Raw genomic sequence first — 70,529 nt, 5'->3', positions numbered from 1 at the left:
CCCCCACGATTTCCCTCTCCAAACTTTGGGGATCGCGGAGGACTTTTGGGCGTTGTGTGACGTGGGCGATGGGAATGGGCTCCACTACATGTTCGAGAGGAAGTGGCCGTCTTCCGGAAGTATACTCTTGAGTTCCTAAGCTCGTTGAAGGTCACCAAGGACCGCCGGCAAAACATCCCGCTTAGCATCGACTTCCTCCTAGGCAACCAATGGCACTCGCTCACCATGGAGGAACTTTGCGGAATCTTCCATTGCTTCGACCCCAACCCCGAGACCGATAATGACTATGACTTTGACGAGGTTTAGGGTGCGATGACGAATGAGTACGAGCATGCCGCGGGCTATGCTAAGTCTTCTTCGATTCGCAACCTGGTTTTGAGGTACCTTCACAGCGCTATGACCCAACTTATGTTTGCTAGGGTCGATGGGGGGAGTGTCTCCCAAACGGAGTTGAATGTGATATGGTGCCTCCTCAACAAGAAGGGATTCGATTATGGAACCCTTTTTACTATCTATGTGGACCGGATCACGAAGAAGGATGACGGCGTTATTTGTTGTGGGAGCTTGATCACGCCGATTGCCGAGTACTTGGACATATCCTTCGCCGGATTGACGGAGGATGGCGGGGAGCGCTTTATCACCTATGCGGTGCTCTTTTCGGTGGGGCTATTGAAGACCGACTATTGGGGTCAAGGATTTTTCCTACAAGGCCGAACCCCGATGAGGAGTTTTAAACAAACACCTCCGCCCAACTAGGAGATATCTACTCCTACATGCAAAACGTGTCCAACACTTGGGACACCCGTTGGGCGGAGCAACAAAGGGAGAACGCCTACAACTGCCAAGGATGGACGGCTCAAGGCGATTGGCGCACGGCGAAGCAACAATTTTGGGAGCAACAAAGGCTAGAAGACGTGCATCGCCGTCAAGAAATTAAAGAGCTCCATAGGATGGCCGCCGAGGCTCGATAAGAGTGCCAAACCATGATTGGCGACATCGCCTATCTTATTGGTGCATTCGACGACCTCAACGCCCGTTTCCCTCCTTCTCCTCAAGATTGAAGAAGTCAAGCTCAGTGACTTTAAATGAGCATTTGTACCATGTTTTTGGATATTTTTAAGACAATTTCTTTTTATGTTTTTGACAATTTTTGCTTTAATTTTAAGTATTTTTGGTTTTAGTTTAATTTTTGTGCGTTGAAAATTTTTCGTAGGTTCTGATCTCATCGTGGCAACCGCCGCATGTGCTGCGGCGGTCCGCCACCTGCTCGCTGGAACAATCTGTTGCTGCGCGGCGACCGCCGGACATGCCGCGGCGGGCCGCCACCTGGGCGCAATTTCCAGCGCGATTTTTTGAATTTTTTTGAAATTTCGCCCCGTCAAGCCTCGACGCGAAATTTTTCAAGGTACGTTTTTTAAGTAGTTTACTCACGTCCCTACCAACTCTACAAACTTATTTTACACTTTGTTGTAAATAAGTTTGGGGAAATGAAATGGTGGACCGTGAGTTTAGGTTTTTGTTTTAGGGTTTTTCTTTTTGTTTTAAAGTTTTTGCTTTTATTTTTTTTCAAAAACCCCGTAGGTGAATTTTGTGTTCTTAAAAAAAATATTTTCTTGAATCCATGTCGTGAACTTAACATGAAGAACTTAGAAACACGCATGCTTAGGGACACACTTTAGACTGAGTTGTCAATGATAATATATTCCATCTATGTTTAAGTGTGGCTTAACGTCTTGATTTGATGGTTTGGTGAAAAGGTGCATAATTAGTGAATTGTTCATAGTCTTGCCTAAGTTTACATAGTGTTTAAGTTGATTTAGGAGGATGATTGACTATCTTTTCTTAGCCTACTTTTATCCAAATTTTTGACCCTCTCAAATTTTTAAAAAAATTTCCCTTTGGAGCCAATTTTGAGCCTTTAAACCTTTTCTTTGGAAGCCAACATAATGGGGACAATTCCTTTGGTTAGTTAGTTTTTGCTATTTTATTTTGTAAAGGAATTGGATTAGTAAGGAAGAAAGTATAAAAAGTAGTGTGCTTAATATAAAGAAGAGTACAAGTTGTGAAATAGAAAAATTCCAAGTATGTGCTTAATCTTAGAGAGGATGCCTATGAAAAAAAATGTAAAAGGTTGTGAAAAGAATTTTTTTTTTCAAAGGATTGGAAAGTGAGTTGAAGGAGAAAAATGAAGTGTTAAAAGTGTCTTGGGTTTAGGAAAGTGGAGTCAATTTTACTCTACTTGGGATATTTTTATTTTTGAGTCACTTTTTAGCCAAATATTCCTCATCTACCAAAGAGCCTACATTACAACCAAAGATAAAGACCTTTCGGACTTTTGATGCTTAATCACATCTAGTAGAGGAAGGATTAGACTTTGAGCAAGCTTATGGTAAACTTTGCATGATGCATGATTTGAGTGCTTATATACACATTCCTTTATACACTTTGAGAGTGAGAGAACACTTCCCATCTTTGGAAGTTTGCCACATGTGAGTGCATGAATTCAAGGTGTTCCACGAGTTAGTAATGAAAGTGCACTAATAAGCCTTGCTTGATTTGATTGCGTTAATACATGCTTAATCTGTTCTTTCATCTTTTGAGGCAATTATGACGTCTAGTCCTTGTGCATTCCGTGCGCCTATTCTTGTGTCTTTATTGTTTTGTTCGAGGACAAAAAAAAAATGTAAGTTTGGGGAAGTTGATATGCTCGAATTTTGCACTATTTTAAGGCCGTTATTTGGTCCGTTTTTTATGTCAAAGTCACTCTACACGTCCATTATTTGCATATTTTGTCTATTTTGGTATTTTGACGTGTTTTGTGAAAAATGTGCATAATTGAGCCGAAAAAGGGAGCCAAAACGCAAAGTCTGGAAATCTGGAGTCAAACGGCGACCGGCGACCGCCGCGAATGTGTACGTCGACCGCCGGCACCCGGCAGGCAGATGAATGCAGCGGTCCGCCTCGGAAAAATACGCTTGGAAGAGAAGTCTCGCCCGGCGGCCCGGCGGAGAAAGGCGGCGAATCCGAGATGCCCTAGATTTGTTCCAAGATTTACCATATTTTGAAGATCCTTTCCTTCTACAATAAGGATTGGCTTTCCCCTATAAATAAGACCTCAAGCTTCATCAAAAAGAGAGCTTCTACTTGTAAAATAATTCATAGAGATCAAGAGCTAGAGTACTTCACTTGTGCAAGGAGTTGGAGAAGGATTTCAAGAACATCAAGAACGACAAGGATTCAACCTACGGGTTTTATTTGTTTTAGTTTTACGTTCAAATTGTCTTCCCTTCAATCTATGTGTTTAACTTATTTCATTATGTGTAACTAAACTCATAGGATTCTTTAGTAACGACTTTGGTTATACAATTCCAATTTTCTATTTAATATCCGTTTTGTTTTTACTTTGTTTATTCCCTAAGTTAGTCTTGATGCTACATGATTGAGTGACACAATTGTGTATGATTTAATATAATTTGCTTCATAACTGTGACAGAGTTCTAACGAGTTAGATCCACTTAGTAGACGCTACAGTTAGCTTCCCTTAAAACGACACTGTTAATTGAGAGACTTTTCAAGGATCTTAGGAGCTTTATGGAGTTACGTGTTAGGATTGACAACCCTAATCTTGTAATCAACGTTTGCATCGCATGAGCATAAGCTAGGTGACTCGTCCTATCAAAGTAATAACTGTGCTAGGGTATTGTAGTTTCAAATTTGTATAACCATAACTGTGAACGCACATCCCTGGAATTCCCTTATCTCTATCGATTGTCTCTGTGTTTTGCTTGCATTTAGTTGTTAACTGTTTTCAAATATTTTCTATTTTCAAAAGTTTTCAAAAATCTTTCGTTCGTCCAAATAGTAATTGAGTCTTAGTAGAGGATAGACCTCTGTGTTTGCCTTCCCCGTGTTCAATATCCCGGTACTGGCCTTTGGCTATACTATATATACTCTGTATACTTGCAGGTTTATGTAGTGCTAAAAAATAGTGCAGGACCTACGCCCTCATTCAGTGAGTTCTTACGAACTGGGAAATCCTCTAGCCAGGGTACTCGTGACAGATAGGGAGGATCTCTGTTATTGAGCTGTGTACATTCTTGAACACATTTTGAGCTAACCACCTGTGTGCGCATGCTTGTGTGTGATCTTGACTGATTACTTGCTCTTGTGTGGAGTCCTAGATTAGCAAATCCCTGCATTCTTTGTTTTCTTGGTGAGTCTCTGTGTTTCTGTGGCTTTTAGGTCACCAATCTTGTCTGTGCAGGGTTGTGTGTTGTGCCTTGTGTGTTTCTTTTCTTTTTTCTGTGTGTGTTGCCAAAAACCCTTTTGTTTTCAAAATGGCTGCTCCAGTTGTTGGGATTACTCCCTTCAATGGTAAAAATGATTTTAGCATTTGGAAGCAAAAGACCAAGTGCATTTTGATACATCAAAAAGTTTTCAAAGCTGTTGAAAATACTATTCTTGAAACAGAATCTGAGGAAAAGAAAGCTGAGATGAATGAGTTGGCAAGGTCAACTATTATCCTCAACCTAAGTGACTCTGTCATAAGGAAGGTTGGAACTATTGATTGTGCTTCTGAATTGTGGAAAACTCTTGAAACCTTGTATACTGAAACTTCCATGTCCAGTAGGATGTATTTGTTGGAAAAACTTTTCAAATTTAAGCTTGATTTTACAAAGGACATTAATGACAATGTGGACAGGTTTCAAAAGCTTGTTCAAGACATTAAACGTGCTGGTGATAAAACTATTGATGAATATACTAGCATGGCTTTAATGAATGCTATCCCTGACTCATACAGTGATGTGAAGGCTGATATTAAGTATGGGAGGGATTCTGCGCTCCCATTGATTTGATCATTAGCTCTCTTAAGTCTAAAGAATTTGAACTTAGGGAGAATAATGAGGGTAAAACCAGTCAGAATAAGGCTCTGACTGTTAGAGGTAGATCTAGATTCAAGGGGGATAACAATGGGAAGCAAAATAATGATGGGAAAAAGTCAAACAGTGGAAAGTCTAGGTCTAAGAATAGGAATCCCAATAAGAACAACAGGAAGTGCTTTAACTGTGGTGAACTTGGCCATTATAAGAGAGAATTTACTAAGCCTAAAAAGGCAAAGTTTTATAATTATAATGAGGATGTTCTTGCCAATCTTGCTAAGAATGATGATTCTGAAGGAGTTTGTTTTATGAATCATGACATGTTCTCAGTGAATTTTGCCTTTGCTTGTTCTTTTGCCCAAACTGACTGGTTGATTGATTCTGGATGTACTTTTCACATTTCTTCTTTCAAAAATTTGTACTCTGATTTCAAACCTGTTGCTGACTCTTTTGTCTCCATGACAAATGATAAAAAGTGTCAAATTCTTGGGGTTGGGACTGTGTGTTTGAAATTTGAAAATGTTTTTACTTTGAAGTTGGACAATGTGAAGTATGTTCCTGATCTTTGCTATAACCTGCTTTCATGTACTTCTCTTGAAAAAGATGGTTTTGAGGGAAAATAGGGGCATGGGGTTATGAAAATCTTTAAGGGGTCTTTATGTGTTTTCAAAGCTTTCAAAAAGTATAACTTGTATGTGTGTTCTGCTCAGTCCCTATGTGATTATAATAGTTCTGCAAATGTGGTAAATGATTATAAGACTTTATTATGGCACAATAGGCTTGGACACATGAGTGATAATGGTTTGAAAATTTTGAAAAAGGATGAGCTTCTCTCAAAAGATTTTCAAAATGATCTTCCTTTCTGTGATACTTGTGTGTTAGGTAAGCAGCATAGAGTGTCTTTTCCCTCTCCTGTTATTGAATGTATCAGTAAAGGAGTTCTTGAGTACCTACATATGGATGTGTGGGGACCAGCTTCTGTGACTACCCATTCACGATCTGTCTATTTTTTATCTGTGATAGATGACTTTTCTAGAAAGGTCTGGTGTTTTCTTTTAAAGCAAAAGTCTGATGTTTTTGACACTTTTAAAAATTGGAAATGCTTGATTGAAAACCAAACTGGATAGTCCATCAAGGCTATCAAAACTGACAATGGGTTGGAGTTCTGTAATGCTCAGATGGATAGTCTTTGTGTCTCTTATGGTATTAAGAGACACAAAATTGTTCCTTATACCCTTCAGCAAAATGGAGTAGCTGAGAGGATGAATAGGACCCTGCTTGAAAAAGTCAGGTGCCTTCTTTCTAAAAGTGGTCTTCTAAAAAGTTTTGGGGAGAAGCTCTTCTTACTGCTTGCTATTTGGTGAATAGATCACCCTCTGTACCTTTGAAAGGAAAATTTCCCGAGTCTGTTTTTTCTGGTAAAAGAATTGATTTTTCTCATCTAAGAGTCTTTGGTTGCCCTGCCTTTACTCATCAGAAGGTTCATAAACTTGATCCTAGGTCTAGGAAAGGTGTTTTTCTGGGATACCCTGATGGTGTTAAAGGGTATAGGGTATGACTGAGGGATGAACCAGGGTTCAGGGTTATAATTAGCAGGGATGTTGTCTTTAATGAAACTGAATTCCCTTGCCTTAAACCCTTTGGGGAGTCTGCTCTATTCAGTGAGTCTCCTACCCACATTCAAAGTGAGGTGGAGATTCCTACTGGTGCCTCAAGTGAGGTGGAGTAGGTTTGGATCACTGATCCAACTCCTGTACCTAAAGGTGACCATGCTGAGGACCCAGTAGATGTAGATCATATTGATGCACCCCCTGATTCAACTGTTGTCCAAGATAGTGATGTGGTTGATGAGCCAAACTTGCATGATTATATGTTAACTAGGGATAGGGTAAGAAGGCCTCATAACCCCCCTGATAGGTATACTGGTTTGATGAACTTGCTTGCTCTTGCTTTCAATGTTTTTGAATCTGATGGGGATGAACCCCAGACTTATAAGCAGGCTCAGAAGTCTAAGGCCTGGAATTTGTGGCTTAAGGCTGTGAAAAATGAAATGCATTCCTTGTTGATAAACCATACTTGGATTCTTGTACCTTGCCTGTTGGTGCTTCTGTAGTTGACTGCAGGTGGCTTTATAAACTTAAAAATGAAATTGATGGTATTAGGTACAAGGCCAGGTTAGTGGCCAAAGGGTTTACTCAGCAAGAGGGGGTGGATTACACTGAGATCTTTGCTCATGTTGTAAAATTTACCATAGTCAGACTTATATTAGCCTTGTGTGCTCACTTTAATTGGGAAATGAAACAGATGGATGTTGAAACTGTTTTCCTTCATGGTGACCTTGATAAACCAATTTACATGAAACAACCTGAAGGTTTTGTTTACCCCAAGTTTTCCAATCATGTTTGCTTGTTGAAAAAGGCTATGTATAGTTTGAAGCAGTCTCCCAGACAGTGGAACATCAAATTTAACACTTGTATGCAGAAGCTAGGCTTTGTTATGAGCACCTTTGATGCATGCTTATATGTTAAAAACCTTGGTAGTGTTCCTGTGTTTTTGTTGTTTTATGTGGATGATATGCTGATTATGGGACCATATTTAAAGTCTATCAAGTCTGTGCAAACTGCTCTGTGTGAGAACTTTGACATGAAGGACCTTGGTGATGCTCAGAAAATATTGGAGATAAATATTTTTAGGGATAGAAAGAAGTCTATCCTGGTGCTTCACCAAGAGCCTTATGTGCACAAGATTCTTCAAAAGTTTAATATGGCTGCTGCTAAAACTGCTTATGTTCCTTTAGCTGCACATTTTTTACTGAGTAAAGATCTTGTCCTAAGTCTGATGATGATATTGCTGCCATGAAAAAGATTCCCTATGCAAATGCTATTGGTTCTGTGATGTACTTAATGGTCAGTACCAGACCTGATATTGCTTATGTTGTCTCTGTGCTTAGTAGATATATGTCAAATCCAGACCATGTGCATTGGGAAGCATTGAAATGGTTGTTGAGATACTTGAAACATACTTCTAAGTATGGTCTGTGTTACTCAAACGTGATGATGGTGTTGAGTTGTGTGGCTATGTGGATTCTAACTATGCTAATGATAGGGATAAGAGCAAGTCCACTAATTCCTATGCTTTTACTGTGTGCAGATCTTGTATCAGCTGGAAGTCCCAACTCCAACACATTGTGGCTCTATCAACAACTAAGTCTGAATAGATTGCTACAACAGAAGCCATGAAAGAAGCCATTTGGCTCAAGGGAGTGCTCTCTGAACTGAAATTCATTAAGTCCTTGCCTGTTGTATATTCTGACAGCCAATCAGCTATTCAGTTGTGCAAAAACCCAGTCTTTCATGATAGAACCAAGCATATAGATGTTAGGTTTCATTTTATTAGAGATGTTGTTGAAAAGGGTGAGATTGCATTGCATAAAATTCACACTGATCAAAACCCAGCAGATATGGGCACTAAGTGTCTATCTGTTGAAAAATTGCTTTCTTGCATCAAAAAATTGCACTTTGATTGTGGTTAACATTGCATGTCCCTCGGATGATATGACCCAGACTTGAGAATCTAATTCTCTAAGTGTCCGTGGGTCAAAAGACCTCTTTGGCTAATGGACCTTGGTCCTTTGGTGCCTTTGAGGCAACCTGGTATTTCCTTGACTAATGAACCTTATTCTTTGGTGTCTTGGATCTACCTTGTAGGCTGTGATGAAAATACATGTGGACCAAGACTCTTCTCCATTTACCCAATGTGGTCCAAGGTGGAGTATGTGAGATAAATGGACCCCAATGGAATGTTTGGGCTTGGTGAATTAAATGCTTTGGGCTAATTTAATTCTAGGCCCAGAACTTGTGCAATGGCCCAATTGTTATTAGGGCCCGTTACCTACCTGGGAGAACCGATTGTTGTCGCGTGGCAACTCCACGAGGATCCTGCTCCTGGGCCGTTGATCTGGTAGGTGTGCTTGTTATGTGAGAAGCCTCTTGAGACTTCTCACATTCATTCTGATTTCAACTCTCTCTCTCTCTCATCAAGCTCTCCAGAATTCTCTCCCTCTCTCATCTTTGTTCTTCGCCGATCTTCTTCTCTGGTGACTTCTTCTCTCTGCATCTGTGAGTGAAGAGTGTAGATCCTTCAACTTCTGTGTTGATAGATCGGTTAGCCATTGATTGAACGGTAGAGTTCAAATCTGGCGGTTGGGTGAAGAAACTCGGGCGGTTCCTTGTGTTTTGAGAAGACCTGTGATCTCTGGTTCGATTGGTGACTGTTCTGAGTTGTGTGTGACACTTGTGTGAGAGGCGGCCGGTGCGAAGTAGCAATCGGTAGACTCCTAGGGTTTTTGGGGTCTGGTTTATCTCACTGTGCTCCCTTGTGATCTTTGGTGAAGATAGAGGAGGTTCTTGGCCTGTGTGAAGTTGCTGGTGCAACCTGAGCCATAGTCACGCGGTTTCTATCTTGTTTGTCATTTCTTGTTACAGATCCTTTAGGATCTGATCTCTTGTGTTACTAACTGTTCTACTTGAGTGTGCAGGTCAAGATTGGAGAGAATTTAGCCATATATGGAATCAGAACCGGTCATGGATTCTGATTAGTGCTAGGATTCTTTTTGTATCTTGTAGCACTTGTAGATTGTATAGTTCGGTAATACACTTTGTATCTTGGCTTGTAACCCTGAGATTAGCTATCTCAGACTAATTACAATAAAAGAGGTCCCGGTAATTAGCGAATCCCGAGTGATCCGATCCCTACAATAACTTTGCAATTAGGTGTATAATTTGAAAATTTGGAAGATGTACGCAAATGAATCTCAAAATAGTTAATTGTTGCTAATTTTTGCGAGTTTCTCTTAGAATATAATTTGATGATTTCATAACAACGTGGAAAAACTTTAATGCAACATGTATTTATAAAGGCGGCTCGGTTTGCAAGATTGTATATCGGAATTAAATATGTACTGTGTTTGGCTAAAGAAAGATTCTATCCTCCAACTCAATCCTAGATTGCTAATCATGCGATAATTACTCATGACCAACCCCCTCAAACTAAAATAATCTAACAACTTAATCCTATATTATAGCTTGGTACTATTTTATCTATCAAAACGAACACCACCATTAGGAATATCGATGTAGAAAAGTAGTACTCCACTTCAATCGCCCCTCTTTAATAGAGATATTTCTTTGGGCACGAGATTTAAGATAATTGTGGTAAATGGAGAGAAAATAAAGTAGGAAATAAAATAAGTAGAAAGATAAAGATGAAAATAAACTAAGATAGAGATGTACTCCCTCTGTCCCATAATAAGAGACTTATTCTGTCAAATTTGTCTGTCCCACAATAAGAGTTTTATTTCACTTTTACCATAAATTGTAAGCAACCCTACATTCAACCAACTTATTCCACTTATATTTTATATTTAAACTATATATATATATATATATATATATATATATATATAAAAGTAAGATCCAGATCCCACTAACTTATTCAACCAACTTTTTTTTTGCATTTTCTAATATTCGTGCTCAAACTAAACAAGGCTCTTATTGTGGAACTTCTTGGAAGCTATGAGCTATGTAGCTACGAGTTCCTATGTAGTGTAGCTCTAAGTTATGAGTTCTCTTGTTGCTCTTCTCTTCCTTGTTTGTTGATTCGCACTAGGAGTAGCTCTACAACAGCTGGGAAATCCATCCAACAACTGCTCACGCGCACAAGGATTTTCTTAAGTAAGAGAGTTACATGTTGTTTTTCTCAAGCCGCACCAGTGAGCCATCCCCAGTCGGGGAGGGTGAACGGATGAAGCGAGCAAGCGAACGAGTGAGCGAACGGAGGTACTAAAGTACCGGATCGTGTCGGGGATGCTCTCCTGACAGCAGCACGAAAGGGGACAAGTGTTGTCATACAACACCAGCCGACGGACACCGAGGGAAACGAAGGTATTCGGAGGGCGACTGAGAAAGAAGAGGACCGAAGGGATGTATTCGTTCGAAACGAAGAGGCAACGTTAGTATGCCGAACTCCCGGGCAGCTGGAAGGAGAGCAGCAACGAGAAGAGAAGGTACTTTAGTACTGTAGTGAGCGAGCGAAGTGAGCGATAACGGTACGCACGCGAAGCTGTAAAGGATTGTGTTCATGGTCCGGGCCTTAGATTAGATGTTTAATTAGAATCCAAATAAGAGCCTTTAAAGCCATGTTTTGAGCCCTCAATTACCAATCTATCATGAGCCCACTCCCCAGGTGGAGCGGCCGAACGAGGCGGGGATTGGCCCTGAGGACTGGGCACGGGGGTCCCAGTTCTGAACCCGTCAGCTGCCGGCGAACTGCTCGAGTTCACATGGAACCTTTCCCCTCTTCGGCCTTCAAAGTTCTCATTTGAATATTTGCTACTACCACCAAGATCCGCACCAACGGCCGCACCGCGTTCGGGTTGACGACCCGCAACGTTATGCTCGATCACTCGGGTAAGTCGGGTTGTTTGGGAATGCAGCCCCAATCGGGCGGTAAATTCCGTTCAAGGCTAAATACGGGCGAGAGACCGATAGCGAACAAGTACCGCGACTTTGGGTTGGGTCGGCCGGTCCGCCTCACGGTGTGCACCGGTCGGCTCGTCCCTTCTGCCGAAGATGCACTCCTGGTCTTAACTGGCCGGGTCGGCTCAACGAAGCAGCGGCGCCGTCCTACCTATTTAAAGTTTGAGAATAGGTTGAGGGCTGTTTAATTAAAACAAAGCATTGCGAAGGTCCCTGAGGATGCTAACGCAATGTGATTTCTGCCCGGTGCTCTGAATGTCAAAGTGAAGAAATTCAACCTAGCGCGAGTAAGAAATATTATTTTTGCTAAAAAATAACTGATCCAATTATAATAGGAAAACTAAAAAAATGAATATGATTCAATTATGTATGAATCCTCGGAAAGAACAGAAAGAAAATAAAACTAAAACGGGCTGGAAGTGGTACAATTTATATTTTTTTTATTATTTAAAAAAAATTATACTAGTACAATTTATATTTTACAAAACTCTTTCTTTATAATAAATAAAGTTGGACCCATTTTATACTCCAATCATTTTTTTTCGTAATCTCTATAACTTTGCTCACGCATTAAAACTCGCGTCCATTGAATTTTTTTTTTTAATTTTAAAAAACAAATAGAGTATAAATTTAAGACTGTATTTATTTTGAGACAAATTAAATCTTAGTTATCAATTTAATAAGTATATATTAACCCTAGTTTAACCATTTGTTATTTCTGTTTTGCATTTATAAAAGGTGATATCTTAATTATTGAAACTTCTAAATCTATAAATATATAAAAGGCGAGTTTTGGCTATTATTTTAAATATTTATAAATTTTGGACAAGACATTAAAATTCATTAGTTATGGACCTTTTGAATATTTGTTGAATATTTGGCAGTTATATAATCTGTGGCACTATAAATTAATGGTATTATATAATTAATGGCATTATATATTAATCTATCTATCTATACATATATAAAAGGTGAGTTTTGTGGTATTATATAATTAATGGCATTATGAATTAATCTATATATCTATACATCTATATAAAAGGTGAGTTTTGACCTCAATATGATACTCACTCCGTCCCTGAAAATTTGTCTCTTATTTCCATTTGATTCCTTTTTTTTTTCTTAGAGCTTAATCAGACGATGTTTCAAATGTCTCCCATTCATGTATTGTTAATTAGAGGTCTCCAAATTTTTATAATTTATTATTAACTATTCTAAATTTATTGTATATATGTTTAATTGTATAATTCAGTTATTTTGTTAACAATTTTGATATAATAATATTATTTTTAAATCTATTAATTAATTTACGATCTAATATTAATATTTTAAAATATATTAATCTGTGCATCGCACAAGTTACGATACTAGTTTAATTAATTGCCAACTTATTTTCTAGTAATATTGAAGACGAATAATTGAAACTTTCAGACAAGACTGGATTACATTGAGAGGAGTGCGTCTTTAGCCACTAATAATCGTTTATAATTAATGAAAGAAAATTACTCCATATGAATGGCAGTTGTAATTTAATGTATTTAATTGGTATAGTTAGTATTATTAGTAATGTAGCAAATAAATTAATAATGACATTCGAAATTTGGAGGAGAGCATAAGTTGTGCGCTAATTTATAGTGTGAATAATTTGATAGGGCTTTTGTTCTCTTTTCCCCACTCTCTCATATCCCTTTCTCTATCGTCTCTCCGTTTCTATCTCTTCACTCCCTCCCGCGCATCTATCTCCTGCTCTAGGTCAACATTTTTTCTCCCTTTTCTCTTTGTTTATGCATCTATGGAGCATCTATTTGTGTTTTTACTTGTTTGTATGTTCTATGGGGACTCTCGTGGACTGGGAGCCGATTCAATTTTTCTTTTTTTGCTTGGGGAGTCGAGTTTAAGGGGTTATTTATCCTTCTTGCGTGCTATCTTCAATTCCTTCTGGTTCGTGCAATTTTAGTGTTTATTGGGCGCTTAAATGCCCTTTGAGATTGAGTTCTTATCTGCGCAAGATGCTCTTTTTGCAATTGGCCCTTTTCCCCCTTTCTGAAATTGAATCCTACAGGTTTAGTTTTTTTTGGTGACATAGTTCCTTACTCTCACTCTTGCTCCTCTGGTTATGTGGACATGCTAGTGAAATAATCTCGTTTGGTTATGCGTCATATCATGGGACGTCTTTTGGTTTTGAGATTGTGTACGCCTCCAAAGATATATTTAACTCATTACAGCTGCAATTGACGATCTTGTGGAGTGTAGTTAGAGGACCTGGTTTTTGGAGTTGATGCATTTACCTGCTTATGATCCCCCCTTTCATCTACTTATCATTTAGTTGAATTTCATTCTTTGGTCATCTAGTCTATGTTATTGTATCTAGCTTTTTATCGTCTTCTTTTGCAGCATATTTGTAATTGGCTTCTTTATGCTTTATACTTTTCAGATTTTATTGGATCACAAGGGAAGCTCTGAAGGCGTTTGAAGAGCCTTCTGACTTAGAAGGAAAAAGGAAATACACTGGTTGAGGAAAAGATCCCTTCATGACCTTTTGACATTTTAATAATGTCAGGGTTGCTCAATGTACTAGCTCATCCTCTGCAAATTTTATTGACTGCATTGCATTGATACCACATAGCATTAAATAATGGAACACCTATTTTCTTATGCTGTGGAGAGTATCGATAAGTATGTTCCTATATGAAGCTTGACTTTGTTAGATGGTACGTAAATCCTTGAGATATAATCAGGGTCAGGAGTCACTGAGATGAATGCTCATTATATGTAGGGATTACACTTTTAGTCTCTTAGGAGATACTGAATACATCCAACACTCTTACACTTTGTAATTTATTGCATTAAGGTGTTTTTCTTATCTTGTTATGCTTTTGCAAAAAACAACTAAAGACAACCTTTTAACACTTCCCTTTTATCAGAGAATGTTATTATTTATTATTCATCAGATTCATACCTTGGTGTCATGATTACATTTGTGTTTTCTCGTCTTCAATTTTGGATCATGAATGACTTGATAGAGATAAATAGGCTTGATCTGTACACAAAATCCGTAATGGTGTTTATTAATTCATTCACACACTCGCTGCAGTCATCACTGAACGGTTCTACTTCAAGTCTTCCTGACAGCACAGGGCGTTCATACACATCATCATTTTCTGTACAGTCCGGTGCTGGTTCTCCTGTTTATCATCATGCTGGTAGGTTGTCTGGTGGAATGGTCTAAGTTGATTCTTGTTTAAAATATCTGTGATAATAACTAGCACTGTTTTGCAGGAAATATCCAGGGACTGCATAATCTTCATGGAAACTTCAATGTTCCAAACATGCCGGGTGCGCTTGGATCAAGAAGTACAACTATGAATAACATTGCTTCAAGTGGGTTGCAACAAGCTTCTGGCAACCTTTCTACTGGCCGTTTTTCTTCCAACAACCTTCCAGTTGCCCTTTCTCAGGTGATATTTTCTGGTGTAATTTGCATTATGTGGATATCTTGCTTTACATTTTGAAATCTTATAAGTAGGATGCTCTGAATTGCTTTGGTGTGTTGAACCTTCTATAATGTGTATGCATTGGTGATCTGTGTCTGCTGAACTGCTTGCTGCTTATTTCTTGTGTTTGCAGATATCTCACAGCAATACGCATGTTCATTCAGGGATGGCAAGTAGGGGTGGTATGAGTGTCATAGGAAACCAAGGATATAGTAGCAGCACTAATGGAGTTGGTGGTTCTATCCCAGGGATCCTACCAACATCTGCTGCAATTAGCAATCGGACATCTGTTTCCGGTCTTGGTATATCTCCGGTCCTAGGAAATGCAGGGCAACGAATGGCAAGTTCAATGGGTAGTATAGTTGGTGGGGGCAATATTGGCCGGAATATTAGCTCAGGTGGAGGGCTATCTATGCCTGGGCTTACTTCTCGATTGAATTTATCAGCCAACAGCGGTTCCGGAAATCTAAACGTGCAAGGACAAAATAGGCTGATGAGTGGTGTACTTCAACAAGGTAATATTCCATCCTATAATATTTCTCTACCAGAGTCACTGCATACCAATGTTTTGTGTTGAAATTTAACTTCAGCTTGCTATGCAAATATACATCAGGTCATTTACAGTATTTGTACTTTAGCTTTCAGATGCTTTCCTGTGGTGTTTGCCTGATTTTTAAATAGATATAACACTAAATTCATGTACGTTATGGCCCAGTTTCACATAGATGAGGATAGAAGTCTTGCAATCTTGTTAGTTGGTCAGTTAAACTTATGCATGTGGACTGTGGTGTGTGTTTAAGACTTAAAGAGTGTGAATTAAAATATGAGGATCCTGAAAACACCATTTATTGCAATAATTGAATGGATAAAGTATCTAATTTGAAACTTGAAAATTATTTAGGTAGTATCAGATCGTGATTGTACCCATGTCCTTTCTGATCCACAATTATTCTCTGAGCTGCTATTTTCATACTGATTCTAGAGTTATTGTCAATGTGTTATATAATTATATTTTTGAGACAGAGATGATTCATATATGTTAGTACATTGTGTTTGCTTTTCTGTTTTTCAGCTTCTCCACAGGTACTGTCAATGTTTGGCAATTCCTATCCTTCTGCTGGTGGTCCTCTATCTCAAAACCATGTTCAGTCCGTAAATAATCTTACGGGTATGAGCATGTTTGGTGACATGAATTCCAATGATGGTGCTCCTTTTGATATTAATGATTTCCCTCAGCTGAATAGTCGTCCCAGTTCATCTGGAGGCCAAGGGCAAATAGGTAATCACCAGTCAGATTATTTTTCTCTAAAACTGCTGTAAGTACATTCATTCGTGCTGATAGTTGTGTAATATCTCGAAACATTGCAGGTTCTTTACGAAAGCAAGGCCTTAGTCCTATTGTTCAACAAAATCAGGAGTTCAGTATCCAAAATGAAGATTTTCCAGCCTTACCTGGATTTAAGGGTATTTATTCTGCCTATGCATTTATAGTCAAAGTTATGTTGTATTTGTGATTATTCCCCTTGTTCATGTTGTGTTTCTCATTAAGATCTTTGTGCTACAACTTTCTACCTCAGGTTATTCTTACTCTGGCAGTTTTAATTAATAAGGGGGCCTTTTATAACATCAGCCAATCATATGTTGTGTTGCTTTGTCAATTATGGTTATTACTGCTCACTGCTCATGAATTTTTTAGTATCCTTGAGATTAAGGGTGAAGAGATTGTGTCCATATTTAGAATTTATGAATTCTGTTAACACTCATGTTACAGGTACTTTTGGAGTTAATCTATTGGAGGAGATACCTTTTTTATGTTTTAATTTTGACGGCAATGCTACAGGCATGCCTGCTGTTAGGTTTTTCCAACTTAATAGTCATTAGTTTTCTTTTTGGCAACTTATTCATCTAGGTCATGTTTAGTTCATCTGCTGAGTTTATCATATGGCGTCATGCTTGTTCATATGACGTGACATGGTTAGTTTTGAAAGATGCTGATTTAGTCATTCTTTTAAAGTGATAATAGTAACTTTTTTAATCTATGTCAAGATTAATCTTATCTATTGTTCTTAAAGATAGAACCTAGCGTGTCTGCTGAAATAACCTAGGCTTTTTTTGTTTTTGTTTTTTTTTCTGTTAGGAATTTCCCCTTACGCTACAGTATGATAATCCTTGCAGGTGGCAACATAGATTACTCAATGGACATGCATCAGAAAGAACAAATTCATGATACCTCTGTTTCCATGATGCAGCCCCAAAATTTTTCTGTAAGGGGGATTCGCCATCTCGCCATCCAAGCGCATCATCTATTTCTCCCTGGAACATCAGTTTTAACTCATGTCTCTTTTATTTGTAATGCAGATGGGACGCTCTTCTGGTTTCAACTTGGGTGCAACTTATTCACCCCATCGGCCACAACAGCAGCAGCAACATACTCAATCAGCAAGTGGTAGTGGTGGGCCCTTTTCTAATGTAAATAATCAAGATCTGCTCCATGTACATAGTTCGGAGTTGTTTCCACCATCACATTCGAACTATCATTCACAGGTTTTCTGCGACACATTTCAATTGTTTTTCAACTTTTTTGCATTCTTGCAAGGTGGAATATAAAGTGGAGAATAAAAGCTAAAATGGTAACCTAAGCGTATAAGAGACAACAAAAACATCACTTTCATCCAGCTTGTTGTGGTTGGTTAGTAGCTAGTACCTGAATAGAATTTTTCAGCACAAGCTAAAAATTTTGTGTCCATGCCACTACACTTGTTACAGATGTGGATTAGATATAAGAGTCACGTACTAGATTGAGAAACCAATTTAGAACCAGCAGATTGTGAAGTATTGCTATGTGAGCTTATTGATAGAGTCACATCGTTATTGTTCATATAATGATCAATAGATTCCTGCAGTCGTTTTACATTATTTTATTCGTCTAATTATTGTATGTTTTGTTTTTCTTTTTAAATGATCCAGAGCAGTGGACCCCCGGGAATTGGATTGCGGCCTCTGAATAGTCCAAGTTCAGTATCTGGTATGGGGTCGTATGAACACCTACAACAATATCAGCAGCATCCCAATCAATCCCAATTCCGCCTTCAACCAATGTCTGCTGTTGGTCATCCTTTTAGGGATCAAGGAGCAAAGCCTATGCAGGCTGCCCAGACAGCTTCGGATCCATTTGGCTTGCGTGGTTTATTAAGTGTGATAAGAATGAGTGATCCTGATTTGTCATCTCTTGCACTTGGAATTGACCTAACTACACTTGGATTGAACTTGAATTCTACGGAAAATCTTCATAAAACGTTTGGTTCCCCATGGTCAGACGAGCCTGCAAAGGGTGATACTGAATATGCTGTGCCACAATGTTATTATGCCAAACAACCACCACCTTTAAGTGTGAGCTTTCACTAACCTATTTATAACCTGCTTTCATTTTAACTCTTTTTTTTGCTAAAACATGTTGCCATTGGCTGCAGCAAGCATACTTCTCAAAGTTCCAATTAGACACGCTGTTCTACATTTTTTATAGGTAAGCCTTGTGTTATACAACAACTATTACGTCCAATATATTACTTTTAATGTAACATACTTGATATCGTTTTTATGCAGTATGCCAAAGGATGAAGCTCAATTGTATGCGGCAAATGAGTTGTATGTTATCTTCACCTTTTGTGATACTGTGTCTTTGTGATGCCTGCTCATTACGAGTGCTGCTACTCTCATGGTTGAATCTAATTCTGGTTAGTTGCATAGTTGATTAAACCATTTTACATGTAATATTTCAGATATAATAGAGCCTGGTTCTATCATCGGGAGATACACTATTGGTTTACAAGAGTTAGCAACATGGAGCCTCTTGTGAAGACAAGTGCTTACGAGAGAGGTTCTTATATCTGTTTTGATCCAAACACATGGGAGACAATTCGAAAGGTCTGTTGCCATTTCTACATTTTCAATCTGCTATCTAGCTGCTTGCTGAATCATGCCTGTTATTTTAATAAATTTGATTGATGATGTACTGATTGAGCTGTAAAATTGGTGCAGGATAATTTTGTTCTTCATTATGACATGTTGGAAAAGAGACCAGCTCTGCCTCAACATTGACAAACATGCTTGTTGTATATTTTCATGTTCCTCCTGTTCTTTAGGATAGAAGCAAGCTTGCTTTAAATTATTCTCTTATCTGACCCATTGTAAGCAATCATTGCAGCAATGATATCTTATTGCTTGCTTGTTGTAATTTCCATCTATCTTTTCCATTAAATTAAGCATCAATAACTTAGATCAATTGCTATACATTTTCTTTCCAAACTCATAGTTCTATACTATTTAAAGGATGTATGCTGGCATATAAGTAATCGAAAAACTAAACTATGTGAAAAATTATACTCCATCAGTCCCACCATAAGTGAGTCGTCGTATTCATTTTCGTATAGAATCAACTGCAAAGCACTTGTATGCATGTTTTTATAGATATACTGCGAACAAGTTTCTTGTGCGAATGATAAAAGTTTGGGTTTACATCAACAATCTGTGTTTGAACTATCTCCCCTGCGCACCAGCCTCTTCCTTTTTTTGCTGAATGATCTCATGAAGCTCATCCAAATCCAAATCTGGGACCATGGATTCATCGTTACTTGCATCTCCAGGGACGGCAACACAATCGTCATCATCATCAGACGGTAGCAGAGCATGAGCATGATCTCCACCATTTTCATACTTATCAATCACTACCTCAAGTTCATCCAAGTTCATATCTGGAGCCATTGTTTCATCTTTTTTTAAATCAATGTAGTCTTGTTGATCATCTGCTGGAGGTGCAGTGGGCGGAGTATGTTCTTGTGGATTTGTGCTCCCATTTTCTGTTTTTCTTACTCGTCTTAGCCAGAATACGATAAGCAACACTGCTATAACAAGCAGTGGTATGCCCACAGCTAGGCCTACGATCAAGGCTGTTTTCGAGCTACCACCATCTTTAAGGTCAAGATTCGGGTTTCCAGATACACTGTTTGTGACATTATTGTTAAGGATGAGTAGGTAAGAAATCGAGTTATAATGACAAAGACGGTGTACATACTCGTATGTAAGCCTTTTGTTGTGGCGGATTGTGGTTGGGACCTCCCCGGAGAAATCGTTGTGTGACAGGTTACTGTAGACAAGCACGTATGAAATATGAATGCAATAAAGGCCGATATAGTGCCCATTTTGGGTGCAAATTAACTTACAGTTTCCTCAAATTTGGTAGTTGTCCAAGGAAATCTGGGATTTTCCCACTAAGACTGTTATTGCTCAAATCTCTGCAGCAAACCACTTATATAGTGAAGAAAGAATCACATACAATAATACGAATAAATGTTGTCAAGAATTACATGTCAACAAGAGCTTGCATTTGTTGGAAATTAGTAAGACCGCCATTGAGTTGGTATCCTGAAAGATATCTGCAACACAAAATGTAGACAAATGTGTTAATTGCCACAACATTCACCCAGTTTGGGAAGTTTTATAGTATTTGTCATATCCACTTATAAATTTGGCAGAGAACATACAAAGAAGTGACTCTGGGTGGAACAGTGGCGGAGCAGCCCAACCATTGCCAGACGGTGTCGGTGGGGAGACACGGCTCCCCGCTCCATCCGTTGAGTCGAGAGTATGCGTTGGTGAAGCTCATCAGCCCATTCACTGCTCCAAAATGTGAACAAAAACCATGAAAAATGATTCATGTCAAGGGATGTTATGAGTACCTAGGTTGTTTCTCTTACAGTCACTTTGGTTAGTTCCGTTTGTAATAAGGGGATCAGTGGCGGTATATATCTCAATGGCACTGATGATGGGCGGGAGCGTGGACTCTGGCGTGGGGTGCAGCTCAATAGTGATGTTGTTGCTTGCCATCTGTATAAACAATGATTTTGTAGAACAGGTATAGTAGGTTGTGGTGATGGTGCCCATGTCATTTTCAGATACGTACATTTCGAAGGATCTGGTGTCTAAGGGTCCCGCCCCCATTTGTGTGAAATAGGCCTCGATGAAGATAGGAGTGGCAGTCTTCATTGGCCCGAATGATAGGAAGAGTGAGGTTGCATTGTCTTGAGATTCTATGGCATCTTCAACGGCAGTTTCTGGAGCATTTTCATCGCAAGAGGACACACTACCGCCACTTGTGTTGACGGCACCTGCTACAGCAATCGGCTCCCATATCCTGTTGAACTCGTCTCCCTCTGCGTACCTGAGATATGCAACATCAAAACTATGTATATCATATCATTTGCATGACTCAAGTTAGGCATCTCACTCACCCCAAAACACCGTTGCTAGAGCCATAGTCGTAGCGATACGTGGTGAGCCAGGCCATGTCCCGGCTCAGTCCTGTGTACATAGTATAATAAATAGGCCATGCTTCGAGTGAGGAAATGAAGGGGATCTCGTCTTTGTTTGTTGTTGCTAAGCACACGCTGATGTTACGCTTTTGAGACCAATACAGAATCTCATAGAAAGTGTAGTCTGTGGGTGTAGTGACAACAGTCGTCCATTTATTCCCATCAATCTCGAGATCGAAAGTGGGAGGCCTGGACTGTCCATCGTAGTTTGCGTACAGAAACGCTGCTCTGATGAAGTATCCGTAGCTGCTGGTTTTTGGCAATGTGTAGCAGTTCTTGTTCTGGTCAGTGAAGACGCGGAGGGTTTGGAAAATGACTAAGCTGATGAGGGTGCTGTCGGGGACGAGATGATTCGTCCCCGACTTGATGTAGGCCTCATCGGTGTCCCAGATGAGGTCGAAAGTAGCAGTGCTTTTGTTGGAGCCACAATCTATCCCTATCCATGAATCTGGTTGACCTGAAAATCGGAGTTGGATTGTTTGATCATCACTCGTTTTGGTTGCAAGAATCTTATAAGAATAGGGAAAAGTTATTACCTTGTGAATAGAGTATGAAATTGAAGAGAGCAAAAGGGATTACTGACTTGTGCATTGAAGTTTGATTATGTTCAATTGGAAGCAAAATACTGTAGTCTATACATTCTTCACTAGGGACATTAAGATTTATGAGTGACTGAAATAGCCAGCAACAAGGAAATTCGTTTTTTGTGGCAATGACAGCCTGGGTTAAACCAAGTAAAACAAACAAGGAAAGATATTGTGAGCGTTACAAGAATTATAAAGTGTCAATCATATGGTATTCGGCCAAAATGTTATCCCAAGTAAAACAAACGAGTCCTACAAAATTAGCTTTGCCTCATATAACCATCTGACAAACATATAAGTTAACACTATAACTAATTTTATGAAATAAATTAATTTCTTAACGTTAATCGAAATTTTCTCACTTATCGCATTTACAATAAAATGTAAAATGACAACATTTTTTCATGTAAAATAAGCGAGCAAGTTTGTGATATACCCAAACTACTCTTCAGTGAAAAACTATTATACTTTCCACTTCAAGTAATATCTCTGAAATACTACAAAGAACCAACAGGGGAAACCAGCATTTTTCCTGTAAGATTTATGTAAGAAAACTGAACCTACGCCAGTCAGGATTTCGTAACTAAGCTCTTCAACGCAGGCATCAAACCCTCAAGGAGCTCCCTCTGGCTCAATATTCTGTCTGACGTACAGTCTTCTTCCTGAAGAGTGAAGATGTACCACTCAATATATGAATGAACCAAACTGAGGCATCGCCAATGTCTAATATTGGCCCTGTATGCAAGTGTATGAAAAAAGAGGAAACAATTACAGAAGGACTGAACTCACGTTGCCAGTTGCTGAGGACATCAGAGATAGAAGGGTCACCGCTGCCTTTTGATAATCTTGTAAGGTCTTGAATGCTAAATCATCCAGTTTATCCTATAAAGATTGAAGCAATACAGTAAGGCATGAGATCTCCATTTTACAAATCATGCCATGAAAAGTATTCCGTAGAGTAAATCAAGTTTGAGTAATATAGCCTTCACTGCTGTTAGATATGATGGTGGAACACATGAGGATATTTAAACTATTAGTGTGATGGATGCTTTGTGTTTGATGTTTTTTTCAATCTCTAAATAATCATATGACTAATTCCTTATATACTGCATACTGCTACCTCCAAATCTGACATGCAAAATCCATCATTTGTTTAACTAATTGAAAGATTATGATATTATGGAATTGAAATGATCTCTCACCTTCAATCGAGCCACAGCGACTGAAATTGCTCTGCCAGGAGCTTGAAGAGCTTTTCCATGTATCTGCATTGCATTAGTGACGATTCAAATTTCAGGATGCAGAGAATAGTGATGTCAAAGCTAGTCCACTTATCCACCTGTACTCAAGTGAAAAATAAAACTGACCTGAACATATAGTAAAGAAACAACTTTCGCCAGAAGAGCGACAGGATCAGATTCAGCAGAAACTTGAGACGTTAAATCCTGAGAATCTCACAAAAATAGGGTCGTTTTTAAATAGAACAGAACAGAAAGAAATATACAGCAACCAATTGTCCAACTATTCACAAGAATCCCATAATGGTGCTCATCTAGTCCTTATGAAATACACGCGGATATTTTACCAACATATCTCGATTTTCTCTAGAACTTAATCTCAGAAACAAATCCAACGATAAAGCACAGAATAATTCACTTATATGCTTGGATTTTCAGTCTAAGAACACTCAGCATCAGAACGCGTGTTCAGTCACAGACACACACCCTCCTAGAACTTTGGAGAAAAAATTAGTTATAGGCAGAGCTCTCAAAAAAAATCATAGACATGTGGTCAAACCTTTTTGTAGGAATGCAGAAGAGTCCTCTCCAACTTCTTATCAAGTTTCTTGAATACTAAACCACTGCAGAATATAGGAAGAAAATAATTTTTTGAATCATGCTATTGCTACTCATACTTAAAAACGAAAACCAACAATGCATAATCATCTTCTTTACCTTTCCTCTGTTAATTCTCTTGCTGCACTTAAGAATGCTTCCACCAGCTGTTGTTATAAAAATCATATACATTAGTTAAAGAACTCATTACTTTACGGGTGATCAGTGGCGGACGCGGGATTTTGACGTTGGGGGGTCCAATTCTAAGATATTTTTTAAACATCGGTGTTGCCAAAAGTTTCGACATTATAAAGATGCGAAGAAGATGAGTAATGAGATAAAAATAATTAAATGATATGGAAACTAGAGAAATTTATGCATTTATTATTATTAATTATGAATAATTTTTTAAATAAGTTAGTCATGAAGGAGGAGCGCAAAACATAAACTTTTTTGTGCCTAATAGCTGTAAGAAAAATAAAAAAAACAATACAAAAAAAATAGCAAAAAGACAAAGGGAATCGAACTCAGACAAGGAAACTACCAAGCCTAGTGATTAGCCACTTGAGCTGATGAGCAAATTTTGGTAAACTATGACTATATGTAGTATAAATAGTGAAATTGTTAGGGGTTCCATGGGACCCCCAAACCCCTTAGTAGGTCCGCCTCTGCGGGTGATCTATTAGGGGCACATATAAATTACTAACCTTCCCCTCTAAAGTTTCAACCAGCTCAAGGGCTTTGGCTGATAAAGACCCAGGCAAACCCTTCGCCTGTGAACAAAATCAAAAGAATTAGATGCTGGGTGTTTGAAAATTATAGCTTAGTTTGCTCAAAGAGATTTACCAGAGCAATTCTATCTGCAGAGCTCATTACTACAGGTTCAGGAATTTGGGATCCCTCAAGTTGAAGTCCACTCTTCAGTTTCTCGTACTTGTCCTGCATACCCATCTCGAGTATTAAAGCCCATGTGACAACTGTTTCATGCTCCAAAGATTAAAACAGGAAACAGTATGCATTACCAAATGAACTAAGAGAGTGTCCACAATTGGGGTGGCTGCAGTTCGTAACAAGTGTTTATGCAAGAGAACCTGACAGAGGGAAAATATTGTTTTATGTGTCCCTGCAGTATTTGATTACCATTAAAATTGAGAAGAGAACTTACAGCATTTGGCGGGTCATCTTCGAACAAATCTAGTGCTTTTTCATATAATTGGATATTTAAGAATGCCTGGAGCAAAGGATGAAACATGTTATTGTTTAAAAACAATCCAGAAACAGTGTACCTTCAATCAGATTATAAGTTTTCAGCAATAGAAAATCAACACAAATGAAGAATAGCATATTGATACTGTATATATCATGCAAACTTCAGGAACATTTCATCAGATCAACAAGACATTTTGGTAGCAAATGGTAAATCCTGGAAGCATGAATTCTGGATGCTATCATGGAAACACAACATTATCGTCCTATATCCAGACACTGCAGAGAATATACAAGGTTCATATATGTCATGGATCCAAAGAAATAAAAGGTATAGTGTCACTACCTCATCAAGCATACGCTGTAAATCATCATGCAGCTGTTTCATTTGCTGAGCATTCTCCGTAAAAGCAGCCTTTCTTCTTTCCATCCATGACTTTAGAAGCATAGGTCTCAAATAGTGGGCCAGAGGTGCAAGAACGGTCTCAGGATCATCCAAACCTACATAAAATGTTAGATAACCTAAAACAAAATAAATAATTCAAATTGGAATAGACCAAGATGAAATCACCTTGTTCCTCCAAATCTGGGATCATTGACATTATCTTCTGAATTAATGATTTTTCTGATAGAAAGCTTGGTTGATCCAACCTCTCAGTTTTTTTTTTTGGCACCTGACTTTGGATCTGAAACTTGTGCACCTGGGTTAACCTTTCCCTTTTTCTGCTTTTTCTTAGTTGATTCGTGTAACTCTGTACCACTTTCAGCACTCCCGGCTTTCACATTCCCAGCTGCTTTTCCTTTTTTCTTTTTAGAACCTTTTTCTGAAGCTGATTTACCTATGCCATTTTGGTTACCATATTCATCTTGGTCAGTTAGGTTGCTGCTGTCATCATTTCCCTGCCTGGCATCTTTGATGAGATGTGAAACATCAGATGGCCCAACAGCAGTATGTTCAGCAAGACTAATGTTCTCCATCTCTTTCTGAATACTATCAAACAAATGCTGCAATCATTGGGATAAAAGTATGAAGTTAATAGGTATCACTGGAGTGACAATAATGATGCTACAGTATGATCTTCCCTGATTCCTCATGGCATCACCTAACATATTATTCAGTATTCATATGAGAATGGGAGTTTTGAAAAATGTATAATCACTTTAAAGCGTACATAAAGGAATAGTAAAGGGACATTTCACGAAACACTGTAAGAATTTGTCCAAGTCTATTTATGTTTCTGATTTTTAAGAATAAAGTGAAAGCAAAGAATAAAGATCCAGAGGCAGAGATTATTTTTTTTCTTTTCAGTTCCATCTCAGATCCTATAAGGTGCAAACTCGTGGTAGTATTAAGTATGAATACCTAATATAAACAATTTCTTGAGTAAACAAGTCCATATCAATAACCTAGTCTAACCCGAAGATTCACAAACAGGATAGATCATACTAATGTTATCTGATGTTCTATTTAATGCATGTAATACATACTATTGCATAACATTACGTGTATAAGCCCACTAATAAGAGGCTAAGCAAATAAGTGCCTTCATTTTTTTGCATCAAAAGATTATGAGGGGCACTACAATAGTTGTAATCGAGGTCATCTTGAGATGCCAATTCTGGGAAGATTTAAAATTATTTATCAGCAGGAAACATAAGTGATTGAGGCAACCGTGCCCAAGGCCCCAAGAACATTCAGTTGGTTGCAATAATATTCTATGGGTACCCAACAGAAAAGCTATTGTAAGAATTGCATAAGAACCTACAGAATTCTTTGAGAACTTTAATTTTGACTATTGATTAGACATATTCTGAGGAATTTTAAATACTTACCTTCACAAAAGTATCACTCAAAATATATGATTCCCCCAAAATATGTGCTTTTCCAGACTGATTGAGAAGACAAGTTCATCAGAGAAGTAGAATAAAATCAATCACCAAGAGTATACTAGTTAATGTGTAGCAATAGCTCACCTTCAGAGCTCTTTGAACAGTTGGACAAAATGAAAGAACCTTAGATGCATCTTGGGAGGTAAAGGATGTGGGTAAAATTGTAAGCGAAACGATCCTGCAAGGTGTGGGGAAGAGGGAGCAGAAATTAGCATAGTCCGAACTGGATGGGGAGGTAAGAACACGCACTAGAGAAGCTAAAGAAAAAGAAAAGGATAATCAAATGACATATTGAACGTAAAAGTACCAGCACATGGACATGATCCCTTTTTAATGAATCACTTGAAGTAATAATTTATGAATATTCATTAATATAACTCTGATTAGGCACTCAAATACTCCCTCCGGCCCACAAAAGATGTCACACTTGTGGGACAGCACGGGATTTTAGGAGGTTTTGTATTGTGTGTTAAATGGAGAGATAAAATATAATTTTTATATTCATGTGAGAGAAAAAATTTTCCAAAAAGGGAAATGTGACATCTTTTGTGGGACAAACTAAAAAGGAAAGTGTGACATCTTTTGTGGGAAGGAGGGAGTAGTACAGAAAAGAAATTTAGAACGGTTCATCCCTTCCACACCTCATGGCATGTTTTCATGAAGAAATTGGTAATTGTCACAATTTCTCAATTTATTAGCAATTTATTTAAAATAATAATAAAAACTTAAATCACCACATTTTTTTTCTTGAACAGTATATTCTATGGGCTGTGGGTTCTGATCATCTGCATAGATAATGAACCCTGACAAAATCTTCAGATAGCTGCAAAAATAAATCTGTGGTTCTTATAGTATATAATAACCAGTTTATACCCTAAACCATACCATGAAAGGAAGATAAAATTGTGCAAAATCCGTAACTAATCAAGCTTCTTACAAAGGGATAGCTGCAATCTATGTATCAAAAGTGCCGAGTCTTACAATATGGGGTGCAAGAAATTGCAACTTAATAAATAGAGTTTCTTGTCACATGTGGTTGTGATGCAGGTAGCATCGACGTGGATTGTGTTTCTAGTAGCTCCAGTTTCCAACTTTCATAAGCACTAGTTTCATAATGGAGGCTTCTTTTGATGCTCTAACTTGATATGTAGCCATTATTCTGGGGAAGTCTAAGAAACCTTATTGCTAGAGTCTATAGAGCCATTTGAACATGGAATGCAAGGTGCTATATGCTAATTGTCTTGCATCCAAAGACAAAGATTAGAGGAATGCCAAAAAGGATATCTATTCTGAAAAGGCATAAATTTTATATTTACTAAAACGTCAGTTGAGGTAGAGTTTCAACTTTATCCATGATCTAAAGAACAGTACTATTTAAATTTGAAGTTTTTGATCCACATCTATCATCCATTGGTATGGAGTCATATTTCCAATGACATGGAAGGTGGATAGGAAGAAGGGGAAGTTCTTGATTCATTATTTCACACACAAGTCTAATCATGGTGTACATCTAAAGCAGTTAAAATCAAAACCAACAGTAAACTAAAGTCGAATAAGTAGAACTTAACTTTAGGTGAAATCCTATACTAACCAATGATGGGAAGAATAGAACATCTAAGTTTCAACTTTATTTTAGAGAGTTAACATTTCTATCCCTACAGTTTCCTCCAAGATCATCCACCCTCATTAATGAGCACATGAGACAATGCACGCACAAGGAAATAAAAGGAAAATTATTGTGTTACTTAAGTATTGGGAGCCTCTATGAAGTTAAGATGGAATTTAAGAATTTTAGATGGTAGTTCAGTAGTTCCATACATAGCATCTCGCTAATCATTTCATGAAGCACCAATTCAACTGCGGATTTGGTTAAGGAGAACATTTATTGACACGAGTAGCATGTTCATATGTCCATTTATAACCCCTGCACTACATTTCTCTATAGTGAAGTGAGTGAACTTATTACATTTGAGCTTAGCTTGCTCAAGGTTGGTTTAGCTTTGCAAAGAACTTGGACTTACTAGTAATTGCACAATGCAACTGTTTCTAGTTAAGTGAAACCTAATCCGTAAAAAAACACAAAACTAGCAGCCATACTAGTTCAGGTCTGCCTATTTCATCTAGCCAGAGTATCATACAATATTAACAAGATTTTGCTTGCTTAAGCTCGCTCCCAACAAGGATCTCCCTGTTTTAAACAATGTTTTAATCATGACCAGAGCAATGGACTTATTATTTGATTAGCAAGCAAATGCGTCTACATTTTTTCACTGTAATAAATCTGGGCCCACCACAACATTCAGTAGTAACTGAAGGGGAAAAATAGAACTCACCAGCTGCCACATTCAACAGCATCATCCACAGATGCGTCCAACATTTCAATCAGCGAATTATGAACAAAGACAGTATCAAGAGCCTTGCCTTCAGGATATCTGGACTATATTGATTATTCACAAAAAAATTAGAAAAAGTTCACCAAAAGGATTAAAATTGAGTACCCATATTATATGATATTTTATTTGAGTCACGAAAAAACAGAGAAGAGAGAGAAAAACCAAAATAGATTAAGATACCTGCAAAAACTGAATAGGTTGTGGTATTCCAAGTTTGCGAAGAGTTTCATAGCTTATGAAGGAATTCTGCATCACAAAGAACAGTGGTGTGCAACACCCAATTAATTGTTCAAGTCTTATAGTACTACTTTTCTTGATTAAAGCACCTGATTTAAAGAGAAAACTAAAGGAGAAGTTCTCGACCTGCGAAAAGAAAGAATCCACACATTCTTTTTGAGCTGTGGCGAAAACCTGTCAAATAGGAGACATGACAAGCAATATTTACAAGAATGGAACTACTTAACCAGTGCATATAAACAAATTAATCCATAACTGAAAAATGTTGGACGAATTATGTACAGGGGAATTGAGTCAACACGTTTAAATAAAGACAACAATAAACACATCAGAAGTTTCAGTAAACGAAGTCATATTTATAGCACATAATCAACAAACAAACAAAACCATGATCAACATTCAACATTTTATTACCAAAGTTAAAGAATATGATTATTTATAATAAAGAATCATCTCACATACAGAAGGTGTCCAGTGAACTCCAGCGCGAAGTGAGCCAAGAATCTCTCCGCCTTTAACCAAACTATTAAACAATGACTGGAAAAAACTACTCTCAACCGCCACTCCACTAAACCCATCCATATCTTGCAAAAGAGCCTGCAATGAGCTCCACCATGCCGACATATTCATAGGAACAGCAATCCCTCTTGCTGCTCCGCGCACCATTGCATTCAAACGTGCAACATATGCCGGTGTATACAGTTGTCCAGCCTCAAGCCGACCTTTGATCTATTCAAAGCACAGTCCAATTAAACAAGTCAGCAATTCCCCTAACAGGTAAAATTTTAAGCCAAAAGCTTATACAAGTACAATACCAATGTCCCAATACGAGTTTCTAGAACAGAGACGATCAGTTCTGATCCCACTTGCAGCTGTGCCGCAATCTCCGCCAACGAAATTTGGCTGCATTCCTGGAGCCTTTCATTGATTTCCTCGGAAACTGTGTCCCAATAAGAACTGGAAACTATCTCGCCATTAATCAACATAAGCGTAGAGTCATTGGACACAACGTATTCCGATTGCTTTTCGACATGGTACAAATCTACGCCTATGGAATCCGCCAAATCAATCAAGGATACTCGACCTCTATTATTTATTTCAGAAACAATTTCACTCCTCAATTGCCCCTATTGAGGCCAAAACCCCAGACATGCAGATCAAATCAGTAAAACACACCTTGGATAGAGCAGAATCAAGGACTAAACCTATTTAATTATAAATGATAACTTAAATTAATCACCTGAGTGATGTATTCTTTGCCGGATGAGGTGTGGAGAAGTTCGAAGTCGATGATTTCGAGCTGCTGGAGTTTCTGGACCAATTCGACGACGTTTCGTTCGGACAAACGGATGCTCGATTTCGCCTGCTGTGCGAACTCGAATTGCCTCTGCAGTTCCAGAAGTTCGTCATCCATGGCAGCGGCGGAGGTGTGTGAGTCTTGACTTCCGGTGGTGGTGATCGTTGGGCGAATACCGGAGGAAATGTGCTTATGCTATTCACTTCAGTTTCTCCAAATAAAAATAACGTATTTTGCTTTTCTTCTTATTTTAAAAACAAATAATTATTTTTTTACTATAGAAAAAAAGGAAAATAAGTTTTATTACCATTGCTTTTTAATTAATGAACTCTTCAAATTTTATTTCTTTTTTATCATTAAGTAAACTATAGTAACTTAATAACATTTCATAATTATTTTTCACATTAAAAAAATTTTTAAATTGATAATTGTTTATTTGGTTTATAAATCAATAACTAGGATATTTAAATTTTTACAAATTTAATTTAAGTGATAAATATAAATTATTACTTACGATATGGAGTAATAATAATTTTAATCTTTCTATAAAATAGTGAGATTGAGGACGACAAAAAATTAGGGAAAATAGGATCTAATAGATTGATTACTGATTACAGATTACTGATCAGCCATGTTTATATAAATTGAATGGATAAAACTAAAATGTAAATTTGAAAAGGATTTTCGTAATTATTCAGTTAACGTCATTTTTTAAGAAGAGAGAATAATTGCTAATGAACAACATTAGAGCATCTGCATCGGTGCTTTTGGCTAAGAGCAGGCGCTGTGTCGACGGCGCCGTTGTGCTCTTGCCACGGTTCTGCTTTTAACTAAGAGCATCGTCGTGCCGACGGCAAGAGCACGAGAAGTCAACGTGACATGCTCTGATTGACCGTTGATTTATCATTTTTTTTGTTTTGTAATTCGAAAAAATCTGAAAAAAATCAGATTTAATAAAAAAAATATTTTCCCACTTCCCAATAAAATAGATCCATTTTTTCACACTTTTATTTATTTTTTAATTATTTTTATCCCAAAATTCACACTTTTATCTATAAATACCTTCACTTCAACACAAAAAATCACACTATACCAAACAACTCTCTCAACTTCAATTTTTAGAATTTTAATTATGTAATTTTTAAATTTTTTTAATTATATAATTTTTAATTTTTTAGTAATTTGTAATAGTATTTCGGATATTGTTAATGCATTTTAATATTGTAGAAATTTTTTTAGTAATTGAAATATTTAAATTGAATAATAGAATGGTGAGGCCCTTGAGCATGCTCTTGCGGAAGAACATGGATGTGAGTGTTGTGCTCTTGCGGAAAAACAAGGAGTGAAAAATGAATAAAAGTGGATCTGGGCCCACATCCATGCTCTTGCCAAAGAGCATGCATGGATGTGGATGCTCTCACAAAAAGTGTTATGATAATTGTATAAGATTGAAATTTATAATTGGTGTCTAAATATTGAATTTGAAAGAACGTGATTTTAAAAGATAAAAAATATTCCCAGTAGCCTATATAATGCGGGGAACACTAGTGTTTTTTCACCCTTAGATCACATCCTTCCAACCATATGCTGCCACGTGGCACTTATAAGCAACAAAACAATGTTATTAAGCAACAAAATTAATGAATGACATTGACGGATTTCCGCAAATCGCATAAAAGACTATTTATGTTGTATTAAATACAGTTTATTTTGCATTATTTAATACAACATAAATAGTCTTTTATGCAATCCATCAATGTCATCCACTAATTTTGTTGCTTAATAATGTTATTTTGTTATTTATTAGTGTCACGTGGCAGCATATGGTTGGAAGGATACTGTAATTCTAATTTCAGTTATTTTTTAAATACACCCCTATGCCCAGTAGCCTATATAATGCTTAAATTGCATAATAAATGTTGATTGTGAAAAATAGAATTAACCATAAATAATGTTGTGAAACATTTCCTGAGAAATTGACCCTTTTGTCTAAGTATATCATCTGCTGCCTTATTCTCAATCTGTTTGATCTCTTATAGTAGTAACTTTTTAGATCAATTAATTCTTTTGGTTGACAAGTTTACTTCACAAAGGAAATGAGCAAAGCTTGAATACATTATATTGTTTTTGTCATTTCAGCTTCTTTACAAGGTTTTAATGTATATCTTGAGCCACTTTTGATGAAATTAGTAGGTGTATTATTTTACTCACCGGTTAACCAATAGATCATTTACTCAGTCTGCGATATAAATTCCAATTATTTTTTTAATTTCGTTATTTCTTTTCTTTTTAACTTTCTTTGGTCTTCTTTCCTTGAACAAAACAACTTTCAAACACTGAAGATGAGATATGTGAAATCATCTAAATCGACAGGGACTTGATTAATTATGTGCTACTACTTGTTGAGGTCCCAAAAAGTGGCTATAATGTGCAACTTGTTGGGAATTCACAATTAAAAAAAAATTGAAATAGAAATATATATTGGAATTAGAGATTTTAGTGGTCTTGTGATGGGGACATCACAACGTAGAAGTTAAATTTCAAAGTTCTTGTTTTTAAATAGCTGATGTACCTCCTAAAAGAGTGAGAAATCATTTTCCCATAGAGGATTGAAATTTGTCCCCGCAAAGCAAGATTGAATATTAGCTGCATTATAGAGGTTAACAAATGAAGCAACATTTGTAAATAAAAAATTACGTACTATATGTAGTATGATAAGGTCAATTTCACGTATCGGTTATGGGATAAATTCAATGATTTCATGGGTCTAACACATGTTTTAAGCTATGTTGTGTAGAGAAACAAGGAAGAAATTTGCCAGACGGAGGAAGAAGCGGGAAAGGAAGCAAAGGAGCACAAAATTTACCAGACGGAGGAAGCTTCAAAGAGGATGGGCAAAACGAAGAATTCAAGGAAGGATCTAGAAGCCAACCCGTCTATAAATACTGGAAGCACACATCAATTAAGAGGACTCTTTTTACGCTCCAGCTCTTAGTTCCTAGCTCACTTCTTATAATTTCTCTACACACACTGCACAATGGGATAATTCTGGGAGGTTCACGTCTTGATAGTTGGTTTTTATCTTGCGTACCACCGTCCTTGCGAAGGGCGAAGAAACAATTGTCTTTAATTTCTGTTTTTGTTGCCGTTCTGCCGAGACTTCGCTGTTCGAAGCTCGGCGATCGTTGAATTGCTGTTGAATTGCTGGATATTTGGTTATGGAAGTTTATTTTCTGTTTTCATTTCTGATTTACGTTGATTGTTGTTACTTATTTACTCTGAATGCTTTTCGCACTTGATCTGTTGGGTTAAAGTTGGATTGTGATTTGATTGTAGTTGATCGGAGCAAGTCGTTCAAATCGGAGTAGTTGGAGATGGATTTTGCTGTTGTTGGTTTCGGATGGCTTGGATCCGGAGTGGATTAAGCATCTGACGCTTGGATCTGTTGAATTTCTGCATGGATATGATGTTTAGCTTCCGTTTCTTCGTTTACCTCGTCTAGTAGTTGTAGATCTGCTTTATTTTCCGGTTAATCGTAGTTTTAACGTCCGATCTAGCATGCTCTGTTTCGATCTGGTTTATTGCTCTATTTTCTACTCCCTCTGTCCCTGAAAATTTGTCACCTATTTCCTTTTTCGTCCCCCTAAAAATTTGTCACCTTTCACTTTTAACATTTTTAGTAGTGGCCCCTACATTCCACTAACTCATTTACGCTCACATTTTATTATAAACCTAATATATAAAAATACGACCCACATACCATTAACTTTTTCAACCCACTTTCTTTTACATTTTTTAAAATCCGTGCCGGGTCAAATGGTGACGAATTATTAGGGACGGAGGGAGTACATGTTTACGTTTAGATTGTTGAAGGAGAAGAAGATCGTTGTTAGTTAGAGTCAGATTTTCGTTATTGCAGCTTTTCATCCGTACTATTTCTGTTTTGGGAAAATGGTCCCCACTGCATGCCTTTCCTTTGTCTAGCTGTTTTTAGGAAGTTTGCTCACTAGGTCTAGTAAATTTCAGTTGTTCGGTTTTACTCTCTGTTCACTTTCTGTTTCATCATGAATGCTTGCATCATATTTTCCGTTTCCAAGGTCTAGCTGTTAGATAAGTTTACATTTCCCAAGTCTAGTAGTTAAAATTCTTAACCCAAGTTTGCGTGGCAGCAGCCAACCCCATTTCCAAGTCCTCTTAACTCTTACTTTCACCTCATTCCTATCTGTGGGATCGACCCTTTACTTTTCTATACTAATTTCTAGTGTAGTGGGTTAAGATTTTTATTGATAGCTGACTGAGAATGAGCCCTACAACCATAATCTTCTCTGGTTTGAGATCTCCTAGCCCCAATGATTTAGTGAACTCTCTTGACCTAAAAGTTTTGAAATACCCTGATATGTACTGTGCTCTCAGCTTGCATATCATAATACTAATAAGTAACAGAGTTCTAACATACGACAAAATATTGTATAGTTTGATAATCTTAATTGAATTTAACTAACAATTTTTAATAATATTTCTCTTTTTATAATACAAATAACACAACTTTTTCTCGATTTACCATCCAAATAATACCCCATCTGTCACCATTCAAATAATATTTGTACGGAACAAATGAAGTATATATACTTATGTATAGGATAAAAAATACTTAAATTAGATCTTAAACTCTCAATATTATATACATGGTCAAAATTGTCTCCCTTCTCAATTTTGACTTAACTTTTTCATATTCCATTAAAAAATATTTATTTTATTTTAGTGACAACATAAATAACATATTTCAAGAATTTGGACATAAATTTAATACGTTATGTGCAAATAGGAATCAGAAACTATCGATCATCTCTTTTTAGCTACAACATACTATCAATTTTTGATACCCTTGTTCCGAACGATGCAAAATTTCCATGTATCTTCCCAATCAACCATATACATCTCTCTTTTCTAGGCTCAGCACCCCTCAAAAGAGATTGGTAAGTGAATTTGGACCTCCATATTCTACGTCATATTACAGTCCATTTGAAACATCTCGAATAGTAAATACTCCCTCCGTCCGCGAATAAGAGTTCCGTTTTTCCATTTTAGTCCGTCCGCAAATAAGAGTCCCGGTTCACTTTTACCATAAATGGTAATAGGGTCTCACCTTCCACTAACTCATTTCACTCACATTTCATTTAAAACTAATATATACAAGTGGGACCCTAATTCCACTAACATTTTTTCACTCACTTTTCATAACATTTCTTAAAACACATGTCACCTATGATTCTATGAATGAGACTCCTAATGACGGACGGAGGGAGTAATAAGAATTGTAAATAGCTAGGGAGATGCAGTAAATTCCTGCAAATTGATACCAAACAAGGTTAGCACAGAAATAGATACTATATACATTGAAATAATAACAATAAGACAGTGACAAGACTAGCATAGTTAAATAGTTAAGCATTGTCTAGCAATATGAAATTAAGCTATAGTGTATATGAGATCATTTTCCTCCATGTACATGGGAGGAGACGAGGAGTAATGCTTCCAAACAAAATGTTAATCATGTGAAAGCTGGCGAGCCATGTCGGATGTCTGTCACCACATTTATTGATTTCGAGCACTAGTAGTAGTTGATCATTACATGCCCTCGCATTTACATCCCAATATATACAATAATTTCAATCTACCCCCAATTATGTCACTATTATTTTATTTTGTACATCCTTATTCATCATGCATTATCGACTAAATACGGATATTATCGAATATGCTACATTGATTACATGTAGAGATTATGGAAGATATATGAATATTTATGGATAAGGGGGGGACTAAAACAACATGCCCCATGTGTAAATCTATTAAATTACGAAAGTTTTAGACTTTTAGTAGTAGTAGTAGTAGTTTGCAAAAATATAAAAATCACAGAGATAGTTAGATCATTCAAAAGTATTTCGTATATTAATCTGGTCCACTTTTTGTCTAAAGTCAAAATTTGTTCATATAGTATGGACGCTACAATATGTCTAGTTCATTGAATTTTTTATTCAATACAACCCTCTTAGTTCTTTATACTACTAGTATTTATGGTATATTAATTATAGTGGTTATATATTAATATTATTAATTATCTATTAAGTAGAGTAATTAATAGTACATGATTTCCTCTTGCCCACATGAAATGGCTGAGCACACATGAAAGAGACTTTCAACTAATTAAGATAAAATCACCTTAATTTTGAGGTAGGATCAAATCCAGCAAAAATGTTGCATACAGGCTACTAATGAGGATCAACCAAACCAAACGAAAATATGACAAGACCTATAAGAAAGTTGTGTGAATATGAGTAGACCTAATGAAAAAACAACATTATATAATGCTAGCGTTACAGCCACTTTGTATTGTATTGTATTGTACTGGACATGCATTAGTGGGCGTAATAAATACTCTGTCCCTGAAAATTTGATACATATTACCATTTCGGTCCGTCCCTGAAAATTTGATACACTTCACTTTTATCATTTTTGGTAGTGGACCTCATATTCCACTAACTCATTCCTACTCACATTTTATTATAAAACTAATACTTTAAAAGTAGGACCCACATCCCATCAACTTTTTCAACTCACTTTACATTACATTTCTTAAAACCCGTGTCGGATCAAAGTATAGCAAATTTTGGGGGACGGAGGTAGTAGTAGGGTAAAAAGGGCACCAAATGAAAAATGTCATTTTCTGATAATATAAGTGGCTTTTATTTCAAATACTAGTAGTATGTTTATTATCCATAAGGAGCCAGCTAGCTAGCAAGACGTGGCACCGGGCAATTAATTCCTTTGTGCATTCATTCTTTTGGAGTTAGATCCAACGACCCTCATCATTAATTTTCTACTGCGCCCTCATCTCCTATAGGTGATGCTTTTACTACTATACCAATCTTGATCATACAAAAAACACCAATCCAGATTGTTTTCATCCTTACCCCACACGCCAAAACATCTATCATCACTTGTTCACCTTATACAAATGTACTAGATAGATACTGTAATGACCAATTTAGAAAGTAATTAACCATCATTCCAAGATGGAGATGGAGAGTGATGTGTGTGTGTATATATATATATATATAAAGTGAGACATGTAGCATGCATTTTGCATTCTTAATCGTATACATAACATTTTGAAACAGGATACAATAATTTTGAGGTGTAAACAACAATTGTATCTCTAAATCGGATGTCTAAAACCCCCAAGATAGAGAAAACAAACAAAACAAAATTAATTATGGAAGAATCACGAAACGCGCGCGCACACACATACAGAAAGTAAAACAGAAGAAGCAATTAATTAATCGGGTATTTCGTAATCATCGGGGACGAAGAAGGTATCAGGATCCTCATTATGCAGCCATCCAAACTTCTCCAAGAAAGGATTAGCCAGATTCTTCAACGGATACTTATCAATAAACTCACTCCACACATTCCTCCCATCCAAATCCCTCATCACTTCCCACAAACAGCTGTTGCACTTGAAACCCGCCCCGAAGCTGATCATGAACACCTTATCCCCCTTCTTCAGCCGCTTCTTCGCCTCCATATACGCCAGCACGTACCACAAGCTGCTCGCGGACGTGTTCCCGAACCTATGCAGCGTCATCCGCGCCGGCTCCACGTCGTACTCGCTCAGATCCAGATTCTGCGCGATCGCATCGATCACCGCTTTCCCTCCCGTGTGCAGGCAGAAGTGATCCACCCCTGTTTTGAAGTTGATCAGCGGCCTCGCCCCTCCGCCTCCCGCCTTGCTCCACTTCTGCCGCACCTTCCGCGCCACCAGCAGCGCTGTGAACCGGGCCAGCTCACGGATCGGGAGGATTTTCGGCGCCATGACCTTCAGATTGTCAACAAAAGCGCGTGTCGCGGCCTTTGGCAGATTTTTCCCCAAATGAAACCCTATAAACCCTTTCTCGTCTTCCTTCTGAACGCAGCAGTCGTAGGATTCATCTCTGGCTCCGTGGTGCGTCCGCACCAGCGTCCTCAGCTTGAACATGGCCTTATCCTTCAGTGAGGGTTTATTAGTGAGGATCATCGCGCAGCCGCCTGATCGAAACAGGCAGTTGGCGAGGATCATCGAACGGTCGTTCCCTGTGTACCAGCCGAGGCTGAGCGACTCTGAAGTCACAACCATGGCAGTAGTGTTCCTCCGAGTTTTCATGACATTCTGGATGATGTTCACAGAGATCAAGCTGGCGCTGCAGCCCATGCCGGTGAGGTTGTACACCTTTACATCCTCCCGCATCTTGTATTGATTGATGATGCGGGAGGAGAGGGAGGGGACGGTGGCGAGCATGGAGATGTTGACGACGAGGACGTCGATGTCGGCCGGGTGGATGGCGGTGCGGGTGAGGAGCTTGTCGATGCTGTCGTGGAAGAACTCGTCCATCTCGACCAGGCCGTCGCGGAGGGTCGGGGAGGCCTCGCGCCCCTCGAACACCATCTTCGGGGCGTACGTCTCCTCGCCGATGCCGGAGCTCACGATGGCCTTGAGGAGGAACTTGTACTCGTTGAGGCCGAGGTGCTTGTTGCGGCGGATGACCTCGCCGGAGAATTTCGTGCTGAGGCGGCGGTCGTCGGTGGGCTTGTAGCACTCGTAGTCGAGGATGTAGCAGTTGCGGTGCCTCCTGGCGTCGAAGAATCGCCATATCAAGTAGAGGAGAGAGAGGAGAGAGAGGGAGTAGAAGAACATTGCGACGGCCAGATTCATCTTTGAATTCTTTTACCTACTATATAGGGAGAGATCGTGGATGATTTATTGCAAATCTATTGTGTTTTTTGTTTTTGAAATTTTGTAAATGGAAAAAGGGAAGGGGGAGATAATATATGGAAAAAACATGTGACTGCGGTCTTAGAAACATAATTGTATCCCTCAACTTCCACCAACTTGTTTATGTGCGTGACTTTCCCTTTATATCATGCATAAATTGTTTAAGAATTAGGGCATTAGGGCTCAGTGATTTGTGAATCAATGAATTAATTACGTGCGGATATACTTGTTTTCCATCAGCTCTTAGGGAATGCTCCGTCACGAAATCAACTTGATTGATTACTGCCATTTACATATACTATTAGTTTATGTTGCGTACAAATTTACATTTACACCCTAGTGCCGTCGTAGGATGACTAGAAAATTTCCTCTCGCTCTAAATTGACGGATGTTATTTTAGTGTGTTACATAGTTTTTTTTTTAATGTGGTACAAAAGTATTAAGATGGGTTCAAGAAAATATACCGACCAGACCCCCCAAAAACAATACAAAGACCAATTGTTAAGTTCAAAATCCATAGTGCACATAGCCCGACACTCATCCCCCGTACTCACATGGGGCTCGAAGCCACCATTGTAATAAGAGTACTATCGAATACTATAACGGACGGATTAGTAGTGCAGTGCCTTGAACCATCATCTTATTTTTCTGATTGACAGTTATAGTTTTCAATGAATCATATTCAAGATTGTTGTTCTGATTGACCAGTCGACTTACTATTTAATTCTCTTTCTTTCCTTTCTGTTTTATTTGTGTGTTAGTGTGTGGTGTGTGGGGAAATAATTAAGTCCACACGTATGCATTTAGTTTGATTCGTTTATTTATTGTATTCATTTTATTATATTCACACATGTATGCTGTTTGAAATTAGGATATTTACTTTCACCACTGATTTGTGCATAACTATCAAATTTATTACTCTAAACTCAAATCAACACTTTATTACCAACAATTAATTCTTAAATATTACTCCCTCCGTCCACGATTAAGAGTCTCATTTCTAAATGGCGCGGGTTTTAAGAAATGTTAAGAAAAGTGAGTGGAAGAAAGTTGGTGGAATAGAGGTCTCACTTGTATATATTAGTTTTAAATGATATGTGAGTGGAATGAGTTAGTGGAATGTGGGGTCTCTTTACCATTTATGGTAATTATGAACCGGGACTCTTATTCGTGGACGGATGGAGTACTACCTCCATCCACCAAAATTTGTCCCACTTTGACCCGGCACATGTTTTAAAAAATGTAATGGAAAGTGAATTGAAAAAGTTAGTGGATTATGGATCCTACTTTTATATATTAATTTTATAATAAAATATGAGTAGTAATGAGTTAGTGGAACATGAGGTCCACTACCAAAAATGGTAAAAGTAAAATGAGACAAATTTTGGGGACGGACGGAAATGGAAAAATGGGACAAATTTTGGTGGACGGACGTAGAAACCATCCTAATGAGTAGTACTATAACTCTAAAGATAAAAGTTAATTACCAGAACATGTAATTGATGTTGGTAGCTTTTGTTTTTACTAAGCCTTTGTTAGCTTGACCTTTTTTTGATGTATTCTCTGATGGCCATTCTTGTGGCTTGAGCATTTCTCCTTATAAAAAAACAGCTATGAATACATGAACAATAAGCATAAATGATGATTTAATTTGATTTTTCTGCATTTTATTATAAAATACTTAGACGAACTAAACACAAATGGTGCTCTGATTGTATATACATGAATTCACAATAAATATTGAGTTATTTGCAACATTTATAGATGGGGCTAGCTATCTAGTTCCTGGTCTAAAAAGCTTGATGTAAACTTTAGATTTAACGTCATCATATCGTCGTTATTAATTAGTAGGAGTAATATACTAAAAACCATTATACTCCATGTGTGTTGAAAGTAGGAAATTAAACCCTCAACAAAAGTAAACGCAAAGATTAATAATATCTGCGGCTCACAATCAATACCTTAAATTAATATGGCATTACTTATTTTGTCCTCTAATATGATCCATTTATTAACTTGTAATACACTAAATCATTGTACACTTATTTGCTTGATTTATCCTTTCTTGTGCTATTATTTTCTTGATTTTTTAACTGGCTATTATATATTTACCTTTTTTTTTTGTAATTTTTTTGGATACGTATATTTTTTGCGATTTAAACATGTTGTGTAGTGAATTGTTTAAAACAATAAGTTGGTAGGAAAATCTGAAAAAAAAACTCTAGTTTAGACAACGATACTTGGTTGGGATATATAACCGTTTTATAATGTTCAATAACCACGTTTAATTAAAACACTATGATAACATTTATATTAAAATTTAATTTAAAAATAAAGACACGTCAAAACATAGACAATTGGATTTGGGGGATGAATGGGTTTATATTAGTTCTTAGTATTTGTTTATGTTAGAATAGGTTCTCATTTGATCATATCCTTATGTACCAATTCTTACCAATTGATAGAACCTTGATTCATGTGAGATTACTATTAAAAAAGTGCGCGAGGATACAACAAAAGCTGTATAAATATATTTGACAGGTGTTGGAGAAATTAAAGTGGTAGGGAAATATTAGTTGGCTGGCAATGGTCTACGAACTTGTGGCAGCTATTAATTTGCATGAAATTATGAGTAGCGATGATAATATTGATGGTTTATATATATGTGTGTGCAATTAATACAACTGATGGATGTGCATATGATGTGTCTGCTAATTTCTGCGACACAAACTAATTCATATGATATGATATGCCTTTTATTTTTATTGCCATTATTAATTCGCATTATATGTATAATTTATAGGGTGCATTTTATGAAACGGAGTATCGTATGTAGTACTACAGAATAAAGGGTTAGTTAAACGCGGTAACAACTAACAACTAACAACCCACAAGTCACTTTAATAGCTTAGTTAAAAATAGCCCACTCCACTTTTTAATACTCTGTACATTCTTTATTTAAAATACAATACCCACAAGTCAAAAAATATATTTTATTAAGAGTATGATTATATATTATTGAAATCCTAGATTACATTTTATTGGAAGGGGTAAAATACATATTATAAATTTGAATGTATCTGCTATGCGAAAGAGTAACTCCTGACGCATACGAAACAACGTTGGACATGTTTGGCCCCTATCACGGTTGCTCAGTATAGTAGTCCTCAACGAGTCTTTCTGCAACAAGTTCTTAGTGTTGATAGGCATACTAACAAGTTCTTGGTGCAGGATCCGCAGGGGGGTTCACATAATAGTCTCGAGTTTGCTGAAGATACTCGTGTAGTCGTATATCCTGTTAAACCCATCGTTGGGATCCATACTTTAAAGTGAAAGCAAAATTGAATTCAAATAAGTGCAGGAGAGAGTAAGTGAGTGTTATTTATATATTGAACGAGGTAGTATGAGTTTATAAAGTAGTGTATGATTAAAAATGAGAAAACAAACAAAAATTAGGTAAAGTTGTCGTGGAACAAATATATTTTTAATAATGAATAAAAAATTGAATTGAAATAATATTTTTCAATTTAATAAAAAATCAAATTACAAACACGGCCCATGACTGGGCTTCACACAACCATCTGATTTAACGAGGAGGGGTGGACGCTGGGAGGGATAACCCCCCTTCGTCCCTCGGCGAAGCTACATGTGGGGGGATGGGACGCTTGCAACTCATCCCTCCCCCATCGTGTCCCCCCCTGGACGAAACAAAAAGCCCGCATTGCGGATGCAATAAGAGCATCCACAACTGCCGTCACTTAATCATATTGTCCTTTAAATATTGATGGGTTACTGCTCACTGTTTATATTGTCCTTATTTAAGAGATAATTAACCCCTTTAACCATTCATCCCTTACCACCCTTCTTTTCATTGTTCATGAATCTCACTATTTCAATTCTACTACAATACAATTTTAAATGCAATTAATAAAACAACATTTTATTAATAAAATTTCATTAAAAATAAAAAATTACCTTACAAAATTTTAAAAATAAAATATTACAAAATTAAATTCCTAAAAATGAAAAATTATATACTTGTTGAAATCCTAAAAATTAAAATTACACTAAAAATTAAAAATTAGGAGTACATAATTCAAAATCATAAGTAGTTAAAATGAAAATGCAAAGAAATTTTTTAGTTAGAAAATGAGTGAGAAATACTCCCTCCGACTCCTAAAAATAGGAACTTTTGAAATGACACGAATTTTAATGCAAAATTGGTAAAGTAAGATAGGGATAGAAAGAAAAGTGTGTTAAAGAAAAATGAGTCCCACCTCATTTGAGAGAAAAAAATTTCATGAAGTAGAAAGTTTCTACTTTTAGGGGACGGACCAAAAAGAAAAGGTTTTCTACTTTTTTTAGGGAAGAAGATAGTAGTTGTGAAAAAAATTATGCGATAATGAGGTATTTGTAGATGATTTTGAGGTGAATTGGATGATAAAAAAATGTAAAGGTAAAAAAAAGGAGAAAAACAATATGGAGTAATATTTGGGGAAGTGAGAAAATTTTAGTTAATTTTAATTTTTTTCCATTTAAAAAAAAAATAAATTTTAAATGGCCAAAGCGACGAGGGGGCGTCAGCGTCACCACACGACCAGGGAACGGCCACATGGCCCTTGTGCATTTCCTGCAAATAAGAGCTCAACCCCTCAGCACAGGATGCCCTCTGGTACGAGACACCCACAACAGCAACCCGTCGGTGTCTCCTCCCAACGTGATGGGATAGCACCCCGACGGGTGCTTTAATGCCCCAGCCGCTTTATTGTCGATCACAGCTCTTTAAACAGTTTAAACATCAATGTTGATAATGATTTTATTTTACTTTTAATACGAATAAAATCAGTCCCTAAAAATGACCATCAAATTATTGAAGTGACAAACCAACGTGCATATCAATTCATTATACTCCAAATCGAACGCTTGTCGAGAAAGGAGTTGAATAAACAATCGAACAATTTGACGCAAATAAATTTAATTTTCTAAGGGCGCGCAATAAATAACAAAGGCCGCGATCATGATTGATTTATTATCTGTTTTAGTTAATTTCGGAGAAACAAAGATTAATATGGACAAAATGTGAGCTTGTGACTATAATTGTTCATAATAATGGTCCATCTCTCCAACTACTTCATTGAGCTTGACCTTATTCCGTTATCCACATATTTATTTCATCTTGTCTATTTTGCATGTCACCACACCACACACCCACGGTTTTAACAATGGGCCCCACAATATATTAACTCTAAATTATTTAGTTAAATTTTCTACAACTATATAATTAGTTCTTCGGTCCACAATAATCATGAACGGATTTTCATTTAATTCATACATATTTTTTCTTGCCAATTTTGAGTTCCATCATGTAAATATGATCAATGATTTGGAAATCTAATTTAGAGAGAGGGTTTATATTCTTCCCGGGCTTTAATTTTTTTTTTTTTTATAATGAGATTCATTAAATGCTCTAAGCCTTTTTTAATTATGTGATTTGTTAGTGGTTTGATAATTGGTAATTTTTATTAGATTGGCTATTATTGTACCAGAGAAAGGGTTTACCATACTTACTTCATGTATAAAAATTGCAAGTTACCCAAATGAAAATAGAAAATATGCTTAGTATAAATCACATTTGTAATACAATAATAAATACAAAAGTTTAATGAGATTTGCTGTACAGAAACTTGCGTAACGTACACATGACTCTAAACTTCTAAGTTTTTATCATTTTAATTGAACAAATTAACATGAGAAAAATGCATGACATGGATTGGCCCCAACTAATTTTCAGTATATACGCATGCGTAAGTTTTTTTTCCAGTACATACGCATGTGTACTCACTACTTTTAGCTAGCACAAAATAACGTCTAAGTCATGATGCGAAAGTTTGGCGAGTAGACCTCATCTCACTGCCTCTCTGCACCGCAACTCGCAACCTTCTCGTTTCTCGTGGAATGGGCTAATGGGCATGTATTGCGTATGCTCTTATATACTCCATCCGTCCCATAATAGATGGCATACTTGAGGAGTGACACAAGATTTTAGGAGATGTTATTTTATGTGTTAGGTGGTGAGAGGAAATAATATATTTATATGAACACGAGAGAGAGCTTTTTTTAGAAATAGAAATGTGACATCTTTTATGAGATAAACTAAATAGGAAAGTGTGACATCTATTATGGGACAAAGAGAGTATTATACTAGAATTTTAAGTTTCTTAATTTAATTTAATATCGTGCTTTTGCCTCTTACTACTTTTTTACATGGCCATATATTGTGTAGGTTTTGTAATTGATTTGTTGAATTCAACATATTTTATGGTACTAATTGTAGTTAAGATTGTTTAATGAGCATATAAATGCTCAAAAAGTGTTTACGTATATGTGTATAAGTTTATATTACTAGATATTTTAGTAAATATCATTGCGCTTGCTATATTTTAGTAAATATCATTGTGCTCGCCAAATTCCTTGCAAACTCACAACTTTGCGACTGAAAAAACTAGTTTTTCGCGATCACTTCAGTTCTAATTTCACGACGTTATGGTGTAAAAATTGTGTCGCCGTAACTTACATTTAACATGTTACAGATTTAATTCTTACATTGGTTATGAGAACAAGTGGTATGACGTATATAAACTAAGTAGGTTTTTTCTCTTAACAGACTAGTCTTTTAGGCTTATTAGTTTTCGTATTTAGTCTTTCATAACATTAATATAGTACTCCCTCCGTTCCATAGTAATAGAGTCATTTTGCCATTTTGGTACGTTCCATAGTAATAGAGTCATTTCCTTTTTTGTAAATGTCAACATATTTTTCCACACCTACTTTACTCTCTCTTACTTTTTTCTCTCTTCTTCTCACCTTTTTCATTTTCCACTTTATTCTCCCTTTACTTAACTCACATAACACAATTTTTCTTAATCTCCATGCTGAAAAAAAAATGTCTTCATTATTATAGAACGGAGAGATTGCTAACCCATGAAGATATACATTGATTCGCAGCAAGTTGTATTAATACGTGTAAGATTTCAACGACGTATTAATGAAGACACGTCATATGTTGACAAATATGTCAATCATGTACATATAAATCTATATCCAATGTCACATCCTCATAGGTATCATCTACTAGTACTTGAATAGCAAATGCTGAGTATTCTTTATTTTTGTGTAATACAACAAAACTGAAAATTTCCTTTTATCGATGTTGGAAATTTAAAAAACCAAGATAACGATGATCATCAACCAGGTTATACATAATTTAATTAGAAAATATCTGGACAACCAATTGACACATAAAAATTACTTCAATCGTCTCATATTAATAGAGTCATTTTGTCATTTTAGTTATTTTAATATGTTTAATAATAATAGAGTCATTTTCTTTTTTAGTAAGTCGAACACATTTTTCCATCCTACTTTATTCTCTCTTCATCTCTTCACTTTTTTCATTTTCCACTATATTCTCCGTTTACTTAGAGTATCCACAATGGATGCCCTAGTGGAAGTCCTAGTGAATGTCCTAGTGGTTGCCACATCAGCACGCCCTATCTTTTTGCAATGGTGGAGCCCCAGTGAATGCCCTATCTATTATCCATTTTTCATTTCAATTTTTTAATATTTTTTTTAAAATTTTATTTTTAATTACTACAATACCAAAATATATTATACTCCCTCCGTCCCAGATAATTCGTCCCAGTTCCTTTTTTACACTCATTTTGCAAAAATAATAATAAATAGTTAAAGTGGAGAGAAAGTAAAGTAAAAGAGAGAATAATGTAGAGAATAGTTTTATCTACATTATTGTTTCTCTTATTTTACTTTCTCTCAACTTCACCTATTTATTATTATTTTTATAAAATGAGTGTGAAAAATGAACTGGGACGAATTATCTGGGACGGATGGAGTATTAAACACCACAAATGCCAAAAAAAAAACTACATTACTTAATTAAAAAAAACTACATCATACTTAGCTAAAAAAACTACTATTAGTATGCCTTGAACCCGGCGCTATGACATGTTTCTGTTTTAGAACTTAATTTTGTATTGGGTTTAATTAGGGTTTCAAGATTTTTTTTTAAAAAAAGCAAAAAATGCATGGATTGGGCTCGGGCGCTTACCTGCAGTGGATGCCCGATCGGGCTCGAGATTGGGACGACCGATCTCTCGGTCGTTGTCGGGCGCGCCCGACGCCTGCAGTGGGTGCCCGACGACGCCCGAGCCCGGTCTCGGGAGAGTTAGGTGAGTTAAGAGCATCCACAATGAGTGCCCGATCTCACGCCCGATCGCCCGAGACCGGGCTCGGGCGTCGTCGGGCACCCATTGTGGATGCTCTTAACTCACCTAACACAATTTTATATAATTTTTCTTAATCTCCGTACCGAAAAGAAACGCTTTCATTACTATAGAACGGAGGGAGTAGGACTTACGCTCTCACTATAACTCCACCCTGGCCCTGATCAATGACCATTCGATGCATAGTCAATAATCAATTAATAATTAATTTTTTTTTGAATTTTAAATTTTTTTAAAATGGCAATATGGTAATACTATAAATTGAAGTCATCATATAGACACCACGATAAGTTGATGTGGTTTATAACCAACTAATCTTGTTGAATATTGGAGGAAATAGTGAATCTGGCTAACAAGTCCTAATCATTAATTAATGGCCGCCTTAATATTAATACAATATGAATGTTTCCAGTAAAGCGAAGGAGTTTGTTTTAATTCTGATCTTCACTATGTCACCATCACTAACTTAAATTTATACGCTAACTAAAGTTGAATATATAGTGGAAAGAAATTTCAGAATGACTAGTATTAAGCTTTTTTTAAAATATAGTACTACTATTAAACTATAAAGAGAAGCACATGCAAGCATTTAAGAACTGTTTTATTAAGATAGAAAATAATAGTACTATACAAATAGCTAAAAACATGCACCGCCCACTTAATTGACAAAATCCAACATATTTAGCTGACATCCCAAATTCCCAATTTTTGCATCCATTGCAGCAAATAGGAAAATGAGTTAAAATGTTACAACTTGAGATATTGATAAGTTTACTTAAGATAATCATATTTATCAGAATTAATATGACAAGATTTATAAACAGCTGGTTGACAAGTTGAAATTGGATGGTTGACTCCCATCAGAATCAGATCAGTATTTGCTTGACTAGTTTAGTGTAGTTGACAAATTAGGTAAGCAATTCCATTCACAGTTTAATTTCCAACCAACTTATCTAATTATTCGTTTGTTTATAGTTGATGGCACATCCAACCAACCATTACTATTATTGACTGAAATTATTGTGATCTCGTTTTGGCCTTCTTTTCACTGTTGAGGAAGAACCTGATTTGATGCAGCATGACTTGGCTGATATCTTCGAATTAGAGTAAAAACTAAAAAGAATATGTGATTTAACATAAAATATGTTAATCGTAATATAAAGTTCGCAAAATATGTTTGGCATAATATAATTGTAACATCCCACCTTTTTGAACCCTAATTTTTTAGACGTGAAATTTTTGCATTAAATGCTTTTAAAGCTATGATATATGTGGATTAAATGATGAGTGATTTATTGCAATATTCTTTGTGACCTAATTGCGATATGGAGTTGTGTTTGAGTTGAATAGTCAAACTTATTGAATATATGACGTGGCTGTGGAATGGTCAAAGTCGTTGAAAAAGTGACGTAGCGGTAAAAATTGAATGGTGGATTTGGTGATGCGAATATGTGAATATTTTGATGCGGGGGAAATAATATTGTGGTGAATTATTTTCCTAAGGGATAAGTGAGAATTTAATATGAGCATTATTTAATTAAGTGGAATTTTCGACCCCTCCTATTTATTGGAAATAAATCCTATTTTTCTTGGATTTAATTATTGCTTGGGATATATTATCCGAATTAAATCCAAAGTCCGAATATTCCTATTTATTCCATTAAATTTTCGAAACCCCTATCATACTATGGAGATTTTCGAAATCTCCTAATTTTATGGGAGAAGGAATTTTATTGTTATATTTTTTGATCCCTTATTTATTCTCTTCCATAAATAAATTCAAATATCCTAGCATATCTTGTCATATCCTATTTAAATTAGGATTTTAATTAAATTCGTTGTGGGAGGAATGAAAATCACGCCTATTTCCTTTTAATTGGGGAGAATTATTATTTTATTTTGCTCCGTGATATTTTATTCTACTCCGTGGAATATTCCAATTAAATCATAGGCTAATTAAAAGGCCTAAATTTCGAAATCCCCTATTCTCTCAACCTTTTTAACTCCACTACAACCACCAAATCTCCTCTAAATCTTTATTTATTTAATTATTGGGTTATATCTTGCACTCTATAAATATAAGAGGGAGAATCAAAACCCTAGCATCACAAAAAAAACCGCCCCATCTCTCCCTCACTCTCGTCGATCTCTCTCCCACTCTCTCTCTCAAAATTTTCTTCTACTTTCTCCATTATTTCTTCATCTTGTGTGAGGAATTGAAGTTGAAATTCAAGAATTTGTTGGAGAATCAAGGCTACTACTTTGTTTTTACCGTTCATTCTATCGAAATGGTATTTTTATTTGATCTTTTCTTCCTCTACCGATCAATCGGTGTTCTTGAGTCCACATGCATTTAGAATGAGTGAAGGGGAAATTAATTGATGAATGGGATGCACATGTGTGTGTGTGTGTGAAACCGTGTGGGTGTGTGTGTTGGTGCGTGTGTTTGTGTGTGTGTGTGGGTGTATTTTGAAACACTCATGCGTGGCACGATTTGATGATAAATCTGGAGTTGTTGTGCGAATAAAAGCATTATGACAATCGTACTTTGATTTTAAATGGTGATATTGAGAATAATCGATGGGAAGAAGGGAAACGTGAGAACATGCATGATTTTGATCCATGATGGAGACTTATTTGTCATATATATAAATTAAAGGTGATAGCTCGTGTTCTCGGTGTGATAACAAGAAGAAGAACGTGCTTGAAATCTAGGAATCGAGGTGGGCTTTATTCTTAACTCTCTCTTATGTTGCAAATTATGATAGTGGAGCAATAAGGGTTTATGCCATGCCTATGATTATTTTGGATATTGTGTGTGCCTGATGCCTAGTTTGCGAGTGCGCTCCATTAGGCTAAAGGGCTATATAAACGAATTCGGGTCTGAGTAGGGCCGCAAACCCTATTAGGCTAGTGTACACGGGAGATCGGGAGCCGTTCTTGCTAGTCGGCCGGTCTCGTGGGCGAAAGTGTGGCCACACTTCGTCGCACCATGATATTGTTGATTGATGAGAAAATGAGAGGTATTGTTTGACTGGCCAGTCCATGAAATAATTTTTGTGATACTCGATGCTATTCTTTAAATAAATGCTAAATCTCGAGTTGACTATGGTAAGGGTGGCATAACTATAAAATGTTTTGGCATGAGTCCACTGGGTATGTTTAAAATACTCAGTCCTGCATGTGTTTTCCCTATGCTCAGGTTGAGCGGCGACGGGCGGTCGGTGGTGTTGAGATAGTTGAATCGAATAAAATGGTTGTTTGGAACTTTGAGTGTAGTCGTGTCTTCATACATGGCTTCGCTTTCTCTTGGATTGCTTCCGCTGAATTTTTGAAACTTATTATCTTTGGTTGATTTGAACTTATTTCTTTGAATTGGAATATTGTGAAATATTGCATTTTGTTGGATTTTTACAATAAACCCTTGACTTTTGAGCTTAGCCTATGTTATCTATTAAATCTTGATTTTCGTGATTTAGCCGTTGACTTATTGCCTTGATAGTTCAGGAAACACTTGGTCAAATCTCTTTAAATGAAACACTAGTATACGTTCTTGTTGCCTTTAAGTTCACCTAAGTAGCAGTCGCCGTATTTATTATATCCTAGAATGACGGGCTGTTACAATAACGTTACCAGATAATGAGTTTGAATAAAAGATAGAGTATATTATGTCTAAGGTACGGATACCGTCGGATAGATGAGAAATCGTTATAGACCATCTTATAAAATTCAATAAAATAAACTCAATACTTAATAGAGCGCATAACCAAAACTAATGGTGATACAAAATTTATTAGTTGGTTAGGGCACAACATGGCAGAGTGTTGTTTAGATATGGCATGACGAAGGGCAGCGCTTAGAGGACGACAAAATATGAGGTGTGGTTTTGCTGATGGGTCGACGATGGGCCACCACATATTGTGAACTAGATGAAGAGTTATGCGATTGTGATATGAGAATCGATGCAAAAATTAATTTTCTACATTATATATTTTAAAAAAAAAATTAAATAAAATATAAAATTATACTCCAATGTTCTTGCGATTGGGCCGTGTCCTCCCTTGTGTTCCGAATAATTGTGACTTGATCGACCATTGAAATTGCTTCTTATGATCAATCAATATAATTGACATTGGGCTTCCTACTTCTTTATTTCAACTGAAGCCCATTTTCTGTGAGGCTACGATTTGTTGGCCCGGACGGCCCATCATACTTTTATGGCGGGAATTAAAAATATTTGCATTTCGACCCCAAATCTCCCGCCAGTCAAAAAGGCTTCCTATATAAACCCAACCCCTCCACTGCCCCCAATAATTTCTGCTCAAACCCTGATCTCCAAACTTTCCCTCCAAAGCCCCGAAATTTCCCCAATTTTCTACGAATCGGGCGAAGATGCTGGAGCTACGGTTGGTGCAGGGTAGTCTGTTGAAGAAGGTTCTGGAATCGATCAAGGAGCTAGTAACCGATGCCAACTTCGACTGCTCCGCCACCGGTTTCTCTCTGCAGGCTATGGATTCCAGCCACGTGGCGCTGGTGGCGCTGCTGCTCCGTTCGGAGGGATTCGAGCACTACCGCTGCGACCGAAACATCTCCATGGGGATGAATCTCAACAACATGGCTAAAATGCTCAAGTGCGCTGGAAATGACGATATCATCACTTTGAAGGCCGACGACGGCAGCGACACTGTCACCTTCATGTTCGAAAGCCCCAGTACGTTTCGTTTTCTTCATTCCATTTGTATTATTGATGTTGTTTATGATAATTTCTAGCTATTTATTTCCTATCTCCAGATTAGAGTACATATGCCCTAAATTAGATGCTCAAGTATGTGTTGTAGTATGTATGAGTTTGTTTTATCACCATATGTTGAAAATGAGTGATTCTACCTTAATGAAAAATGAGCCGTTTCCCTTATTTTCGGCGAATTTGCTTTTAGTGTAATCGCAAAAATGATGTGATTTAGTTGATGAATGATTATGTTGATGATTTTATCCTGACTTTGATTTGCATATATGACGCCAGGTGAATGTAGTTTCATATAGCACGAGTTGTTGGTAATTTGGTAATGGAAGTATGGTTATTACTTGGTGTGTATAGCCATGAATGCACGAGTTTGTTGGTGATTTGGCACATGTATTAAAATCTAGTCTGGATTTGATATGTATAATAGAATCTGATTTTTTTTCATGTTTGAATGTATTGCTGAGTCTGCTTTTGTCAAATTCTGATGTTTTACAGCACAAGATAAGATCTCAGATTTTGAGATGAAGCTCATGGACATTGACAGTGAGCATCTAGGAATCCCAGAAGCTGAGTACCATGCTATAGTTCGCATGCCATCTGCTGAGTTTTCTAGGATCTGTAAAGATCTTAGTAGCATTGGTGACACAGGTGAAGTGCCAACATATTTGAACATATTTGGTGTGTTGAGATATAGTAGTGAGTTACTGTTAATGCTACAAGCCTCACCCCTGCCTCTGTTTCTTGCAGTTGTCATCTCTGTTACAAAGGAAGGTGTGAAGTTCTCATCCAGAGGTGATATTGGAACTACAAATATCGTATGTAGGCAGAACACCACTGTTGACAAGGTTGATTCTTCTGATCTTTAGTAAGGACATTATATATTAGTTGTCGTAAATGGATGATGACTGATATGCTCTTCTTTTGTTATGTTCTGCAGCCAGAAGATGCCACTGTAATTGAGATGAATGAGCCAGTATCTCTCACATTTGCTCTTAGGTATCTCAACTCCTTCACTAAGGCGACCCCATTGTCTAGCACTGTCACCTTAAGTTTGTCCTCGGAGCTTCCTGTTGTGGTCGAGTACAAGATTGCAGAGATGGGCTACATACGATTCTACTTGGCTCCCAAGATTGAGGAGGATGAGGAAGAGATGAAGCCTTGATCTGATTACAAAATGGCTTTGATAATGTTGAAAGATAATCCACAAGCATGAGTTAGTGTACATGGTTTTGGTGCTTTCTGTTCCAGATTTTGCTACTCATATTGCGTTGGATGTTGTTACTTAATTTTCAATGTGCTGCACTCCAAAGTCGCACGTATTCTGATTTTCTTATCATTGTTAATGGTTAGAAGTTTGCACCACTTTTTGTGGTTGATTACCAGTTTGCCACTCCAGTGGAGAAATATGTCGAGGCCAATTTAGCAGTCTGAGTCAAATTTTTGAAGGCCAATTTTGGTGAGAAAATTCTGAAGTCTAGATTCTGGTCAATTCAATCATGCATAAAGCTCTTGTTCGACTTGTTTAGGGTGATTAGAACTTTATGAAGCCTTGATACACCTTCACTTAACTACGTGCTAATAATTGATACTGTGTTCAGCTAATTACAGATTACAACTATTATTGGATACATATTATAAATTGCTTAGCGCTGCTCATGTACAAATTATAAATTTCATAAGATAAAAATTTGATCTTCTAACATTGTTTTAGTAAAGCAAAAAGGTGGTTAAAAATGTAGTACTAGTGGAAGTATTTCAGATAAAACTGAAACAAGATTTTGTCGAAATAATACCCTAAACTCTAATACTCGAGAGAATTTTCGTCCTCAAACTTTTTTTTGGAATATTTTTAACTCAAAATTGAAAACATTCCTATATACATCTGAATTGGATAAATTGTCATTATTCTGGAACTTTGAAGTGCAAAAGGATTCTTATACCGGCAATCATTATAGTCACAATTGGTCATCCAAAAAATGGTTTAAATTATGTCACCGATGAAGAAAAAGGATTTAATTTGGAAGCAAAGTAAAATGATCTTGGAGTTTCATAAACCATAACAATATGTTGCTACTACTTCACTCACATTCTAAACCAGTTAAACTTAACCACATATGAGAGATGCAAATCCTGAAATCTTCATCGGGTGTGATTCGTGTTTGTCTCCAAATCTTAAGCAGCCACTGCATGAGAAACAATACAACTCGAAAGCGTTGTCTGAGGCACTTGGATTTCATGAAATAGTGCTCAGGTGAAACTGTTCAAATATCACAAAAACAACAATCACAGACCTCCATCACAGGAAGGTGGCTGGAGCTTTTCTTATATCCGAGCTATTCCCCTACCTCATGTGTTGAGCAACAGGAGGGACTAAGAGGAGCTTGCATTAGCTCAAGGAATATCTTGGTGAATAAAGAAACTGCGGATATTGTTAAAAATGCTTCCAGTCATCACCAGCATATATTGCTTGATCACCTAACTCTTCCTCAATTCTGACCAGCTGCAGATACAGATGAACAATTTAGTTATATTAGTATAACCTAAACATGCATCCATAAGAAACTTCAACTAAGCAGCTTATTCATAAGAAACTGAGAAGGTATCAGACTCTTGGATGTGAACTAAGCAACATTATTGGAGTAAGTCGGTGTCCACCCTTCGATCTTAGATGAGGGAAGGGCAAACAAACAAAGGATAAAACACTACTCCCTCTGTCTCACATTAAGTGTTCCACTTTTTACTCGGTTCGGGTTTTAAGAAATGTAAAAGAAAGTGGGTTGAAAACATTAGTGGAATATGGGTCTCACCTTTATATATTTGTTTTATAATGAGAGGTCACTGAAATGAGTTAGTAGAATGTGGGACCTACTTACCATTTATAGTAAAAGTGAGAGTGGACACTTAATGGGGATGGACGGAAATGGCAAAAGTGGACACTTATTGGGAGACGGAGGGAGTAGATCTTAACCTGATTATACTTCGCTAGTCTTTCCCCACGGCAAGGCGCTCCTGCCTTAATTTGGCCAGTAGCAAGACCAACAGCTATATCAGCTAAGAAAGAATCTTCACTTTCCCCACTCCTCTGAGAAATCACCACTCCCCAATTGGCATCCTTAGCTAACTTGACTGCTTCAATGGCCTCAGTTACAGTTCCCACCTGGTTGACCTGAACTTGAAGTGAGAGCAGAAAAGAGCAGTGAGGAACACATTGTCATAGAATATAAATGTGTAATAATTAAGTAGTGATCAATTAAAAATGACAACTGGAAACCATGAAATCAACATCATTGACAGCCCTTGACAACCTAAATAAAAATCTCCATCTGCATCATCAGACTGGACAAGCTTATATTCAACTGTGCTATAACTTCCTTTCGAAAAGAAAATCTCAAGTAAAGGCATAACATTCCACTTCATGGTCTAAATGCTTCCTATGTTGATCTTTTGCTTATAGTGCAAAGTGAAAATGCAGACGAGAATTTAAATTTGAAGGTTGAATAACAACAATTTTCGTATATTGTGAGCCTTTAATTATTTATTAGAAGTTACCTTAAGGAGAAGAGCGTTGCAAGCTGTCTCCTGTACAGCCCTCTCAATTCGTTTTGGATTTGACATCAACAAGTCATCACCTACAACCTGAAATGGAAAGCCACTCCAGATCTGAGAGGATACCATGCACATTAACAAGCATGGATATATACTTTATAAATTGCGATCACACCCTGCAATAACCAACCTTATAGACACAACTTCAATTTTTAACAAAATCATCCAGAAGGATATGGTTACTTGAACAACAATATTTAAATTGGAGGGACTCAATTCAGTTTTTCTCAAGATTGACTGAACATTGTAGACAGCTAAATCTACTGCCCAAGTGAAACACAATCTTTTTCACAGTAATTCGAAGTAGAATTGCAGAATTGCCTCAAGTACTAGATGACAAGTGTTCAGCAAAGTGGTTTCTTTGTGCTGGTGGGTCAATGAAGTGAATTATGTGGATATTAAGAACAAGAAGATGTAGATAACGAAACAGAAGTACTAACAGCTGAAGCTCTAATTTCATAGAATTCAGGCTATGTTTGTATGCTGTCTATTCGAACAACTTCAGAAGGATAAATATTAAACCAAGTTCAGTAAATATGAGAAACAAACCTGGCAAATCCCAAGACTAGAGAAATATTTCGAGTGCTCCCAGTCTTCCTTATCAAATGGATCTTCAATTGATACAATAGGGTAGGCTGAGAGAGAACCATTATATGTTTTAGAGGAAGAGTGACGACATGATAGAAGCCTACTTAGACTGCTAAACAGCTACAGTCAAAAGTTTTAGAATAGAAACATAAACTGCAATTAAAAGATCTTTAGAAAGTTCTATATAAATACTCCCTACGTGGCTCCGTCCCCAATTATTTGTCCACTTTTGCCATTTTCGTCCGTCCATATTAATTGTCCACTTTCATTTTTGACCATAAATAAACGGTAAATAGGCCCCACATTCCACTCACATTTTGTAATAAAACTAATATATAAAAGTGGGACTCATATTTCACTAACTTTTTTAATTCAATTTCCTTTACATTTGTTAAAACCGTGCCGGAAACAAAGTGGACAATTATTGGGGGACGGAAGGGGTAGCAAATAAAAGAACACAAACAGTAATAAAAATACTCAAACAGAAATCAATGTTGGGACTTGAGATGAAGATACCTGCACAAAGTTCTTTATACATATCGATCATGTCCTCCCCAGATTTAAAGTTTTGACCAGATCTATTTGGTGTTTTGTAATCCAAATCATACTTGGTACCTAAATAAGAAACCAGAGAAAATAAATCATGTCATTACCTATATAAGCAGATCAACCAAAGATACAATGCTTAGATGATGCAGGACAGGTTTCAGTTTTAATCATCACAAGACTACTAACAAATTTCAAGGCACCATTGTACCATATGGTCTCATGCACATATTTTCAGGGTTTTCTACAGTGTTTAGACAATTTTTTACATTCTTTTTCAAATTAAACAAGCTAAACTAGAGCAAAGAGTAATTTATCTCTATATTGCAAATCTTGGATACTGCCACTGACATCATAAGCCCATTCGCTCCAAGTTAGTTTCACGAGCAAGATTTTGATTGTGCTGGTGAAAGAATAGGTGGATCATATGACACCAAAACTCCTCAGATAATCTGGTAAGGGAATTCCTACGTATGGGATTTTTATTCCTCCATTAGTAGTTTAGTACAGCAAGAATACATTTTCCTATTAAAGTCAAGATGTCACTTTATGGAAAGAAGAATATCACCTATGCAAAATTCAGTAGCCCCAACACCAATTGCTATCTTTATTTTCTCGTTGTATCCCGTTCTTCCAATGGCTTCCTTTACAAAATCCAAGCCTTCTTTCAAGCTGCAGGCACAAAAACATAAGATACCTAGATTCAGATCTGCAGATGATACCAAATGGGGAAACTTGCCTGGATATATCGGGAGCAAAACCACCATCTTCTCCAACGTTACATCCGTGTGAACCATATTTTTCTGTGATCACAGCCTGAACAAGCAGGAGGAGAAGTTGTATATATATAATGGAAACAACTACGAGGAAATCAGTAACAAAATAATCGAACAAGGTAAATGCATATTTTGTGAAACATAAACATAGACAAGAGTTTCTTGAAAATTTCCACTATTCTGGATGATCCACATAGTGAAAGGTTACATCAATTGTACACACACCAGAAACTATATCCTTGAGGTATACACACATATACAACATCAAGTATACCGGAATATAAAATCTACTTGCATCCGACTAGTGTAGTAAAGGAACTCCATCCGTGACATTTCAACATTCAAATTAACCACAAATGGGAGTCCTTTTGAAATTCATTTTAAGTTTGTGAAATGGAAACAGATAGGCATACAGCTTAAACTGTAGAGTATGAATGGAAAAACAGAGAACAATAAGGATTTCATCATATAAATGTGCATTTTTGTAGAACATAGAATTCACCAGATATAATACAAAGTTGTGAAGACATCTTTGTTTCTGGGAGGATTAACCTTTAGATGATGATAAGTCTCAGCTCCCATCTGCAGAGCCTCCTCAAATTTTTTTGCCCCTACAGGAAGGATCATGATTTCCTGATCACAATTACAAAAGGGGTTAATGCTCTTAATAAGGTGGGAGTTTTGATAAAGATTAGTTCAAATAAGTATGTAAGCATCCATGACGTGCATTAACTAAATGAAAGATTATATTACCTGAATGGCAAGATTGTTCCCAGCATGGTTTCCGCCACCTATGAGGGTGAAAGCTGGGACAGGAAGGTGATAACTTGTTTTGCCAGCTAGATCAGCAATATGCTTGTATAATGGGACCTGCACAGAAATTTTTGAATCAAAATGAGATCTTTGTTTTGTAAGATTGAGCTGCTACATGAGTCAAGAATTATGCCTCTTTTTCAGCTGCCCCTGCTCTGCAAGCAGCCATCGAGACTGCTAGAATAGCATTCGCCCCAAGTTCACCCTATCAAATAGAATACAATGAGCTCCATTTAGCATATAAACAAATTAGCATGTCTTAGAAATGGCTGGAGACTACTTCAAAAAAATGGCAGGAGAATGCAATAAAAAGTGAGAATGTGTAAAGCAGACATCACATGATTCTGAGCCTCTCCAAGAAAAAACAAATAAGAATATTAGACAAACTAGATAACTGAAAATTGAAATGAAGCTACCTTTTTATCTGTTTTGTCCAAGTCTATCATGGCTTGATCAATTTGGGCTTGGAGAGTTGGATCCATACCAATTAAAGCTTCAGATATTTTCTCATTAACATTCTTGACAGCTCTACTTACACCATTACCAAGATACATTCCCTTGTCTCCATCTCGCAACTCAACAGCTTCATACCTGCATATAAAAGGAAATAATAAATTCACAAGAGCCTAATTTCTGAATGGGGTAACTCATAAGACGCTGCATCTTTACCCATGTAAAGAAGATGGTAAATGATGAGCACAGATAAAACGTACATGGATAGATGCAACCCAGTGTGGTATACCTTATACTGGAAATAATAAATAATTCAGATGAACAATGCATATAAGAAGGTCCCAAATCTCATTCCAGACATTTCTATAAAGAATTAGTGCAAATATAAATGGTAAACTAGATTCAAGTCAATACAAGCATCAAATCATCCAAAGTCTAATAAAGTTGATCAGAGGAATTGGTAGAGCCACAAAAGGTAACAAAACAGGCTATTATATTCTTCTGACACTTCCTTGCAACATCCAAATCTCTGCTAAATGACAAGCTTCAAAAGCAGATGCTGGTGGAAGATCCTTTAGAATGAGTAAATATAGGAATGGAGCATCCTAACAGAAATATTTTATACCTCAAAACCCCTGGATAACTCACTAGATGGCTACCTTCCACAAAGAGGGATGAGAACTGAAACTCGGTCAGTTATCAAGAAAGGAGAAGTCATCTGATTACCTACCTTGAATATTAATATGCTGCTTCAGCTTCTCTATTTGTAAATGGCTAGACCACATAAATAAACGACAGTAATTCTCCTAAATTCTCAATACTGAAAATAAATGGACGCAATATAACTGAATGCTAGTTCGAGTTGTGTACTGAACCTTGTTATTCAGAAAGTTATTTTCTCTCATTCTTGCCCTTTCGAATCAGTCGCCAAACACCAAAATACCTGGACAGGCCCTACAATTTGCAGAACACTAAACGTTCCAACTCCAGCACTGGCCATATTTATTAATCACCTTCCCTACAATTTGGAATATTATACTATTATGCTGGATGGTTTTGTTTTAATATATTTAGGTTGATGAATCCTTCCTATAACTATGGTAAATATGGGCTAAAGAGTTGACTAATTGGAGCGACGGAGATAACTCAAAGTTTGTGGAAGCCCAAGAAGATAAGTCACTCCAGCAAGGCACAACTATTTCTATCCTAAAACTGAAAGATTTCAAAGTAAGTGCGGAAAATGCAAAAACATATTGCAAATACTCCATTTATCAAGCTCAACATGTATTTTCAAACTACAAAAATAGTGTTTGAAACATGTTGACCTTGACTAGCTACACACTCCACATTGTTTCACAATCACTGAACACAAGCTATCAAAGGTCAGCGCATAACACAGTAAACCAAGCCCATAGAAATCATGTAAGGACCTTAACTTAACGCAACTAGCGTGAATTCGTGGCAATGGCATCCCCATCTTAACAAAAACTAAGGCACAACAGGGCATTGAGATGGAGAATAGAGAGAGAAAGCAGCGCTTACATTCCAGAGGTGGAGCCGCTGGGGGCGGAAGCGCGAAAGACGCCTTTATTGGTGTGCAAATCGACTTCGACAGTGGGAATCCCTCTGCTATCGAGGATTTGCCTGGCTTTAAGGTTGGTGATGACGGAGGGGACGGATTTCTTCAAGTGATTGGAGATGAAGAGCACGGGATCCGGCGTCTTTGCCCTAACTGCGGCATTGACGGCGTCCTCAATCTTCCGGGAGAGCGTATGCTTGTCCAGATACTCCTGCACCGACATTATCCTCTGAATTGGTTTCAGCTTTCAAATTTCTTCCTCTCCCGCTTCTGCTGCAGCTACTGCCAGCTCAAGATCGGCGATTGGAATATGAATATGAATATGAATATGAATTGGAAGGGGGAACAAATTATAATTGATCGGAAATTGATCGAGGAAGAAATCAGAAATGGGGTTTTAAGCAAGAAAACTGTTCCTGCTTCCAAACTCACAGTAATTTGCGGTGATTCAATATTTTTTTAGGATTAATATCCTTATTTTTATTTTATATGCACTGATCAAATGCAAATTCATCTTCTGCAAACTTCAAATTAGAATATGGATTATTAAAAAAATCAACAGATACAAAATCATAGCAATAAAAGATGTCAATACAATATTAACATAACATCAATCGTTAATAGTGTATTGACATTTTTGGTTACTTTTATTGAAGTTTATACGATATTTAGAATTTGTATTTGATTACGTATTTTGCTTTTACTATGTATTTACCTCCCCAAAATAAATCCATCCAAATCCACATTATGCTTTGAGTCAGCATATGATGATACTAATAGATAAGTGTGATTAAAACTTTTGGTATACCCAATAAGGCCCAAAAGAGTTAAATCTTCAGATTGAAGCCCAAGAGTTTCAAAGAAGTGGAAGAAAGGCTATTATAAATGAAGTCAACTTAAGATTGCAAATAGGGCTGCACAATACTCGTAATTTGAAGATTTTCAGGTATCCGAGTAGTACTATCCGATTATGGGATTGTGTTTTTTAATATAGGGTAGATATTTTATATAATCTCTCTTAATTTTAATAGAGTAATGTCTATAACTCTTCAACTGAAGTTTTCTTCACAACTATCCCTATTCACCACCACCTACACTCTCTTAACTCTTTCTCGTGTTTCCTGCTATGTTAGATAGATTGATGGCCGATTTTTACACGTGCATTGCAGTGGATATTTTCTTGTTTATTGTTTTGGGACGAATGATTGTTTCGTTCAGTTTTTTCCGATAATGGTGGAAGCTTGTATTTTTTTCATGTCCAAGTCTAATTAATCGGTACATAATCATAACAAATGCTCTAAATTGTAAATTACGTAGTGCTTGTTAGTAATATTTATTTACGATGGAGGAGTAACATACATTTGAGAAAATTAAAACACTAAAGTTGAAGTTTGAACCATAAGTATTTTGTTAGTTTTCATAACTTTTATACTCATCACAGTATAATCTACTACTATATAAATAGAAGAAAATGAAAAAAAAAAAAAAAAACTAATTTGGATTTTCATGTACCTACATTGGGTTTTAGGGTCCCGAAATCACATGAGTTATAGTTTAGAGTTTTTCGGTTTCGGGTACCTGCATGTACCTATTTTTGCAGCCTTAAGTGCAATTGTGCAAACATCTTAATTTTTTATGTAGTTCTTCTATTGGATTACTTGGTGTATGAGGTATTTTTTCATACAAGTTATATTTTTTTTATTAACAACTATATTCAGTTTAGTGTGTCTGAATGCATTGTCTCCCTTTTCGACAAATAACCTCTATTATGTCAACTGATATTTTTACAAATCTCTAGGCCATTCTTGGTATAATGGAGTGGAATAAGGGTGAAATGGAATGAGATTGGAAATGAAATGAATATAGAAATGAATTTAATTGCATTTCCATCCAATTCTCTCCTTCAATTCATCTTACCAAGTAAATGAATATGGAACCAGGTATCACATAACATGCCATCTTACCAAAGGAATCACATAACATTCCATCATACCAAACCAAGAATGGTCTAAAGATTCACAAGCTTTCTCATGTGGTAGATGAGATATGTTGATCTTACCTTGTTGTATTAGCTCTACTAGTATCATTACAAATTTTATCTTGCCCTACATAATTTAAATATTGATTCCATCATCGTCTCATGAATCTTTTATCGATCATTATGTTACTAGCTTCATGGGTTGAACATTGTGTTGGCGTTTCAAGGTACTACCACATCATAAACGTCTGCAGTTACAAGCATCCTTGCAAAGAAAGATTAGGAAATTACACCCTATCAATAAAGAATGATACATACATCTAGCTAGTTTCGATGGAAATAACTTTGCATAGTGTTTATGGTCATAGTAATTAGTAAATGAATTCACTTTATATTAGGATGAACTTATTATTCTTATTTTAAATATAATTTTTGTTGAATTTTAATAAAAGAATCGCTTTATCTTGAGTGTTCAATCACATGTTTAACAGAGGTAGAGAATGGTGATGAACCAAAAGTTCAAAAGAATGAGGCTAGAGTTCAGCTTGCTGAATCAATTGTCTTGGAGTTGGCGGAGTACGATGATTAACTGGACTGATGTGGTTATGATTAAACTAAGCAATTCAGTAGATTTTTAAGGTCCAGCAGTTGAGCGTAATAGTGTTTCCTGATTGATGTTTTAAAACTAGTATTACTTGTCTTCACATGCAGGAGTATGTCTTTCTCAAGAATTTCACCCATTAGTTTGAAAACTTTTCAATCACAACAAGAATACAACATGTTTCATTATCTAATTATCTTTGTGGCAACATGTACATTTTTTCCTTTATTTGTCGTTATTTCGTGTAACATCGATGTGCATAATACAAATGCAAAATTATCAAATAAAGTAGCGTGTATCTTCGTAATATACATAAGTCCTTCTCAAGGAGTCAGTTCATCATTTATCACCTTCTAGAAATTACAATTGTCGTTGGTTTCTCATCCACAAAAATACAAGATAAACAATAGTATTGAGCTATCAAACTGTACATGTAGAGGCGGCAGCCGTCCGTTGAATATTGTTATCAACGGCCGCGCGATGAGGTAACTGATGTGTCGTTATCAGACGACGCAGCAAAAAACAAGTCCGACAAGTAATTGCTCAAATCCTCAGGGACATATCTCACAATTGAGTCCGTTCCGAATCTGAATCTCCTCGCGTAGTCGTCTCTGTGCTTGTTGTAAAACATCCGGTAACTCGGCACGATCCTTTTCGCTAGGGATATCTTCATGTCATCGCGCAGTTTCGGGTCGGGTATGAGCCACGAAGCCTGCTTCTTGTACGCCTCCTCGAAAGCAGCATTGAACTGTTGGAAACAATCCGTCACTTGCTCGGGAGAAATCTCCGCCGTCGGATCCTCAGGCAGTGCACCCATCACTTTGCTCCATCCCATCCGCTGGTAATTTGAGAGATACTTGCTCACTTTCGCTCTGTTTTCGGATATCCATTCGGGTCCCATCAGGAGCCCCAGTTTGGAGTTCCGGACCTTCGAAACCACGTAGTTTAGGTTGTTGGCTAGGAACAAGTAGGACAATGCGACGTCGTTGTACTTCACCGCCTTGCCGTCGAGCTTGCAGAGGAGGACCAGAATCAGCCACGCTAGCCTGGTGGTGATCGCCGCCACGCAGGGGTCGTCTGCCAAGGCGGAGGTGGGGCTCGAGAAGTACGCCTGCGGCAGAGGCGTCTCAGCCGCCACTGACCAGTCGGCTATGATGACGGAGACCGCGCCGCTGTAGTCCGCCAGGAAGACGAGGTAGTTCATTACGTAGCGCGTGAGCGGGTGGACGCCGCCGCCGGCCGGTGTCTTCGACGAGTCCTTCTGAATCGCCGCCTCGAATTGCGTCAGTATAATCCTCACCGATTCGCCGAGCTTTACCAGCGCCGCCTCCGCCTCGATCCTCACCGCCGCCGCCGATTCGTGAGAGAAGATCGATTCAATATCTGGCCACAGATCGGAAATCGCCTCGAATAGATCTAGGGTGCGGAACATCTTCTCCGGCGAAAGGATCTTCTTGCATCTCCCGAAGACCTCCGGGAAACTGAAGAGCCTCACCGCCGCATCCTTCGAGATCTCGGTAAAGCACGATTCGGCGATCTTCTCCGAGGAGGAGAAGACTATGTCGCAGAGAATCCTCTCGCCGCAAAATAAGGTTTTCACGGCAATTTTCACAGCGTGCAGCCAGGTCTTAATTTTCTGCTCCAGAGCACTCCATTCCATTTTCTGCATCTGGTGTTGGCTCAATTTCTCAACTCCGAGATAATACAAAGTCTCATCAATTATCGATTTCCTGACGAGTTTGTAAATATTGACGCATTCTCTGCCATAGCCAGACGCAATCATACAGTCAGCGATATTCCTCAAATCCGCCATCGCGAGATCCGCCTCCGCGTTCTCTCCGCGAGGTGGAGTTCGAGGCGGCGTTGTGCTAGTGCTCTCCTCTCCTTCATCGGAAATTTCATCTTCGTAGTAGTAGTAGTCGGAGACGCTGGATCGGGCGGAAGCCCTGGACGAGCGGCAGGAAACCGATTCGGAGTCGAGATTTTTTCTATTTGAAGATAAAATTAGGTGGAACTCCTTCTCCAATCTCTTGATGGCAATCTGCATCAAGTTCTGAGCTCGGACGAGTCTATCGGAGGCGGAGCTGAGCTTGACGTAGTAGTGCATCGCGTGCTGCAGGCTGCTCACCGCATCGAGGAATTTCCTGGCTTCTCTTCTGTCCTCGACGAAGAGCGATGAGAATTCCTGGTGTCTGTGGGCATCGATGGCCGACGCCGTGATTATGACCTCAGCGAGGTCGAGATTCTCCTCCATCATCGTCTCGGAGAAGGACTGGTGGCTGGAGCGTGACGGCGTGGAGGACGGAGAGCCAGAATGCCGCGACGGAGAAGAAACTCTCTTGGAAAAAATCGAAGCCTTCATTTTTAAAATTTGATTGATAGTGAGAGAGATATTTAATAATTGAGAGGCTTTGGTGATGTTTTGTTGTTGGACGAGAGAGAATATTTGGTTTACAAAAGGGGGAAGGGCGGGTATATATAGAGAGAGGGGATGAAAAGGATTACGCGGTGTGGGTGTTAATGGTTTGAACGTTGAAAACAATACTAGTGGTAGTAATAATTTGGGGGCAGGGGATTGGTGGGCGTGTTGTTGTCAACGTCGTTAATTACCATGGGAATACATTTGGACGATGTTACCAGGTCGTCTCTCATGTAAAATTTGATACATATGTGTGCAGTTTGTACATTAAAACCGAGGTGAAACATCTAAAAGCTAGGATTTGTAAATGCAATCCGCGTTGACTCGTTTCAAGATTCATGTATTGTGATTTGCTTTATGCTTTATAAAGATGTTAAATTTACAACGGCTCTATATATCTTCTAGGAAAATTCCATGTCTAAACTGGAAAATAAAAATGTATATACATGACATTTTGACATTGAATAAGGGAAAAACTCACTTACAATTTCCAACTTTTATTAAATGGAATATTTTATGAATGCGTGAAATTAACAACTTGAACATGATTGCCTAATTTGCTTGATAGAAATATAGATTCAGTTGAGTTAGTAGATCCCAAAGCTCGAGTAACAAGATACTCCTACTCGCAGAATACTTGGATTGTTTTAGAATTATACTGTATTATCTATAACTCGAATTAGATTATAGGAGTACTAAATAATAAAATGAAAAATATTGGTAGTTTTAGTGTTGATGTGGACAAACTCATGTGCCCAAGTTGAAATAAACTAAAAACCAAAGCGAGTTCAAATATCTATGACTATCTACGTAAACTCAAAGGTTTGAAAATAGAAGTGTAAGTAGGCATTAGCCAGGAAATCTGGATCGCAGAATTAGAGTATCTTAATCAGAGTTGCTGAAGTTTCCTATAGCTGAAGACTAGAAAACCACTCGTGTAGCATTTCCCAAACCAAATATTCCTAATTAACGTATCAAGGTGTCAATATCAGCATGTTTATGTGGTTGAGGAATGCTAAATCCAGCAAACCGTTGCATCCAACAATCAACATAGACACGTATTAGTAGTACTCTCTCAGTTCCATAGTAGTGAAGACATTTCTTTCTAGCACGAAGATTAAAAAAATGATGTACTATAAAGTATTAAATAAAGAGATAATAAAGTAAGAGAGGGGAAAGTCAATGGTCCGCAATAACTATCACTAATAATAGAAGGCGAACGAAAAATGGAAGTAAATCCCACCCTTAAAGGATTAGAAAGTTGGGACAGAATCACGCACGCACCGCAAGATCAATAGAGCTCCTAAAGCCTAAGTTAATGTGTTTTTCCAGCCCTCTTAGGCCAGCAATGGTTATCGATTTACCATTGACCCCCAAATCTAATAAATCCCATGTAAGCAAAAATAACTCAATTTATTCCAAGTCAAGTTACTATTTTTAGCCTTGCAATGTGCAGGCTATAAATATTATCTCATACAAAATTGTATTCCTCCGTCGCACTAAAGATTACTCAGTTTTCTTTTTATCACTGAGATGACTTATTACTAAAAATAAATATCTCTTTATCTTTACTTTATTCTCTCTCTTACTTTAGTGTCTTCATCTAACATACAAAATAAAATTGCATAAAATCTTGTGCTGTCAAAGGAATGAATAAACTTCCTTGGGACAGAGTGAGTACATATTTTGTCGGCATAGCCACGCTATTAACCTAAACTAGCCTCATTCAACAACTACTCTATATTTAGCGGCAATGTCATCCAATACAACTTCAGCCGCTTCTCAACTTATCAATTATATTTAGTAATTTTAGTATTAATTTACATATGTGTATATATGAAATCGATATAAAAGACTAAAAACCAATATTAAAATTCAAAATTACAATAAATAAATACAAAAAAATTGTAATACTCCGTAATTTACAATAATCCATGACAAATCGGTTGACAACAATTCCATACTCTTGGTACACATACATCATTGTTGGATAGATCTCGACAGCGTGGCTTCAAGCCTTCAACAGCCATCATTCGTGCTCTCATTTTCCGAGCGTCGTAGTTGCTATTCTACCACATCAACTTCACCATGGAGCCTTGGTTTATACTTTATAGCATCCACCAATTTAAATTATTTAGATATCATATATTCATATTTGAAATTATTATGGATGAAGGTGAAGCGAAATTTAGGCCCTCAAGTCTCATTTTTTGTAAGGTCTGACATTTCGTATTTATTGTCCATAATAGACAGTTTGTATTATTGTGTCCATAATAGTCCAAGACTTTTTCTTTTACTACAATTCTATATTTTTCAAAACTCTGTCTATTTTAAGTTTGATATATTATATCAAACTATAAACTAGTAGTATAAATTAGTTATGAATTAGTGTTGTTATTTAATTATTCTACAATAATAAAAAAAATGATATGGAAAATTTAACACAAATTTTCACATGATTTCGAGCTTGATTAGAAATAATTATAGTATTATACAATACTCAATAAAAAAAACTAATTTTTTCTTAAGTATGTAAATCTTTAATTTAAAATTTTTAACATTTTCCTAGATTGTTACAAAATTATTGCAATTTTATATGAAATTAATTGATACTTAAAAATCGATGTTTGATGTAAAATATCAAAAAGTTCAATCATGTAGAATTTATGTACATATTTTATTACCAAAAAATATATCATGCTATAATTATTTGGTAATTATGATGCTTAGTTGCTAATGAAGAATGCTATTATTAAATTAATTCTGATCCATCCATAATATCTCGGTTGATTCTAAGAGAATGAATTTGTAAAAATAGTCTAGCTACTCAATATTAATCCAAAATCATGCGCTCGCTTCTTGAACACTAGACACGAAATAGTTATTTTACGATACGATAATTTGATTAATAATTAAACCTATTAATTATTAAATGGTAGTATGAGTATTGAAGTGTTTAATTAGAGTACTACTATTTCTTACAAGTAATTGGCTGGTGAAGCGATCAAAGAAGAGTTTACCATTTTATTCTAAAAAAGGAAAAATCTAGATTAGTCAGCCTATTGCTCTGACCCTGATGAGGTGCTTACATAGGTAGGACCGGTCAACCATTGTTGAGTAGTAGTACTAATATTGTTTATGACTTACGACTTTTTTAATATGTCTATCACGAAAAAGTCCATTGTCTTCTAATGTTTGCCCGTTAGTATATTTTTGGTCGAGTATAGTAGACAAAATACGGAATTCAAATTCGAATTTCGCTCAATAATAGTGTTCCTTTCATTACCTACCCTATATATTGTTCTAATGTTCGGTATAAATATAATACATATGTCACATGCCAAAACTATTTATTTTATTTAAAAATATTTATAGGAAATTAAAAAATATTCAATCTATAGAGTTTTTAGAATGAATGTTTTAAAGTAATTTTCAAACTTATAATAGTCTAATCACGCCCTTAGATTGACTTTGAAATATGGATTAAACATTAATTTTTTTACATATTCTTATAGGTAGAATGACCCACATGGAGATTTATTGGCACATCGAATTAATAACAAAGTAAGTGCGGCACCTATTTAATGTTTAACTCAACTTAAACTTTCAAATTAATAACGTTTCTAATTTTTGTGGAATCTAGTAATTGAAATTTATTACTAATATTTTTTACATCATCTTTTGTTTCAGAATTTATTTAATTTACAGCATTTTTATAAAATTAAGATTTACATATTATTTATCTTTATTTCGCATTAAATATTTGTTATAAATTGATTAAATTCATGATGTTTGCATTACACATTTATTTAAATTTTAGCTTAACACATTAGTCAAATTAGAGTGTTATACTATAGTTGTATTTTCGAATCCCCTCGTGATTTGTGACCGCATCAATATTTTGAAAAAGGTTCTACAATTATTTAGCCTGAATAAATTAATGAGAAAAGACAATCTTATGTCTTATAGAGAGAAAATTCTTCTTAATTCTTTTTCCCCACGTTTCCATTAATAATAATACTCTGAATTTATTCATATGTTAGTACTTCGTTGACTATGATTTAACACAATGTTTAAAGCGAACTGGTTGTCTGGTTCGTCTATGAACCAAAGCCTTCTCCGATTTGTGTCTCTATATTACTTTTCAAAAGAAATGCATGAAATTTATATTTGGTGGGATTTAGAGCATCCGCAATGCTGCAGACTTTCCATCGCTCTTTTCGAAGGACTTCCCAAAAACACTTCTTGTCACGTCATAAGGACTTCCCACCCAGTCGCGGATCCAAGATTCATAAACGGAGGGGGCGAAATATACATTAGTAGGTTGGTTTAGGGCAAAAATGACAATTTTTTTCGATTTTCAGGCGATGTCAGGACAAACGGAGGGGGCGGACATGGTAATTTTACGTCCGGATAAGAGAAAATTAGTCACACGGAGGGGGCGACTGCCCCCTCCCCCCCCCCCCTAGATCCGCCATTCCACCCTCCTACCACGTCATAACTCCTACCACGTCATAAGGGCTTCCCACTGCACAATGACGGACATCCTCAAGGACTTCCCGCAATACAAAAAAAATTCACAAATTCACAAATA

General features: G+C 36.9%; 6 protein-coding genes, 1 long non-coding RNA gene, 1 other non-coding gene and 1 pseudogene across 12 annotated transcripts in view; 3 read left to right on the top strand and 6 right to left on the bottom strand.

The window, feature by feature from the left end:
• Positions 1-3,401, top strand: part of LOC125190314 (uncharacterized) — a 7,039-nt gene extending 3,638 nt beyond the window's left edge. For 2 of the 3 annotated variants that reach the window (XR_007170898.2, XR_007170899.2), the window contains exon 5: positions 1-3,401. This exon is cut by the window's left edge and continues 122 nt beyond it. This is a non-coding gene — a long non-coding RNA (uncharacterized LOC125190314). The other variant, XR_016130833.1, reaches the window with a different exon arrangement.
• Positions 3,402-13,032: 9,631 nt separating this feature from the next.
• On the top strand, positions 13,033-19,192 carry LOC125190311 (NOT2 / NOT3 / NOT5 family). The gene is made up of 14 exons (XM_048087583.2): positions 13,033-13,168; positions 13,851-13,987; positions 14,511-14,619; positions 14,696-14,874; positions 15,044-15,425; positions 15,983-16,189; positions 16,279-16,374; positions 17,086-17,174; positions 17,269-17,454; positions 17,878-18,300; positions 18,381-18,433; positions 18,514-18,555; positions 18,690-18,834; positions 18,949-19,192. The coding sequence occupies exons 2-14, from the start codon at positions 13,970-13,972 to the stop codon at positions 19,006-19,008; spliced, it is 1,989 nt and encodes a 662-aa protein (XP_047943540.1). The 5' UTR covers positions 13,033-13,168; positions 13,851-13,969; the 3' UTR covers positions 19,009-19,192.
• On the bottom strand, positions 14,539-14,619 carry LOC125191454 (small nucleolar RNA snoR35). Its single transcript, XR_007171137.1, has one exon. It is a non-coding gene; the product is annotated as a small nucleolar RNA snoR35 (small nucleolar RNA).
• An 88-nt stretch (positions 19,193-19,280) lies between the features above and the next one.
• On the bottom strand, positions 19,281-22,107 carry LOC125190312 (putative LRR receptor-like serine/threonine-protein kinase At1g05700). The gene is made up of 8 exons (XM_048087585.2): positions 21,815-22,107; positions 21,198-21,735; positions 20,664-21,127; positions 20,451-20,583; positions 20,274-20,342; positions 20,130-20,201; positions 19,982-20,053; positions 19,281-19,909 (listed from the first exon to the last, which is right to left on the bottom strand). The coding sequence occupies exons 1-8, from the start codon at positions 21,867-21,869 to the stop codon at positions 19,447-19,449; spliced, it is 1,866 nt and encodes a 621-aa protein (XP_047943542.2). The 5' UTR covers positions 21,870-22,107; the 3' UTR covers positions 19,281-19,446.
• A 202-nt stretch (positions 22,108-22,309) lies between these two features.
• Positions 22,310-30,939, bottom strand: LOC125190310 (E3 UFM1-protein ligase 1 homolog; annotated as a pseudogene). The gene is made up of 20 exons (XR_016130859.1): positions 30,664-30,939; positions 30,239-30,550; positions 29,886-30,152; positions 29,550-29,597; positions 29,367-29,432; positions 29,127-29,230; positions 26,878-26,971; positions 26,737-26,793; positions 25,475-25,908; positions 25,250-25,404; positions 24,863-24,928; positions 24,720-24,788; positions 24,544-24,636; positions 24,405-24,470; positions 23,818-23,864; positions 23,660-23,723; positions 23,230-23,307; positions 23,065-23,127; positions 22,652-22,744; positions 22,310-22,524 (listed from the first exon to the last, which is right to left on the bottom strand). The product of XR_016130859.1 is annotated as an E3 UFM1-protein ligase 1 homolog (transcript).
• Positions 30,940-37,858: 6,919 nt separating this feature from the next.
• LOC125186497 (3-ketoacyl-CoA synthase 12-like) lies at positions 37,859-39,637 on the bottom strand. The gene has a single exon (XM_048082864.2). The coding sequence runs from the start codon at positions 39,470-39,472 to the stop codon at positions 38,060-38,062; it is 1,413 nt and encodes a 470-aa protein (XP_047938821.1). The 5' UTR covers positions 39,473-39,637; the 3' UTR covers positions 37,859-38,059.
• Positions 39,638-52,130: 12,493 nt separating this feature from the next.
• On the top strand, positions 52,131-53,982 carry LOC125186875 (DNA sliding clamp PCNA). The gene is made up of 4 exons (XM_048083354.2): positions 52,131-52,543; positions 53,072-53,224; positions 53,324-53,421; positions 53,514-53,982. The coding sequence occupies exons 1-4, from the start codon at positions 52,225-52,227 to the stop codon at positions 53,736-53,738; spliced, it is 795 nt and encodes a 264-aa protein (XP_047939311.2). The 5' UTR covers positions 52,131-52,224; the 3' UTR covers positions 53,739-53,982.
• A 562-nt stretch (positions 53,983-54,544) lies between these two features.
• On the bottom strand, positions 54,545-61,449 carry ENOC (cytosolic enolase). 2 transcript variants are annotated; one of them, XM_048087979.2, is made up of 12 exons: positions 60,901-61,442; positions 59,322-59,496; positions 59,039-59,110; positions 58,846-58,962; positions 58,645-58,725; positions 58,056-58,132; positions 57,885-57,988; positions 57,287-57,385; positions 56,732-56,817; positions 56,126-56,212; positions 55,545-55,742; positions 54,545-55,076 (listed from the first exon to the last, which is right to left on the bottom strand). In XM_048087979.2, exons 1-12 carry the CDS (start codon positions 61,158-61,160, stop codon positions 55,008-55,010), a joined length of 1,425 nt encoding a protein of 474 aa, XP_047943936.1. In that variant the 5' UTR covers positions 61,161-61,442; the 3' UTR covers positions 54,545-55,007. The 2 variants fall into 2 exon arrangements, with proteins under 2 accessions (XP_047943936.1, XP_047943937.1); XM_048087980.2 differs by lacking the exon at positions 54,545-55,076 and having other exon boundaries at positions 55,707-55,747; positions 60,901-61,449.
• Positions 61,450-63,792: 2,343 nt separating this feature from the next.
• Positions 63,793-65,967, bottom strand: EXO70H7 (exocyst subunit exo70 family protein H7). The gene has a single exon (XM_048086169.2). It carries the CDS (start codon positions 65,876-65,878, stop codon positions 63,983-63,985), a length of 1,896 nt encoding a protein of 631 aa, XP_047942126.2. The 5' UTR covers positions 65,879-65,967; the 3' UTR covers positions 63,793-63,982.
• Between the last annotated feature and the right edge of the window lie 4,562 nt (positions 65,968-70,529).

This window comes from Salvia hispanica, chromosome 5, assembly GCF_029641045.1.
Source record: "Salvia hispanica isolate PSC_SH4W2 chromosome 5, Shi_PSC_v1, whole genome shotgun sequence".
NCBI lineage: Eukaryota > Viridiplantae > Streptophyta > Magnoliopsida > Lamiales > Lamiaceae > Salvia > Salvia hispanica.
The sequence above is the reverse complement of the archived record's forward strand: the minus strand, read 5'-3'. Positions and strand labels throughout refer to the sequence as shown.

What these genes read in the sequence shown, in the direction of transcription:
- LOC125190311 (XM_048087583.2), top strand. An exon ending in AACAACCACCACCTTTAAGT is followed by an intron (nt 18,301 to 18,380) that starts GTGAGCTTTCAC and finishes CATTGGCTGCAG; the next exon opens with CAAGCATACTTCTCAAAGTT. An exon ending in CATGGGAGACAATTCGAAAG is followed by an intron (nt 18,835 to 18,948) that starts GTCTGTTGCCAT and finishes AAATTGGTGCAG; the next exon opens with GATAATTTTGTTCTTCATTA.
- LOC125190312 (XM_048087585.2), bottom strand. Translation starts at nt 21,869, where the DNA reads ATGCACAAGTCAGTAATCCCTTTTGCTCTCTTCAATTTCATACTCTAT. An exon ending in CGGAACTAACCAAAGTGACT is followed by an intron (nt 20,584 to 20,663) that starts GTAAGAGAAACA and finishes ATTTTGGAGCAG; the next exon opens with TGAATGGGCTGATGAGCTTC. An exon ending in AACAAAAGGCTTACATACGA is followed by an intron (nt 19,910 to 19,981) that starts GTATGTACACCG and finishes TGTCACAAACAG; the next exon opens with TGTATCTGGAAACCCGAATC.
- LOC125186497 (XM_048082864.2), bottom strand. Translation starts at nt 39,472, where the DNA reads ATGAATCTGGCCGTCGCAATGTTCTTCTACTCCCTCTCTCTCCTCTCT.
- LOC125186875 (XM_048083354.2), top strand. Translation starts at nt 52,225, where the DNA reads ATGCTGGAGCTACGGTTGGTGCAGGGTAGTCTGTTGAAGAAGGTTCTG. An exon ending in TAGTAGCATTGGTGACACAG is followed by an intron (nt 53,225 to 53,323) that starts GTGAAGTGCCAA and finishes TGTTTCTTGCAG; the next exon opens with TTGTCATCTCTGTTACAAAG. An exon ending in AGAACACCACTGTTGACAAG is followed by an intron (nt 53,422 to 53,513) that starts GTTGATTCTTCT and finishes TATGTTCTGCAG; the next exon opens with CCAGAAGATGCCACTGTAAT.
- ENOC (XM_048087979.2), bottom strand. Translation starts at nt 61,160, where the DNA reads ATGTCGGTGCAGGAGTATCTGGACAAGCATACGCTCTCCCGGAAGATT. An exon ending in GTATAAAGAACTTTGTGCAG is followed by an intron (nt 56,818 to 57,286) that starts GTATCTTCATCT and finishes GTTCTCTCTCAG; the next exon opens with CCTACCCTATTGTATCAATT. An exon ending in GACTAGCGAAGTATAATCAG is followed by an intron (nt 55,077 to 55,544) that starts GTTAAGATCTAC and finishes CTGTATCTGCAG; the next exon opens with CTGGTCAGAATTGAGGAAGA.
- EXO70H7 (XM_048086169.2), bottom strand. Translation starts at nt 65,878, where the DNA reads ATGAAGGCTTCGATTTTTTCCAAGAGAGTTTCTTCTCCGTCGCGGCAT.